The following is a 67,926-nucleotide window of genomic DNA, read 5'->3' on the forward strand; positions in this document are numbered from 1 at the left end:
CACGGCAGGAGATCACATTTGAGCGGCTCTTCAATTTAAGCAGTCGATTGACTTTCCAGCCATCATCTATACACTCCCATCAACATCAAATGACTCGGACTCGGTGGCAGAAAGTAATTTAGAGCCAGATGAAACAGTACTGACAAACAGCAGAAACACTATATACAACAATACAGTCAGAAGGCGTTTCAATCTCCATTGATTCAGTGTATTAACACTAATCCCACCATGGTATTGTGGCAGAAACGTGGCATATTCAAGTCAGTTTTTACATTATTCATGTAGGCATGTATGAAATGAGTAATGGAATATAATTACAGTATTTATTGTGATTAGGTTATAGCTTTAGTGCATTTATAACAAATGTATTTAGACTACTGTTTTTCATTTTATGATTAAATTTCAACATATAAAAATTAAGTTACCGTTTTTGATAATGAACATTAATTGTCAACTGCATTCTTACTCAAACTACTAACTAATGTGCATTTCTCGAAGGAAAAAAAATTATTATTAATTATTATTATTGCAGGATCCACTGCAAACTGTGCCAAAGATACACAGAGTCAGCCAACATTAACCTGTTTCTCGATTTGAAAATATATCACTCACTAGAACAAGCAGAAACTCAGAAATACGTTTTTAGATCAGGATATGTATCTCTTTCGTTAAGGAAAAAGTGTAATGAATTCAAAAATGTTCTGACCATAAAGAACAATTTAAAACCAGAAATAATGGCCTGATTTAAATAAAAATCTGACTTTGAACCTGAAAAAATTAAATTGTGCTAATTATCAAACTCAAAAAATTTTTTGAAACTTGTTATTTTTTTTTTTCATTAGATAGGAATGGACTAATTGCTGGTCTGCCTTAGAGATCTAACAGTAATGTCAAAATGATTGAGAGGGCCAAACAAATCAAAGACAGGGTCACGACCTTGGATAACAACACCAACACCTCCACCTGACGAGTGCCCGCACAGGCAGCAGCCTAACAACCTCCTCGATGCCTCTCTTTTTCAATCTGCCATGGCTCTGCGACAGACATGCCTGCGACACACACGCACACACACACACACACACACACACACACACACACACACACACACACACACACACACAGAGAGAGGAGACACACCCAAGTCAATGCTTTAATGGGCCCTAGGAAAAACACAAAATAAAACCTGAATTCTTTAATTATCATATTATAAACTATTTGTGAATTACGTCATACAATCTGGAGACATTTCAAACTTAAGCCAAAAAGACTGTAGCTGAGAATGTGTAACAGTATCTACTACAAAGGACTTCCTTTCAGTGTGTCACAGGAAGACTGAAGCCGCACAGGTCACAGGTCATTCCAATAGGAAGAGGTGAGAGTGAGCTCACTGTCTCCCAAGGAAGACACATGAGGGCTTTCCGCTTCTGTTTTGTGACTCTCTCCAGGAAAAGCCTTCATTTCGAGAGAACTTTAAACCAGAGTCCTCATATTATATTTCTGGAATAAGTTTAAAGATGGACTGGACGATGTACACTGAATATCGTCGCAATAATTTTGCCGATAATATAAAATAATGATATAAAAACAATATTGTGATCATCATATAAAATATAGATATATACGAGATGTATATCGTAGGCTGTATTCACATCAGGAAAGTTTTACTTGGTTTGGTCCAAATACAAAGTTGCTTTCTGTTAGTTTGTTGCGGTTTGCTTTCACGCTGCAAACTGCAAACAAAACAGCACTTTTGCTGAGTTCATTCATTCATTCATTGGTTCATCCTTTCACCCATGTCTCAGTAGAGTTGTCTGCTCCACACCTGAGAGCGAGTGCTGTGTTCACGCGTGTCCCGCAGCAAGGGGTTCAATTCAGTCCAAACGAACCAGACAGGTGTGAATACACCCATAGCTATAATCACCAAGCCTTTGAATTGCTATGAAAAACTACTGTGATTTTAATAATGAAAATCATCCTCTTCGGTATAAAAAGAACATATTTACATCGATAAAGTCCGAAAACAGACCTTCCATATTTTCACGAAAATTACACATAATCAGTTTTGAGGTACTCGGTCCACCCCGTCACTGTGCCCTAATGAGGAAGGAAGAAAAACAGATACTGTTACTCCTAAACAGCAGATTGACTAACGGTTTGAGCAGCAGATTTCTGCGCAGATGGTTTTGTGATTCGAGGACAGTGGATAGGACAACTATACTGGACCAGACACATCTGTAAGCCATCAGTGAGCTCTCTTCCACTTGTCATACGGACATTATATAGGAGTCTTAAAGTTACAGCAACACATCTAATTCAAAGGAAGACAAAGAACATTTTAAAAACTTCACAGGACAAAACAGGTTTACTCGTTACTCGTAACTATCACTCATCATTAAAAGTTTTATCAGTAAACATCATTTTGACTGGGACTTAATGGATATCAACATTACTGCACATGACGTTTTTTTTTTTTACCCGCTTCACAGCTGCAAACCACAAACAGTCACTTCCTCGCTCCAAAAAACTTCAAAAGGCAAACTCCTAGACAGTTACAGCACCAATCACAACACAGCGCTGCGCGAGAGGGGGCGGAGCCTTTAGAGGCAGTCCACACACGCTCAGCTCCAGCATTTAGTTACAGGTAGTTACTACTACAACGAGTTTCAATTTCCCCTGCAGAATCTGTAAGACGTTTAGCCTAAAAAGAAATAGTCCTTAGATCCTTTACCTCCGAGTAAACTACAAGCAATTTAAAATTTTGATTTCAGTTAGATCCAGCAAGAATTTCTCTTTGAAAAATCATACCAGTCTTATTTTATCCTGCAAGTGCACATTAACTGGCAACAACAACCATTTAATCCTCAGAATATTTGATCGCTCGTCGTGTCACATGCACTTCGAAAGACCACTGAATGCTGTAGATGGACTATTTAAAAGCGGCTGTTCTAAAAATGTTATTAATGAATATGACCTAAATGTTAAATCGCACTAAAAACAGACAATGAAACAAGCAGCTGTAACGTGTTTATTCTTGCATCTGCGGCGGATCAGTTGGGCAAAGCACAGGCAAATCAGCGGCGGAGCTTATATGACTGCATTGAAATATCGGACTATGCTGAGAAAGGCACAGGCACACCTACTTCTTTCACCCACCCCTTTCTCAGCAGTGACAGCGAAAACTACATTTCCCCCCGTGCAACCAATAAAAACACATGTTAAAAAAAGATTGGATTATGGCAGAAAGATAAAGACGGGAAAAGCCCCCGGCATAAAGAAAGAGAGCGTTTCACAGCTTGCAGCAGCCAAGTGCTCCATTACATGCTCAGCTGCAGCACAGGAATTCAGCGCAGGATGACCTCCATGACCAGGTGCCAAAGACACTCACAGACTGAGCCCATTCACCTCTCAACAGGAAGCCGCTGTCTGAAACGCGCTCACCCAAAAACACCCCCATGAACCGCTCCGTGTTTGCCAAGTCTTCTTCAACTGGGTCTTTTTCAAGTGTGGAGTTTTAAGTGTTGACACATCACACATACCGCATACATGTGGGAAGCACTGGGGATATTAATCCACACCATTCCTTCAAAATGTTAAGCCTTTTCAGACAGCCTTTCTCAGATAGCCTGAATTTACTTTTCGAAAAATTCTTGCTGTGCATGAACGGTCAAAAAAAAAGACTACGTCAAAATGCCCATCTCGGAGAGCATTCACATAACAAGTAGAGATAGAGATCGGATATGCATCGATACATTGGCTCTGTGCATCAGGTCTTAAAGCGACAGCAGCCTAATAAACCTGCTGGGGTTAATCAAGCAGCAAAAAGACAGCTAAATTTATTCACAATTTTTAAGTAGTTAACTTCAAAGCTTTATCAAAAATCAGCATATAACTAAATTCATATAGCCACGCAGCTTTATTTTTTACATTTGATTAAATTTTGTACTTGCGTGATAAATTTTGTGAACAGGCACAAAAAACATTTTCATTTGAAAAAAAAATAAAAAAAATACTAAAAATGTGTATTTGTATTATTTTATTAAACAAATACAAACCAACTAATTAATGGGAAATAAACAAAATGTAAAAATAAATAAATAATACTAATATTGTTACATAAAATTGTCATATTTAATATAAAATCCAACCTGTGGGTTTGTTACATTTTGTTAAATATTAAATAGGAATGTAAAAAATCGAATTGGTTGATGTGTTAAATAGTTTGCTATAGGTTTGTGTGTATGAGTTTAAAACTGCTCATGCTGCATGTGTCTAGCCTCTTTGCTTGGATCAGTATTACATTTCAGTGAACAGGGAAAGCCTTCCTTTGTTTATATAAAGAGATTTATCTTTGCTTTTTAAAAAATGTAAAGAAAATGAGTAAAGTGAATCGTATTGCATTCATTGTGAGAAAAGTGAATTATACTCGTTTAACTTGTATTAGTTGCCTAATGCAGTGACGTGCTTAAGTGCCCTCATATCCCACTTTAGGGGCTGCTACAAGGATTTGGAGAAGAGGAAATGGTCTTTGCGGCCAAAAACCTTAAATTTCCCAAACGTTACAGACAAGATGAAGCATCAAAATGGGCTGTGGTTTAAAAAAAAAAAAAGAGCCGTCTCCCCTTCCTCATTTTAGTAAGTGACAATGGACCTAGTGTGTGCTTGTTTCGTTGATATCACAGCTGTGACCCAGGGGTCAAGAGATCCTGTACAGTATTTATGCGTTTCAAGAGGGGAAAAAAAGGGCTCTTACTCCCACATATTCTCACAGAAAATGTCAAATAAAGCAACAACTAGCCCTAAGAAGTCCAAATTAAACATGTGTCTAAGGAAAAAGATGGAGCAACTTCAGATTTATAGCAATAAATACTGACCAAGGCAATCGTACTTAAAATCAAAGCAAAGCGAATGCTGCCATTTTCCTGGGAAGAGCACCTGTGAAGGGATTGCTGAGGGAAAGCAGCGGGTAATGAAGGGCGGGACGGCCAAACAAGGGAGAGGCCGAACAAGGGAGAGGCTGTTAAATGTGTGAGTGAATGAGAACCGTACTGAAGCAAATCACATAATGAACAATGACCTCATGTTTCTGTAGAATGATATAATTATGTCACGCAGCAGAAGTTAGAGAGCGAAGTGTCATCGCCTCCCCTCCCTGACACCAAAGGCATTCATTTTCCCTCCATTTACTGCTGTCTTTCACTGTCTCACGGCCGTTGGCAAGTGATTTACAGGTAATTATGGGTTCAGCGGATTGGAATCGATCCGTACAGACCGGGGCCCTTGGTTCAGCATGCATGTGATTTGCGGTTTAGTTGTAAAGTTTAACACGTTCATCACGATTACCAAGTCTTGACAACTGAAACAGTCAAGCAAAAGAGGCTTCGTTTCCTGAAAACAAAATTCGGTTCCCTTTCATGTCTTTTTGCGCATGAATGGACACGTGCGTTTCTCATAAACACAGTCTGTTATGTCTTAAGAGAAATGAATGTACACAGAATAAAATCGGATGTGTATCATTCTATTAGAGCCATGCTTTCAGTCTTAAAGTGACAGCACCCTATAAATAACTCAGTGTTTGTGTCACTTTTCAAACAACAAAACAGCTTTAAAGACTATTCTATATTCAATTTATACACTGACTAAATAGTCAAAATAACACTAAATAGTGTTCAATCATACTGTCAAATTTTTTTATTAATACATATTTCACATACAGTACATACTACATATATGGCAACAGCAAACTGGATGTAGCACACTGAAATTGTTCGCTTGCGTGTCACTTGTGGTCACAACGAAAACCAGGATCTAACAGCTGGATTTGAAGTTTAGACGTTCAAGACGCTTAAAACGTGTATTTGCTGATGCCAGTGATATTATGACAAAATATTATAATATTTCCCTTTTTAAATTTTTAGACAAAACCATTAAACAAGCAGGAAACATCCATTGATAACTTCTGTGACATGTTGGCTATAGTCACAGAATGATTCTGCCACATCCTTAAGTTTCAAACAAACAAGAAATGTGTTTACAATGAAGCAATGAAAGTCTACAGTGAGCATACATTAGAAAAAGAGAAGAATAAAACACGGTAGTCACATAAGGACTCCTGAATTGAAACTGAATGTGAGGTGACCAAACATAAATATTTAAACTAATGAACAAGCTATAAATTTGGTGGTAAATCAATCGATAGCCTACCACAGATGCTGTCCATTAAGTTAATAGCAGCAATTAAAGAAAAGTTCCAGCAGTCATTGAACAGTTATTGCTGTTAAAAAAATACAAATAAAATTGTGAGTGCTTAGGTCAAATAATCGGTTATTGATTGGGATCTTTTGAGATTTTGGCCATGTTCTCAAAAATAAATGCAAGTTTGCAGTTGATTGGAGAAGTGCTGCATACATAACCATAATGTCATCGGAGTTTTGATATTTTTAAACATTACAAGGTTTTTTTAAAAAAAGCATATACACATGATTAATTCCCTTTTTTTTATAACAAAGATAGTGTGAGTTTTCGTTTCTTGCAGACAAAGTTGTATTGTGTTTTAATAATGCATCTTTAAAAAGATGTAAGGAAGCGGCAGTGTATTGTACAGTTCACCACATCCCCTGTATTGTTATATTACAGCTCTATTCCCTGCAGACGGCCACACACACACACACACACACACACACACACACACACACACACACACACAGGAGGGGGTTCTCTACTACTACTACACTTAAGAGTATATTTAAGACCGCCTGTAGCTCAACAGGAAATTGCACGAAGTATATTTTGTAAAAAGGGAAACAGGTCACTTATTCTGTGCAGCAATTTAATAAAACATTTGGACAGACTAGCAAACTGTCATTAAAACTGACCTTTCTCAGTCTGCCTCAGTTCTACCACTCCACGAAAATTACAAAAATAAGATGGAAAAATAGCATTCAGTTCTCAGGATTTTTGTGGTGGAGAGCAGCAGCTGGAAACTGGAGCCCAAATGCATTCAAACAGACAGAGATGCTGAAGTGATGTGGGCGTGCACATAAATGTATCGACATAGCAGCCAATAGAATGAGATTAAGAAGTTACTGTGAGCAACAAAATCTAACATCAACATTACAAGCTGAGAGCATTTATAATTGTTATTTATACGAAAATGATAAATTAGTTCCAAATAATGTCCTCTACACTGCAAAAAATTATTTGTTCTTATTGTGAAATCAATTAAGAATTACTAGAACTATAATTAACCTTAATTATAAACTTTACAATTAATTAATAACTGATTTTCCGTTTCGATGAACTCTAAGGCGACCATGTTTTACAGTGTATATTATATTTTAGCGGTAGAAAATTCCTGATTGCTTAGCAAAACATTATTTTTAATGAAGTTTTTAAAAGCTTTGGCCAGTTAGGCAACACACCAATATTATGCAGCTACATGAACGCCTACTATTGACTAACAGCGCACTGACCTGGCAACCTGCAGCAATAAAACGGCTATCAGTCTGACCGACGCATAAACAAACACAACGCTTCTCCAAACAAAGTGCTGAATATTAATACAAATCATCTATTTAAGCCTATATGATGCTGCAACGGCCATAAAAGCATCTAAATATTAATGCGTACGGTCTAAACATTTTTTCCAGAGGAAAAAGCGGAGCATGAAATGAACCGCTTTGTACTGACATGATACTAGCACAAGGCATCTGACACAGGCTACACCTTCAGAAAGCTATGAGAGGGGTGGGGTAGTTCTGAAGGGCTGAACCAAATATTCACACATCCCAGCGTGGATGCCAATAATAGCGGCGGTGAACCATACTGCCTCACGGACAACTGCGCTGTCACACACACACACCATCGGTTATCTTCTCACAATCCTCTCTCACGCTTCCCTTTCCCTGTATCCACACCATCGATCCACATTTACGGAACAGAAACCTACAATTAAAGGCAGTCGGAATGAGAGGTTTGCGTAACAAAAACTACAATAACTGTTGACCTCGTGACGCAGTATTTCATATAGAGAAGATGCCATGCACAGCGTTGCCAAATAAGAGCGTCCACCATGAACCCGGCACCTTCTTAGACGCACACACTCCAAATGTTCTCTTTAAAAAACGTTTCAAAAAAAACTAATCGCATAGTATGTAGTGCAGCCATCACGTAAAAAGCAATATTTTTCTTATGCCCTCAACACATTTAAGTGTAGAATTTTTTGGGTAGATGTGTCTGTGGGCCCGCACTGTGATTATATATATATATATATATATATATATATATATATATATATATATATATATATATATATATATATATATATATATATATATATTATATATATATATATATAATGTTATTATATTATTATAGTAAAATGAAAAATAACAACACTAATATTAATTTTCAAACTTATGCATTCATTTCATTACATCAAATCCTTTGCCATACTAAAAACTCCCAATGAAATCACACAGCTCTAACGCACGAGGCGCTTTTGTTTCGTGTCACTCGAGGTTATTTGAAGTAGATGCGTGTTTCCCTTGGAAGAGCGTGCAGGAGACATTGGATTGGGCATGACTTTGAATAGACGGCATACCGGAGACATGTTAGACAACATTCCCCAAGAGCACTTCACTGCATCCAATTGTAAAATGAACAAACAAAACAAAAAGCATCTGAACTGCTAGGTAACCAAAAATGACTGACTCCCAAGGGTAATCCATTACTGGCTCTACGTGCACAGCTGTGACCTCGTACCTGGACCTTCATACATCTTGACCTTATTAAACCCCTTCTGACGCACTTTTAAAAACACCTTGGTTATTTAAAGGTTCTTAACATATATTAGGTTAATAGTTCAACTTAGAAACATATTGCCCTGAAGAACCAGCTTAGGTTAAGCGCTTGTATAATAACATATATTGCACAATATGTATTATATATATAATATTTATATATTAATATGCATCGTGTTTATGTATAAACATGGCACAAACAGTCACAAAGATATTAATGTCATCCCATTGTTTTAGATTTCATTTTCATTTTAATATTATAGAAGGTCTCACTGGCCATTCAAAATATCTACTTTAGGTCTTTTCAACCACAATTGCTTTTACTTAAATAATGTGACTAAAGTGTTTATTGCTACACAGATAGATGCTGCCACATCCCGCAACCTTATCATCTGTGGAGAAAGAAAGATAATAGAGGACTGTGAAAGCATTTCGCTGTCAAATTTGTTAATTTTCCCATGTCAATACAAAATAAAAGTCTCTACTTGAGACTATTAATGCAATCCTTATAGAGCCCATATGGTGTTAAATGGGCTGAGACAAATAAAAAGGTTACAAAATAAATCTTTTAAATGTGAAAACTAATAATAACTATTATTCATGTTAAGCATGCTTCTCTATGGAATTTTATAATCTCTGCTGTTGTTACGGTTACGGTTTGGATTACCATTTTTCTTAAGAGTGTAAAATAAGAAATGGCACTGCTGACAGATGGAAATAAAGAAGATAAAATACTTTAGGTGCAGAATTTGCATTGTACAGCTCAGAGAGACACACACACACACACACACACACACACAATTGACTTGAGCATGTCATATACAGAGCAGTCCTTCAGGCTTTTCTGCAGACAGTGATAGGGAAATAAACCAACGATAAAAGGCAGTTTGGAAATATCTGCGCTGTGGTATTCACGAGCATTTGCTTTCAGACACTGCATATAAACCTGTGAAATTCCCATCATACCACAGACTAATGCACGTCATGATCGCTGCAAACTTCAAGCATTCCAGCGTTTCTGTATCAAGCCCGAGGACAAATACTGTCAGCTCAACAAGGCCTGAGAAGAAAACTTTCTCTCATCCTCCGGGCGAAAGCCTGATGGATGACGTCGAGAATAGCAACAGTGTTGGCGTTCAAGCCGATTTTATTAAAGCGCAGCCATACTGTAGATGTGGTGTTACAGCAGTGCAAACGACCACACCTGAACGCTAATATTTTGACTCTTTGACTACTCTGCCCACTGAGAATACAGTGGAGTTTCTTTTTCTCCCACTATGTCACGCACTCATTCCCTCAAACACGCAGACACCGGAACCAGTCTCTATGACAACCTCATGTTGCCACAGCTACAGAGTGAGATACTGAAATCAACAGGGACTGACTCACTTCCTCTTGCACCACTGATGTGTCTGTGTGTGTATGTAATGAGTGCATTGACAGGCCATGCCTCCATATGTATATATATGTATATATGTATGTGTGTGTGTGTGTGTGTGTATATATATATATATATATATATATATATATATATATATATATATATACACACATGCTAAATTCAAAAGAGTAGAAACTTCTACCCTTAATAACTAGCACATTAAGTTTTCACACATCTTTTGTGATTTATCAAAATGTGTTTCTTGTTGATGAGAGTCGTGTTATTACTTTTCTAAGCCAACCAAACTGGACCAAGAAATGCTTTAAAATGCCATAATCATCACCCACAATCCATTAGCATTTTTGCTGGTACCGAATCAAAAGGTTTTTATTTTTTAAGACTGTATTTTAAATTGTTTAAAAGTGACAGTAACAACATCATATAATATATATTTTTCAGTGTATATCTTAAAATCTTAAAAATAGAACAGAAAACAGATGCTTTACATTTTAATAACATTTCAGAATATTGCCGTTTTCACTGTATTTTTAATCAAATGAATGGTGAGCATTAGAGACTTGGAAAAACCAAGAAATCTTTCTGATCACAAACTTCTGAATGGCACTGGGGTTTTTTTTTCAAACAATAACTCATGTTAATTGAATGCATAGTTTACCCAAACTAAAAATGATGTCATTATTTTCTTAGCAACCTTCTGCATTACACTACATTTTTGAAAACGTTCATAAATTAAGTTTGGCCCTCCACTGTGTGGACAACAATGGCTGACATATACTTCAAGATATCTTCTTTTATGATCCAGCAAAAAAGAAATCCATACAGGTTTGGAATGAAATGAGTGGGTGAGTAAATGTTGACAGGTCGCATTGGTGTTCACGTCATAGGCTGAAACAGGGCTTCAGAGCTTCATGGAGACTCTGGGTTATATAGTAATGCACTGTAGTGGGACTTGCTGGGACATGCAGTGATGACATCCACAATCACGTGACAGGCATTCATCACAGAAACATTAAACAACCACAGCCGAAAGCTAAACCGCTATTTTAAGTTAAACGCTCTGTGCTGTCTGTCATGAATTAACATGAATTGGTCTCTCACCGTTTAGCCTCTTCCAAGTGGCACAGATACTCATAGGCCATGTTCTGTTGGCGCCTCTCATCCATCTCCTCAGCGGTGAGCCGCTCCATGCCATCCAGAACAGCTAAAATGAGAAGGTCATGAGATAAAACACACACTTCAGAGAGATTGAGAGACAGAGATGCGAAACTTACACTACCATTCAAAAGTCTGAAGGCGGCAAGATTCTTTTTTCTTTAATTCAGCAAAGACAAAAAGTGACATTGCAGGCATTTATAATGTTACAAAAGACTTTTGTTTTGAAGAAATTCAAGCATGCTGAAAAAAATAAAACAATATTAAACATCACATCCGTTATGAACACTGATGTTAAGAAATGTTTCTTAATTAGCAAATCAGAATGATTTCTGAAGGAGCATGTGACACTGAAGACTGTATTAATGGCTATAATTATAGAAAACAAAAACGCCGTTTCACAGCATTACTGTTTTTGCTGTATTTTTTGACCAAATAAAGGCAGTCTTCTTGAAGTAATATATGGGTATATTTGTCACATATATGGTACATACTCACTAGGTAAAGTAGCACTTAAATGGCTCAAATAAAATGTAATTCAAGTGCTACACTCTACATTTTAGCAGTTTAGGCTAACTTCGTAATGTATAAAATATCCTGCATGCCTGACCTCTAAAAACCTCAAGATCTGTGATCATCAAATAATTGAACATGTCATGTGGAAAAAGAAGATAAAGCTAATAGCTGCACATATTTCAGAAAGAAGAAAAAAAGAAGGAAAAACATATTTGTCTGTGAAAGCCCTCACTCAGAGTACATGCCATATTTTTATTTGCATGAAAATGATGCAGTGAGGAACAAACTTAGTCTTTTCAATAGCATCGGGTGTATAAAGGTCCATCACACAGAATTTTCAAGTTGTTAAACAATAGTATTTCTGCCTCACAGCCTTATTTTCATGCCTATAAAAAATAAGAATGGCGACACCCTGTCTTAAAGTTAGAAGATTTTTAAAAATCCTTCATTTGTGTCTCTAGAGTTCTGCAGGGTTATTAAAATATGATCTGAACTGTTATGGTCTTTTTTTTGTAGCCAATGAAATGTGACTCTAATAATATGCTAGTAATTCTAAGCCAGACTTCTGTTGGAAAAGAAAACATTAGAGAAATAAATCAGGTAGTAGGAGTCAGCAAGTAGGAATCGTGAATATTAACGTTTAAACGAAAGTAAGATCGTAACAGCATTCTTGTCTTGAATTATGAAACCTCAAACAATCGTTTGCCCTGCCACAAGCTGCAAAAAAACTAAATTCAAATGAAACGTTTGCATGTTCGGACGTGAACTGAACTATGACGAGGACAATCCTTATATACTACGTCAATTCCAGTGAGACCCTTCCTCTGAATTTTTTAGGTATTGCTAAAGGTTTTCCAAGAACAAGACCATTGATGCCATTTTTCCATTGCATGCAGAGAAAAACAAAGATAATAAAACTATATGATTCAACCACTAAATGATTATTGTTCAGAGGTCAGCGTATTCAAGCCCACATCACCCTACCTATAAGTAAACAATCAGTGAAATATGGCATTTATTTGGGAAACAATCGGTTTCTTTAAAAATTATTCTCATTCAGTTCCATGCACTTAAGTCTCTCAGACTCAATGAGAATGCAACGTTTTGTGAACAGATAAAATTAACTACATGAACAATGACAATGTTTGCTTAGTTTGTTGTGTAATTCAATCCTACAACAATGCAAATACAAAGTGTGTATTAAATCTCAATGTGTAAAAGTTACTGATAAACGTACAAAATGAAAGAGATTTCTTAAAATTAAAGCAAAAGAGACTACTTGAAGGTGTAATTCACCGGCGGCGACATGATTAAAGAAAACAAAAATGTGGCATTTGTTTTTGTCAAAATTTCAACATCCATAATGCACTAGTTTTAAACAAACTGTCTTCCAGCAGGGATACAAATATGATTTTGGAAATATGATCTGTATGATCTTCCAGAAAACGCATTTTACATAACCTTTTACTGATAAATAAATGGCTGCAAGTAACCCAGAGAAAAATTTATTTCTATTTACATATAGGCCAGCTACCTACATTTACTATTACCACTGCAACAATACAAAGCTGGTTGAAAGTTTACCTTTACTTTATATTTACTTAGACTTTACTTTTGACCGTATAATTTGGCCAAACTAGCAGTTTAAAACGTTGTTTCAGTCAACCAAGTGCTTTTAACGAGTGAATGATTCGATGACTCGTTCATATCACGTCAAATGACTCGTATCCACCCACCGCTGAAGGCGTTCGGAATGAATCAGCGAGAGAATCTAAACGTATCTTTTAGTGCATTGATTCTAAAGATTTAGTTTACTGGGATGAATCGATTCTCTGCGCTAAAGTGATGGGATTTATATCTCAGGTTCAGGAAAATAAGTGGTCTGGCAGCCCTCGGCTAGCAAAAACAGATCACTGAAACTGTATTAGTACCAGAAACAATTAACCGCCTTCACAGCAGCAAAGCAACTAACTCTCTCTATAAAAAAAGAAGTCTGTTTGGTAAGGGGGTTTTCACTCAGGCCAGAGGGGAAAATAAACAGTAGCGCGCGACACAAAGACGCTTTTTACCTCAGCTAGTCATCGAGAGTGACGTTTGACCTTCAGCGGAGCGTTTACGGTGAACGCTTTTCTTATTTCTGATGATAAAAGTAACACTTCTAGGTGTGCGTGTGTGTGTGTGAGAGAGAGAGCGAGATTAATTGTGGGCTAGATTTCCACTTCACGAACCCGTTTCGAAACGGTCCTGTCTAGATTACAGATCTACATACAGGCAGTGTATCGGCCTTGCACGGTTTGATGCTCAGTTTATGTAATCTTGATTAGTACTGCGATTCAGCGCAGAGAAAGAGCGAGGATGTCGAGGCTTTACGTGAAAGTACAGTAAAAATAACAAGCTTGGCTGTTCAGAAAAGTTGTTCAGGTGATCCCGCTCTGTTGTGTCCCACACATACAGTATTATAATGCGGAAGTTATAAACCATGCCGATGCAACCATGAGCATTAAAGAATGGACAATTGTCTCATCTAAAAAAAATTACACTCCCTTTGTATTAAAGCATTTGCGTTCACTAAAAATGAGCAGCTTTCTTGTAACGCGCTGAGCATCACGTTTCAGACGAACGCCTGAAGAAAACGCAGTAATACTTACACCCGTATCTGGGACGGAAACCGTCTGTCTCGTCCGAAGTTGACATGTTTTCTCAAAAGTTTTATTTCCTCGTGGGTTCCCGATGCAGATCTCTGTCCTTTAGGGTTTATATTTAGACCTCGAGAAGGCACCTCTGGCCCCCTTCTTACTTCGCTGCACAGTTTCAGCGACTTTTTTTTTTTTCTTGAAAACCCACTGATGTCATGGGCGTGTTCCTTCCTAAATCCTGAAGTATGCGTTTCAGGAAACACCCATCTGAAGAAAACGAGTTGAAGACTTTTGCCTGGGACAGCAGCGTCCTCTACTGGCCGCACAGGAGTCCTCAGCGGGCCTGCGAGGGGCTTGAAATGCTTCACATAAAGAGTGATTAAACGTAAAAAATAAATCATTGCAATTAAAAATAAAATAAACATGTGCAGAATTATTTTTACGTTATATTTTAATGTAATTGAATTAATTTTTCTCCAGCAGTACAGTTGACTTTTATTATTATTTTTTTTTATTCTACTTCGTAACATACTATGTTGTGTGTATACCGATGCAATATAACCGAAAAGGTTACACTACGTGCCAAAAATGAGGGAGAATCGAGACTGTGGCCAGTTTAGAGTCTGGTATGAACACCCGAATATCTCTAAGTCAGCGCTGATCTTGATCTCATCTTCAAAAGCCTACCAATACGTTTCCAAAATTCAGATACCTCTGGACGGGACCCCAATATGTGACCGTATGTCCCGTCAGCCCTCACCCAACGGAGAGACAAGAATATAACCTATTAAGTTTAGCTTTGGTATAATCTGTGCTTTAAACTTAAAGTCTATATATGATATAGTCTAACATTAATAGAGCAAAAGTGAATCTGTCTCAAGCCCTCTTTCCAAGTAGAGGCCGAGATATAAATGTGGACACCAAATGTTTAATAGTATTTCAGTAACGCTTTTAATCGAAAAAGGAATCATTATTAAGTAGTGTTATATTTAATTGACACTGACAGTACAGTAACATATATTAAACAGTTGTATGTATGTAGCACGTTTAGCCTATAAAAGCAACCAAAATGATTAAAACACTAGTATTTTCACAATGGTTTTATGTCAGTTATTTCTATCTTGTGTCGGCAGGAAATGTCCGTTTACATTCATTTTGCCATTAATTGTAATAATCCATTGATATTTTAGTCTTGCACGAGGATCCTGCCGGCAGCCAGCGCTCCACACAGACATCTGATCTGATCTGGAATGACACGAAGAAACAGACCGAGACAGACTAGATCCAGAAGAACCGTGCGGCGTCTCCAAGATGCTTCACGACCGCCTTCACCAGAGTGAGATTTATTTAACTAATCAATAGGTCGAATGATGATAGGCTATTGTATCAGATATGAAGCTGTATAGGCTAAATGTCAAAATGGGAATGTAGCCCCAACCCTGCTAAAACACACAAAATGTCACTTTTCTGTTCTACAGTTATTTTATTACATTGCATTACACTATATTTTATATTATCTTCATGTTAGCTGCAGTATGCCCGGACATGAGCATGCAATAACCTGCTTGCTCGTGCCCCAGTCTCAGCCTCAGCTAAATAAATAGGCTGTCTTCTGCCCAATAGCTGACCCGATAAAATCAGTTCATCGAAACCAGGGAGGGGCATATGAGTTTATAAAACAGCCAGTGAACTGTCAAGTAGCCCGTGTTTACTAAAGGTTACCGGCCCCCCGACTCCTCCACACCTCTACACATCACTGAGCAACCGACTGACTCGGGACCATGAGTGGCTCAGACATCCTGACCGGACTGATCACGCTGGGGCTGTTTGTCGTCATGTGCTCTGGGCAAACTTCCCAAGAACTCACAGACGACTCACAGCCGTCCCGGCAGGAGACAGAGGACGAACTGGTGAGTAGGCTACCAAATAAAATGTCTTTTCATATTGGTTTACTCTTTGTAGCGTGAAAGACTAGGCTGTATTATTATATATATTATATTTATATATATATATATATATATATATATATATATATATATATATATATATATATATATATATATATATATATTTTTTTTTTTTTTTTTTTTTTTTTATGAAACGTGTGGCCAATTATTCGTAAACCAAACACTGAATAACTGGTTGGTGAAGTGTCAAACTCGTTTGTGTTTACATTTAAGCTAGATATTTGAATACATTTTCATTCATGTTTGTGCGTAGGTCGAGGCTATGACAGCACTTTTGGGAAGATATCAGCCTCATCTTCCATCTTCAGAAAAGCGTGGCATTCCTCAGGTACATCTGCGCTCCATCTCTTTCATATGCTCATTTTCCTCATTAGAAGGTGTTAAAGGTTTGCTCCAAACCAAACTCGATTATGATCCTTAAATCTGATCTTTCTCTCTTTCCTCAGTGCGCCGTGGGGTCCCGCTGTGCCATGAGACTGGGTCCTCGCTTTGGGAAACTGTGTGAATGTGTCAGAGGATCTAACTGTAACTCATTTCTCTTAAAATGCATCTGAGTCTGGATCTGTAAAGTCATGCACCTGAAAGAGGAAGAGGGTGGAAATCTGTTTTCTGAATCACTGCGAGGTCTATGATAAGCACTCGTCGAAATGCAGCATGACAAGCAAAGCATGGGTTTAATGTGTTTATTGTCTGTCTTGTGTTATCAATAAACATGAATGCTCATACTTCATCTTATTGGCTTCGTAAATTATGCATCTGTTCAATGCACCCCTATCAAACAAAAAACGAAAAATTATTATTTTGTTTTTTACCAGTTCTGACATAGCTTGGAAAATAGCATTTATAAAGTTACTTTCAGCAAAAGTTCAAACTGAACACAAGTAGCTGGATTATAAATTGAGGATGAACATGGAATTAATTGTATTTTTCTAATATTGTGATTCAATAGTGATAATTTATGTCTTCAGCCACATATAAATTAGAGAGATGTATAAATTGTTTTCATTTTTACTTTTTTATTATATTTTTTTAGTGGTTATGTGAGTGTATTGAAATCAATTAGACCTGTTAATTATATACTTATATATTAAGACTATATATATATATATATATATATATATACACACACACACACACACACACACACACATATATATATATATATATATATATATATATATATATATATATATATATATATATATATATATATATATATATATATATATATATATATATATATACATTATAAGAAAAAATGCATTATGGGTAATGCAATTCATATTCTCACTATGAGCTAGATTGGTACATGCAACCCACCCCCATCTCAAATCGATTTGCAGAAATATATGCAATAATTTAGTCTGCAGAAAATGAGGAGTATAAAGTGCAAAATTGCAAAATGTGAATTACTGGCTACAGATGCACATCACAAGTCAATGAACTAGAAAATTACTAATTTAAAGACTCTCTACTTTCATTGCCTTTAGGAATAATAGTGATATTTATCCTGAATGCTTTTCCGCCAAGACAATGAAATGATGTTAGTCGTGAGTGTAGTGTTCACAGAGTTTCAGTTCACGAGGGCATCTAGGCCTTAATGTTTGTGTTTAGTCTCCCTTGTCGATCACAGTAAAAACCCAGGGGTTCAATATAGTTGCTCGGTCCAATCTAGGCCCTGTCCCGATTGATCTAGAGAAACAACAATGCCCTCTGAGGTACAATAAAAAAGGCATATTGTTAGGCAGGTACAACACACCAGATGGAGTACCATCTGAGACTTCTTGAATTATCCTTCTGAAATATTCTAAATGAGTTTCTCTGCTGTCCCAATCAAGCCTAAATATACTATATAATACAACATAGACTATTGTTGTACGTAGGAATATTCAAGCAAACTAACAGTAATACTTTAAAAAAAAAAAATTATTCTGCGAAATAGAAAGTAAAAGGCCTGTTTGAGCCTTTATTAGACACTATGCTGATGAATGATTAAACATTATAAGATATTCTTCAGTGCTGTCATCAATGCACGACTTGCATTCATCTGTAAGACTAGTATGAGTAACAAGACCACAGCGTAAATGTGTCCCTGGAGAAAACACACAGTCAATATATTGGTAGTTGAGAGCGCAACTTTCTTGCCCATTTCTTGAAATTGTCCCCTGGAGATACAGTGGTGCATTATTTAGGTGTCCTGTGTTATAAACGTGGACTCTGGCACTTTAATGAACCCTAAATAAACATGTTTGGACTGTTAGTCATGAGCCGAAACAATGAATTATTCAATGCTCCGGCGTTGCACCGAATGATATTACGGTGTAATACTTAACACAGTCGTGTTGTCTTGTTCCTCATTTGTTTTCATGCTTTTTTTTATTTACTAGAGATGCTTTAAATATATTTATATAACATATGTATTATTCGCTGGACAATGATGGTTGCTGTGCAGAAAAAGCATTATATTAAGTACATTTATAGTTAGATTGCACAGTATAAAGCATTTAACATAAACAGTGAGTTCTGATTTACTCTGACATGCTAATTACATTCTTTAACGCACAACGATGATTTGTTTTCAGCATATTTGTTGCTCATAACATTTCTGGCGATCTAATTGAACTCTCAGAGCGATCCAGTTAATGCCTTTAGAGATGCATGTTTGCAATGATTATTAAAAAAAAATTAAACATTTTGCAACGTCTCCATCGCTTTTATTATGAAAGATGCTTTAGTGTTGGAAAATACATCTGTAACGTTATTAAACTACCTGAGAGCTGGAAAGGGACTTTAGCTAGACCGCAGTATTAATATTTCTGTCACTGCGCGGTTTCTTACGTCACTTTTCACAGGAAGCATGAAAACGCTCCATCACCGAGGAGGGATTGCAAAAGCACGCTCTTTGATTCATATAAGCCAACGATATTTATAATACATTGCATCAGCTGAGATTTGGGAGCGTTTCTGTTCCTACTTCACCAAAGCAGAGGGATTTTAGCTGCCTGCCTTGAGTTAGTTCACACTCTTTTTTGAGTTTAATTAGCTGGTACAATAAATAACGCACTCTTTCAGCTGCTAACTGCATTTTGAACCACCGTCCTTCAAAAGATAGATATCCATATTGATGCGCATTCAGTTTTTAATATTTGGTTATTAGTAAACAGACAGTGATTTAAATAGTAAATTCACTTTTTAATCCATATTGCAGTTCATTTCAACATACTTTACTGGTGTGATTGCTTTAAACATTGTCCAAATATTAATGAACGCAATAAAACTGTGACAGAGGGAAAAAATAAAATGAGCTGCCAGCATTGGTAAAGTAAATAATAATAAAGAATAATACATCTAACTAAAATATGATCATATAAACTTTCATAAAGGGAGCAGTGAACGCTCTGTTACAGATAATTGAAAATATTCTGGTGGAGCTAACAGCTGAAAATGAAGATCATAGCAGTAATTGGTTTCTGAGGGTGTTCAGCTCATTTGAGTCCCGCTGTGACAGATGCTCGACGTCCGTCCACCCTCAGTAACACCTGCATTTGATCTTTTTCTGACATGTGGAATGAAGTAGGAAAGTTTTGCGAAGTATTTCATTCTTGTATAATGAAATGTGTTGCAGTAGGAGAACGTGTGCTCTCTGTGTCCTGACCCTTTCTTCCTTTTGAAGCCGTTCTTGTCAGTTTCAGGGTTTTTTTCCTCAGTGGCCAGACTGCGATTTAGTGAAAATCTGTCTCTGCATTGTGCTGGATCTTTGATAGTGAAGAGACCATCTATGTGCCATAAAAATCATCACCAACATATTTTTTAAAAAAGTTTTTGTTTATATAATAAATGTGTGTGCGCTGTATATATTTATTATGTATACACACACATGCATGTAAATATTTTTTTAAGTTATGTTTATATATTAAATATATTTATATATTATATTAATTATATGAATATAAATATATAGATGTACATATATATTTTATAAATATATGCTGTGTATTTCTATATACATAACAAATATACACAACACACATATATTATATTTTGGATGTGATTAATGACAGCACTAATATATGTATATATATATTATATATATATATATATATATATATATATATATATATATATATATATATATATATATATATATATATATATATATATATATATATATATATATATATATATATATATATATATATAACATTTAACTACGACTTTCTTCTCAATGAATTCCTAATTTACTGATAGTTTTAATTAATAGTTATTAAGGTAGTTATTAAGTTTAGGTATTGGGTAGGATTAGGGGTGCAGAAAAAGGTCACATAGAATAAAGCATAAATATGTGCCTAATTAGTACTAATAAATGGCTAATATTTTAGTAATATGCATGCTAATAAGCAACAAGTTAAGACACTCTAAAATAAAGTGTTATAAAAAAAATTAAATACAATAGTAATAATATGTTGTAGTCCTATGTTTGAAAAAAGTTAACATTATTAAATAATTCTAAATGTACATTGATCTCTAGCTGGTTAACTTAGCCTGTAGGATACTGTAAGATTTTTTTATTTATTTATTTTTGTCCTCTAAAATACATGAAAATAATATTTTAGCCTATATAGCTGTAGCCGTTGGGTGACCATGGAGTTATTAAGCAGCACAGCACGTACAATATAAGATATTTTTATAGGCTATATATGTTTTTACAAAGAATTGTTCAACTGCATAATTTAAGTAACGCAATGAGGTAAGCAATGCATCATTTAATGCATAATTTACTTTACCCTCATACTGGATCCAATAACTAGTATCGTTTTTCATTTGTATTCGTTATTTTCATTGAGCACTAGAGGGCATTATTTGTTTACTTATCGACAATATCGAGCCCACCCTTTATTGTTGCTTATATAGACTGTTTTACAAGGTCAGATTAATAATGTTCAAAATGCTTAACAATGCCTAACTTAAATAACACAGATATTGCTGAGCCCCCTTTGTACGTAATCAGATTTTTGTCTGACCCTTAATGATGTCTGGTTTGAGCTGACAGCTCCTAACTGTATTGAAACCATCCAAATGTTCATTTAAAATTTTTATTATACTCCCCCAAACGCTTTTAAATGGGTGAAAAGGAAACACAGGCGCGATCCGATAGAACATAATTCCATAAAACGTATAATTATGAAACTGCGAACATCAGAAGCGAGACATTCCAGGGGAAGAGAACACAAGAGCTGAAGCCATCTCTTCCAATGTCTTTATCAGTCTTCGGCGGAGGAAAGCGGTTAGTGAGAGACCGAGTGACTCATTAAGTCTGCAATAATCAGCTGCTCACTTCTTTAATTATTTATGCTGTGTAATTACGCTTCTGTGGAGCCGGTGGAGGAGTCTGGCAAAATGAAGAAGCGCTTGTTTTTCAAATAAATGCTCTTTGGATGATGGAAACTCAATTTAGTGATGGAGAGGATGTTGCTTGACATGCGTGGTGGGTTAATGAACAGCTTCCTTGAATCACTTTAAAGAGATAGCTGGAGTCCGTCTAAAGGCTGCTCGGCTGACACTCATCTTTCTGCCCCCTTCTCCTCTGTGACAAGCCGCCCGAATCTGTCCTGATTTCTTCCCTCGCTGCTGTGAGGATGACAGAAACCTTGCTTTCAGGAGAGGCATCTGTGAGAAGACTGAGCATTTACAGCATTCTCTCAACATGCTTTACTCAAAGTGTTTGTTTATTTATTAAGGAGATATGAATATGTCAGACGATACAAGATAGACATTCTTATGTAAGTTCTCCTTCACCCACCGGAGCTGCCGCCTCATAGAACCTCTGTTGATGTTTATTCAATTAATGCAATAAACACAATATAAAGTAAACATTTCTATGTCCATGTGTTACTTATATATTAGCATATGTTTAAAGGCACTATATAAATATTTGCAAATGCAAATATATCTGTGTGTGTGCATATATATATATATATATATATATATATATATATATATATATATATATATATATATATATATATATATATATATATATATATGTGGTCATATATATATAGAATTTTACAGTTTCACTTTTAAGCAATTTTTTAAAACATTTTATGTAAATGTAAATTACTATAATAAGAAAGAAGCATAAACAAAAATATAAATAAAATCTTAATTCATATTTAGAATTACATTCATAAATAGAGAGAGTGAGAGAGAAAGAGCAACTAAACATGAAATAACTGAACTACTAGAGAAACAATAGAAATAAATATATGAAAGTAACACCAGCATATATATTTTAATATATATATATATATATATATATATATATATATATATATATATATATATATATATATACACACAACATGGCTTTTTATGAAAATGTAAATGATTAGAACATTCTCTCCATGCCAGTCATTCTATAGTTTCATTTTCAAGGAAGTTTGAGTTTTAAAAGGTCTCTGACACAGCAGTTTTCTTGGAGAGAAGAACTCCTCTATTAATATTTACCATAGAAGTCACCCAAAGTTCTTCCTTTGAGTTTCTTGGCATTTTCTGTCCCCCTCAGCCCGCTTTTTCTCTGTTATGTTGGCGTTAGCTTAAAAATGTGAAGCTTTTGTCTAAAAATGGATTTGAAGAGAGTGGGTGGAATGGAAGTGGAGTCGTTAAGCAATATTATAAAGCTTAACGCCACACACACGATAGCTATACAGTGCAATTACGGAGATAAGCAACTCCTCATCAGAACAAATAAAGCTTTGTAGGCAGGGAAGAGTAGAGGCAGATTTTTCAAAGACCCCTAATTACCTCACAATGACGCACAACAACTCAGACTGCAGACCCTGTTATGTGTGGACAGCCTTTCTAACAATTTTGCGAATATATCACTGATGCTTTTTGCCCCAAGAAGAAAAGAGTGGATGTAGAAGAGCTTGCACTTTCTGCATTTGAAGTGAAATGAGGACAGTTTGATGGAACAAATAAAACCGATGCAATACGCATGCGACAACGTCATTTTAACATTTTAACAAGACAAACGTCGATCCCATTAAAGTCAGCAATGCTCGTTCATTCTTCAGGGTCTACACACTGACGGTTTGATCCCTCAGAAGCGAGGATGTAAATGGAAGGGTTCAATTATTCATGAAAATAATTTTTGATACGATACGAGCTTAAGGTCCCCCACCAGACCTGCAGGAACAGAACGTAGCACAGGGTTATTTAAAGAAGCGTATCGTACCCTTTGCTTTGTCCTGCGTACTTTTTCCCTTTAATCTTCTCCTTAGGTATGACAGGCCCAATGCAGACTTTGCAATCAAACAAGCTCGTTCACATCTGTTCCTCTTGTTTGGCTCTTATTTATCATTCTTTGCCTCACCCAGAGCCTGAAACACTTGAATTATTCTTTTGCTTTGTGCTTGACCATCTCATTTGCTCTCTAGAGAGGGTTTCTGATAGAGGTGAGCGAGGTCAGTTTCTAGTACAAATAGGCTCTTGCTGCTGTAACAGCTTGCACAATAATAGCTGTAGTGATTTTAATCCCGAGTACACGACAACACTCTTCTTCGACGGATCTTGAGTGAATCGTCTTGTAGGACGCGTAGGACACTGACGGACGCGTGCGTTAAGGAAACACACTAATAGGCAAAGCTTCTGCTGTTGGCCTAATGACTGATGCAGTCGGTGGACTGGAGTGTGACACACGAGATAATCTTTGCTGCACAATGAAGTGACCTGATTCTGTGTCTCTAACCGAGCTGACATCTAACATTACCCACTGGCCACTTCACAGCTTGATTAACTGACTTGAGCCCCATTTATCAGCTCCATCTTGAGGTTTTGGGATCTAAAGGCTGTCTGTTTGGCTTGTGTCTGGGTCTGAGTGTTAACTCCCTCCCCGTGACATAATGGGGAGTTTGTGCTGTGCGTTGACAAATGAGGGTCTGGCACTAACAAGGGACCTCTGGCGCTGTGGTAAAGTGTCAGCCCTCTGAGTAATTGACAGTTCAGATGCAGATCTTTCTCTTCTCAAGGCCCCTGTTGCTATGCTGAAGCTCTAAAACGGTTTTATTATCCTGTATGAACCAGATTTGATTAAGAAACGTCGTTCTGGATTTTATCACAGCTCTGACTGCTTTAGCATGAGCAGCCAGTGTGGTTTTAGTTTTATACAGTTTAATATTGAGTAACTTATATTTTAGACAAAATACATCACCTAGTTTTGCTTCACTAACTTCGCTTGCTATTTAAAGAATCTGTTTTTGAATGACTTGTTGAGGGAATGATTGAGTGGTCTACTATTTCCTGTACACTGAAGTGGGCATTAAAAGGTTAGTTCACCTGAAAATTACTCACCCTCACGTCATTCCAAACCCTTAAGACCTTCGCTCATCTTTGGTGCACAAATTAGGATAGAAGATGTAATTTAAGATAAGAGATAAGAAATAAGAATAATTTGAGATAGGAAAGACATAAAGTTGCAATTCTGATTTTATAACTCACAATTGCAATTATATCTCACAATTCTGAGGAAAAATTGTAAGATTGTAAGACAAAAAACTTTTTTTTTTTTAAATTTGTGTTTTTATGAACGAAAGGGTGAGTGTAAAATGTATCCAATCGGACCTAGTTCTAAATTTTTGCAGAACTTTATTTCGATTTGAACTACTTTGTAAATACGAACAATCTCGAAATGTCAGGGCAGGTGAGTTCCTGAATGTGATGAATTATGAGACACATTAAGCATGAAATAGGCTCAATCAGTTCTATAATTCCTGATTAAATCTGTGTTGTGAATGAACTGGTTGAATGAGTGATTCAATGACACTTGTTGCCACCTACTGGCATAATGGCTTAACCTGCAGAAAGCATCACTGAAAAATCACCGCTATCAATGCACAGATTATTATATAGTTTATAATACTATTATTATTTCTTCTTCCAGTCTATTCCAGTCTAGCATTTATAACTACTGCTGATGGTTTTACGGATGAACCTTCATGGTAGGTAAACGAATTTGAATTTGAAGCCGATGTGACACAAGTATGTCGGGTCTTAATTCACTTATCATTTTTCAACATTAGAGAGGCAATAAGGCCGTAATGCACTTAACATGATCACCTGAGGGAAGAGGGAAATCACACGCCCACACAAAATCAATTCCAACGCAGGGTCTTTCTGGCTCAAGTAATTTGACTCTCTCAGGAGGATTAATAAGGCAGGAAAAGGGTGGGAGGTCATTGACATGCCAGCCAAAGGAGAAAACAAACGTCTTTGAAGAAAAACAATTGTGCCAGGATATTAGAGTTCTGAAGAATACTTAGATGAGTCGGGAAGATAATGAATTCCAATCTCTCCCACACAACACTGCTGCATCGTCTTTGAGATTTGCCTTCAAAAGATGAAACCCATCTTCTTCTTCGCTGCACGTACAAACAACTTCCTTCGGTGGCTCAGGAAGCTTGTTTATAGAGGCCGGTAATCTTAATGGGAACTTAAATGTGAGAGTTTAATATTAAAAGATGTCAGACGTCCTTTGTTGTGGCCGTTCGGCAGGAGATACGTCATATCTTCGACTTAAATCAGAAGCAAACCTTATTAGAGGCCGGCAAACCTCTGCCACACGGAAAGATTACAGCAAACTGCCATTTACAAACTGTCAAGTCAAATTGTGAATGAAGGCCGCCTGCGCAACAGCGGCGATGCTTATGAGAAGTTTACTGCAACTGCCAGTGTGTATTTTAGGTTATGTCCCTTTCAGCCATTCTCACACTTGGTCTGGATTTGACACCCTGTGGCAATCCTGTCCTATCCAGTAATCATCTTTTCAAAAATGGTCTACACTGTTTTGACAGGAATGACACCCTCGGGACCTTATTTTAGCAGTGTGGGGAAATGTTATACGAATAATGACTGTGAAAAGCGAAATGTTTTGCTGGTGTTAAACCATTGACACGCGTCCTTACGCATACGAACTATCCGCCTGTGCAAAATTGAATAATTTTTCTTGGAAGAAGATGAAAATAGAGCTCATTTGACGTGAGCGGTGAGCAGAACTACCCAGACAGTGGTCGCATTAATAAACAGGTAACCGTGCTGAGGGAAAAGTTCCTGACAGGCAATAATGCATGTGGTAATTGGAATGATATGACTCATGCAGCCCACAGAGCAGTCAGACGGACCTGGTTTGATTTCTGCCTCTAACCCGCAAAAGATCCTCGAGAAGCAACAAAAACCGGATCAAAGCGAGGCTTGGCTTTGTATTAATCAGTGGGAAACAGCTAAATAACATGTTTTGTGCCTGGAATAGGATTAATCAACAAATTATAAACTACAGCAGCCACTTCTACATGCATTTGTCGGCCTTCGAGAATATGTTGACAAACTTTGTCCCTGTGCATGGGAGATTTCATTTCAGAAAAATAGCATTTTTTCATTTTGTCCTGCTCTTTTTGGCAAGCTAAAGATGTTCCTTTTTCGGTAAAGGCTGTGCTTGCTATACAAAAAACTGACAAACCTGAGATGAATGCGAGCAAGGACAGCTGGTATAGAGGGACACTTAAGCTTCACCATCTTTATCACAAATGTGTACATTCTTCCATTACTAAAAATAAGTATTACGGTCATGCTAAACTTAAAAGCCCTTAGCTCAGCTCTTTTTCTTAAGCGAATACAAATAAAGTGGGTCTCTATTAAATAATCTTTCATGAAATAAAGTAAAAAAATACATTAATGCCATCCATAGGAGAAAGAGTGGGGTAAACTTTCTAATACTAATACTTTACTAAACTCATTGACCTTATTGCCAAAATACTTTACTAAAGCTGTTGTGCAACAAGCAAACCAAATAATGTAAAGATTTAGATTTTAACTGAAGATTATAAAAATATGTTCTCTTTTACTGTTTTATTGTTTAAAAATGCCAAGTTCAAAGCAGATTATAAACCTTTTCTCCCAGTCTGTCGGCTTTTTTTAATCAGCATTGGGCACCTTTAACGGTTTAACATTTATATGCGCTTCTTTCATTATATTTTCATTTATAAAATAGTACAGAAACTGTAACCTTCTAAGGCATGTTGAGGTTAAAGTTAGAACAACTTCTTTCCTCTGAATGACCAGCGGAAAAGCATTTAGACAATACTTTCAAAAACAGACCTCATGTGAAGAGGTCCTAATGTATCTCTTATTTCCAAAGAGGATCTGAAATCTGTGTCATACTGCTATTTTCTACTATGTCAACAACTTGAATACAACCATCCTGCTAAAACAACCAAAAATCGATCGTATGTAATACTTTGTAAACATTTCCAGCATAAAACTAGTCCTCCTCCCCAAAGACGTCTTTCCGTCTTGTTTTGGAAATAAACTTGCCAGCTTTACGCAATGAGTCATCGCCGGCGTCCTTATTACGCATGGACTAAAATCAATGTGTAAGGTGGAGCAAAAAAGGACCGAAGTGAGTGGTGTGTCCGCGGAGCAGATATAAGGTGATTGGACCGCGGGAAGCGAGTGTTCACTTGAATCTCAGTGCGGAGGACGCGTTAGTCTCGGCTGTGACCATGGAGAGCTCCAAACTCTGGACCACAGCGATGGCGTGCGCTGTGCTGGTCTCCTGCATCCAGGGGGCTGAAATGGACTTTGACAACGAATCCGACTTAGAAACGAGAGCTTTGAGAGAGTTTTATCCAAAGGACCCGAATCTGACCAACGAAAAGCAGCTGGTAAGTATTGCGCAATTCTCGGCGCCTAAAAAAAAAAAAAAAAAAAAAGCCAAAGATGCCCCTTGTTTAAAAATATTTGCAATGATACATACTTGCATCAAACGACCTGAACATGTCCGCAGCTCGGGGCTTTGCACGACGTTCTGGAGAAACTGCAGAGCAAACGCATCTCACTTTGGGAAAAGAAGTTTGGGCGCGTTCCTACAGTGAGTAGTAGTTTTATGGGATTTTTGTGTTTAAATACCGATGCCTTGATTGAAATCACACGCTTAATATTTACATTTACTGTGAACAAAACGCTGACAGCGATTTCTCTAACGTTTACGCTTTGATTTCCCATCAGTGCGACGTCGGGGAGCAATGCGCCATCAGGAAAGGATCGAGAATCGGCAAAATGTGCGACTGTCCACGTGGAGCGTTTTGCAATTACTTTTTGCTGAAGTGTTTGTAAAGGTGAAAATGAATCGGAAACGTACACACGACATTACAGATATTTATACATGTGATTTCTATTTTTATGATTATGAAGCGCTATGAGAAGACGAGATGAATCTGAAAGATTGTTGAATTATTTGCTGCTCTTGATGTGTAATTAAACCTGAATAAACTGTGTGGACTTTTGTTTTCTAAGGCAGTCTGTGTGTTTCCTATAATTAGTATAATACATGTTTTGTGGTGGCATATAAACAAAACATTCTGCACTAAAAAAAAAAAGTTGGATAAAAAAAGCTTGCGTTTAAATTATATCAAACTGGCAACCTGCAGTAAAAAACAACAACAACATAATAATAATAATTTGGACTTTTTCAACCACTTTGAAGTACAGATGAAGAAAATTAAGTGAACATTCAAAAAGAAACAAATTACTAAACATATTTTAAGATTGTAATAAGTAATTGTAACATTTAATCACTGATTAAAATGATAAAAATGCTGTTTTTGCTGGTCATTTAGATTACAAGACATCTAAAAAAACTATGTTGTAAATTTAATCTATTCTTTCTGGTGCCTGGGATGATATGTGAGGCAATTTAAGAGAATTAAAGGAAATCAAGGTGATGTGTTTAATAAAAAAACACATCCTGGAACTCCATAATTAAAAGAACGCAATGATGACTTTCCTTGTAATTTTCTTCAGTTTGTCTCACGCTTCTCATTCAATCCGCACGCATGATTTCAAGGGCACAGTCATAACAAGGGTTCAAAATATGTGACATTTCTGTGTTACAAAGAGCCTGACTCATAGGAGAGGAGGAGGAAGAGTGCACGGTCAGTACAGGCTGCCCCGTGATTAGCTCCGTCCAGACCGCAGCCGAGCAGAAGAGCACACCCAAATTCCCTCAAACGCCAGTCAAAGCGGGCTCTTAAATGGGCGCTTTCACTCCTCGTTAGTTTCATTTACAATTATTACCATTGCCCAGATTGCCAGCAGAAGAGAACGATGGGAGATCTGCGTCTTGCTGGCACCGAGAAACAGGTCAAACTCGTCTCTGCATAAAAATAGCAGTCGATGGCTCCGATTTTATATAACTCCATTCACACCGCCGTGCACCTTCCAGCCATTTAATATCCAGATATCATAATGATTTTGCATCAGTCAGGGTTACTTCGTTTGATTGTGCAATTGCATTTGGGTTGCTGGAGAGCGAAGCAAATTGATTGCGTGGTGCGAATGTGAGCAAAGCTGCGCGTGACGTGTAATAACTCTGTCATTTGCTTTAGGTGATAATCACATCTGTTCTTTTAGGAGACGTTTAAAAAATGACAGCTGCGGTTACGTAAACACTTTTACACTCAAATGATTACGCCTGATGGGGAGTACATCCAAATGATCGCTACACAACGCACATTTAGTCTGAATCTAATAATATCCCTTCAGTGTTTACAAAAATAGCACTTTATGCCCTGTAATGAGAAACGAGTGAACAAAAGCAACGGACAATTATATGTATCATAACTAGAGGCAGAGTCAAAAGAAAAAAAGCTGTTAACACTTTAGTTTGTTTTAATTCTCACTATTAGTTGTTTATTAGCGTTTATATTAGCAGATATTAATGGCTTATATAATTCTATATTCCTTAACCCATATATAAATTTGACATCTACCTTACTATCAATAGGAGTTAGACGTTTATTGAGGAAAAATATGTATTTAATAATAATAAATAGTTAGAAATGGTCCACAAAGTAAAGTTTTAACCAAATAAATATTTTCGGTTATGACCAAATGCATTCATCAGATATAATGTCTTTTCATCAAATTCCATTTTAAGTTTTGAAAAATGTTACAGCAATATTATACTGTTGTCCAATCAACAACTGACTTCACTCTTAATGTCAGGACAGATTTAAAAACCGGTTTAAATACATAACCCTTGTGAAATATTTACATTTTCATTTGTATTTAAACATTCACAAAACTAGAAGAATTCATCTAATATGTGACCCAATGAGAATGTATGGGATATATCATGCAACATTTTAATAAAATACATTTATTTCTTTTTTTGTCATGAACCGAACCAAGTCTTGGAAGAGTTTTTCATTTCAAAGCCGCCGGAGGTCAACTGTAAATCTCCAACGTCTGATTATAGCCCTTATAATCACGGTTATGAACATACAGCCATATAGCGTCTGATTATGAACCATCAACATCAAGTTGGAGTTTTCTAGAGATGTTTTATTTTTAAAATGTCACTACCAAACAAAACAAAGACTTACGGATAGATGAACGTGTCACGTCTTATGAAATCAGAAAATAACCCCAGTCGAACCAAGTACAGCTAGCAGTTTATAAACCATAGGCTGAGAGACATTTAACTGAACGCTTACACTTCATTGATACACTCTGCTTGAACATTTAACACTGCTCCGACACGGACGCCAGGTTTACTCGACATTCAAAGAATCTGCTTAAAGGTCCACGACAACATCAACAACATCAAACCTCCTCACAGTGTAGGACCAAGAAAGTGGTTATGACACGTGTTAATAAATAAAAGCTCTCCGATACATGTGAAGCAAGGGAAATGTATTTTAAAAACGAGAGTATCGGGAAATTAATATATCAAGCTTACGGCGAGATCCCATTTCTTTAATTATTATTACTAACTGGGTCTAACCATTACAGTTGTGTTATCATTCATGTATTAATCCAAGATTTATTTTGTGATCATAATTTTTTTTTTTTTAATATCGGACAAACTACTACTGTCATCTGCATGCTGTATATTCTCAATGTATTGATTTAGAAATAAATAAAACAAAAGGTATTGACATTTTATCCATTAAAATAGCAGCGTTTGAAACCACAAACATTGGATGTTCAGCAACCGTGAAGATCTAAATCGTCTAAACCTCAAAACCACAAACGAGACTCTAAAGCAACAACATAAGCATTTTACAAGGCACAAAACTATTCTTTTTTTTTCTTAACCACTTCTACAGGCAGCTATAAACCTACCGCCATTCTGAACGAGACCAACTGAAATCTGAACAAATTAAACTCTTTGGAACCGCAATGAAAAACATCTCCATGGTCTGAACCTACAGACTTTACATCATGGTGACTGTACGGGGCTCTACTGGTCTTCTTGAAAGGGGTAGCTGAGAGCCGGAGGGAAGGCCTGGCTCCTGGACTGTTCATCCAGCAGAACCAGATCGTCAACGTCTCGTCCTCTGAATCTGCGGCGGCAAACTTTCACTGTCACTTTTTGCCCTTGAAACACTTTGAGCGCTTCTTTGGAGGCCATCGCCCTGGCGGCCACCTCGTCGCGGCCGTAACCCGTACCCAAGTAGACGGCGCAGCAGCGCAGTTCACAAACCTGTCCTTCTTTCTGGGTGCGCCCCGTAGGCAGGTCGGGAATGTCTTTGAGCGGGACGAACACACAGGTAAGACTGGCCTTGCACGACTCCACGCAGGAGCGCAACACGTCAAAGTGTTCCAGGTTGGGACCGAAGCCGCCGGCGGACACGAGCTTCCAAGCAACCGCCTTATAGAGTCGATTAAAAAAGGGCTGGTGTTCTGCAGGGGCCCCCGGTATGCGGGCCCGATTTCACAGCGCTGGCAGAAGGACGCCCAACACTCTTTGCATGAGCTTTAGCTTCTGTATCGCCGGGTTTAGCTTTCTTACTCTGGTAATCAGCTTCCACTGCTACGAAACACACAGATCAGTGGTTGAATTATTCTGTCACTACAATATAATCCTACTGGGGTACAATCGCATTTAGAAATATACTCGCTTGGAAAATGTTATTTTAAATTGTAATAATATTTCAATGTACTGTATTTTAAAAGCATTAAAAAGCTTACCAAACCCAAATATTTGAACATTCCTTTAAAGACACACTATAAAGATAGCCTGTTTACCTGAAACGGCAGGTCTTTTCGTCTTTCCCATGATTTCATCTCTAGTTTTTCGCACAGGGGCCTCAGTCACAGTGATTCCTTCAGCCATCTCATTTACCTTGTCCATTACGGACTGTGGATACCTGCATTAGGGTCAGTGACAAATCAGAGAGTTCTCAGGAAAAAAGTAAAACAATCTTCTTCTTTCCTTTTTATTTAGTCTGAAACGTGCCAAGTTATTAGTACACAAAGTGCGGCGTTACTAATATACTTATTATACTAATTACAAATAAATCAAACCGCTTTTCCCCAAAAATAATAATAGATTTTATCAAAGCGTTCACTTTTCAAGAATTTTATCTGTTCGATGAAAAAACACACACGCTGATTTGTAACACCACTGATTCTTGAGACATGGGACAAAACACATCCAGAAATTGTGTTAAAAAAAAAAAAAAAAAAAAAAAAATTCAATTGTAAATGTTATGGGGGATTAATAATAGAATGTATTTCACAATTATTGTCAATATAATTTTATCGTTATTAAATAAAATCTGTTATGCTTATTGTCTTCTCACTACATCAAAAAGACAAGGGAAGGGTTCAATCGTTCATATAAAATAAAATGCATAAACAATTTTGATGAAAAAGAGCTTTTTTTTTTTTTTTAAAGTAACACTTAGCAATTTAGTAAGCTCATATCAAAGCAAGTTTGTTTTTCAATTACATTTGTGTTTCATAAGGGTTCAAAGATGTGTTTTTGTCAGACATTTATAAAATGTAATTCGATCGGGCTATATCAGGGGCAGCTGTGAATCTAAAGGACCTCTTCGCCACGTTCACCAGAGTACATCAGTGTCAGACAGGTTCTGGCCAGTTTTATACTTTCAGAATATTTGTAATCCTAATGTTAATATTTCCTGGGTCACAACCATGATTTATCCACATCCTCTTCCCATTTCTGAAGAAATCATTTGAAATGTTAAGGCTGAGGGAAAACAGCACCGGTAAAAACATATCTATACATAATTCAGCTTGATTGTATTTTGACTATATGTGTTTAAATGTAAATATTAAGATCCTGGTGGAAGTTAACAGCCCTTTTATTTATTCATATAAAAGTTACTTTTTTACCATAGCAGATGCACACTGTTCTGAGATAAGAGAAAATAGATCATTTGTGTTCCTATGATAGATCAAAATATTTAAATGTGTATCTTGAATATAAGCTTTATAAACAATAACATACTCACTGTTTGTGGTATTTGTTTTAATACAGCCACCGATTGATTCAGTATATTTGATAGTTAAAATTATTACAAATTCAGGTTTTTGCCACCACCGTCAGATGTGTGTCAATTCCGTCAGATTAATATTTTGATAGTATCTCGTCATGAGATTTTATATTTGTTTAGGAATTGTTGGTCACGACGTTATCTGTCTGCGAATGTAATTCGAAATGTTAAAAACATCTCGACTGCTTGACTGCAAAGTAAGCGATGGCAATGCAAAAAGCACATTTTAATAAAAAAGTGAAAAGTTAGCAAATTTGTAGAAAAGCACAGCTCACTAGCTTAGTACATACAGGATACATAAATGTAAATTTCATTCATCTGTACAAGGTTTTACTTTTTAATATTCCATCCTGTTTTGTCCCAGGTCTCAAGAATAAGTCGTACTACAATATTAACTTTAATACTAGACATTAAAAATAAAAGTGCATTCAAGTAATTTTATGTAAGCACTGCCCACTTCCTTTCAAAAGTGTGGGGTCAGAAAATTTTTAAATAATTTTTACAGGTCCAAGGCTATATCAATTTGGTCATAGAAATATTATAACATTTAAAATAGCTACTTCTAAAATACTAAGGTAATTACTTTTTACCTTTAATGTTGAAAACAACAACAAAAGAAACAGATGTTTTTAATCAATTCAAACATTTAAAAAAAATCTAAATAAAAATCTACACATTAAATTTTGTAACATTAAAAAACATTTAATGTGTATTTTTCTGAATAAATCTATTGATTTCTCTAAATAAAAATAATAATCAAATGAAATAAAATTACTGACCCATGACTTTCAGAATAAATTGATTCATAGATGCGCTAATAACTGAAATTAGAAATGCATTTTGTGCTTATGGGGAAAAAAAAAATCAAAAAAGACAATTACCGACAGCCCAAAAACACGTGGTTGGCCCAAACCATAGACAGAGACAGAAGTCTGTCCAAACTAGAACTTGGGGTCCCGGGCTGGATGGTAGGAAAGTCCTCCATATTGCGCAGGACAAACTCTTTTCTGGCATGCCACTGTTTGTTTGTCTCACAGTGTCCTCTTAAAGATTCCACCCAGTTCTCCAAGTGTGGATTCTGGTCGAGGAACTCAGAGACGATATCTCCTCCTCTCTCCGCCGCCATCACTACAAACATACGAAACAATCAGAAGTTAGTTGGAGAAGTCCATAAAAAAAAACCAAGTGTCCCACACAGCAGGGCCAGGGCCCGAGGCATGTTTCCCAGAGACAGACAGACAAACAAACAGTTCAACGGCAGCAGGCAAGATATTAATGCTGCAGACTGAAAGGTTCACACACAAACATAAGTGTGCGTTTTTATTTTTCATTAGAGCTCTCAGTGCTGAGTTAACCGCAGTTACAGGCTTTTTTCATTCGAGTTCGGACAGCTTGTTATTAATAGTTAACACGTTATAAATACACATAATTACCGTTATACATTACATCGTTTTACATTGTGAGTGAAAACCAGCACTTTGCTTAGCCTGCAGGGATTTACATGACTCTCATTTCAACTTCGTTTAGCCCAATCAGACGCTATAAGTACAATCAAAATATGTACGAACGAAACAGCAAAACTCCACAACGGGTCGTTAAGAGAAGAAAAGCACCGTTTACCTCTAAATATAATACCTGTGGACGAATCCTCATCAGCCGTATGTGGTCAAAATATTGTATTAAATGTGAATGTAGTGGAGCAGGCTGAGCACTTCCCCTGTCGCGCTCGGGAACTGCGTCATCAACATGCGACCGGGGTTTTGGCGGTGCGAAAATATTAATGATGAACGCTTACTATTTCTGTTTTTATTATCGTGCGTTTCATTTTGGCACGCTGTCTGAACAATAGCACTGATAAAATGATCCACGAGCTGCTGCTGGCCCTGAGTGGCTATCCCGGGACAATATTTACCTGGAATAAACGGAATGGATTGCAGGTATTGAGTGAAATTTAGTCTCTTCAGTGATGCGTCTAACGTTAACAATGTTTGCGTGTAGTACAGACTGGATAAACTGTATTACGGCTGTACTGAAATACGACAATAATGTTTAGCTAACGTGATGCATCTTTATTTAATTAATACATTTATAAACATATTTATTTAAAAAGCAAAGAAAAAAATCATACTGTGGACGTGATAGTTAAATGGTGCTTCAGAGAATGCCGTGACAAGTTACATAAAATGAATTACCATGACGCAAACCCAAAAACATGGTAATATGAAATATTACAAAAACAGCATGTCTTTGGTACAGTGGCAGTGGTGTGTCGGTGTAATGAGAATCAAGTGTTGTGGGTCACAGGTGTCCCAGGACCTTCCGTTCCTCCACCCCAGTGAAACCAGTGTCCTCAACCGGCTCTGTAAAATGGGCACTGACTATGTGCGCTTCAAAGAGTTCATAGAGCAACACACGGGTCATGTCCACCAGCAGGTAAGTACTCTGCATGCGTCATGTGTGTGTGTGAAGGACGTGATCGGATCAGTGTGATTTCTTCTTCTTCTTCTTCTTCTTCTTCTTCTTCTTCTTCTTCTTCTTCTTCTTCTTCTTCCTCACCTTCTCACAGGAGCATTACTCCAGCCAGCCGAGTCAGACTGGGCTTCATGGCATTTACCTGCGGGCATTCTGCACCGGCCTCAACTCTATGCTGCAGCCCTATCGGCAGGCTTTACTGGACCTTGAAAAAGAGGTTTCACTTTTGAAGTCCTAATGGTGTCTTATCTCTAAATTTGGCTATAATTATAAAAAAAAACCTATGCATTTTCTTAACAGTTTCTTGGTGATCCACACCTCTCCATTTCTCACGTGAACTACATGCTGGAACAGGTAAATCAAACCTTTTAGACATTTTACCTATTCATCCATTGAAGAAATGAATGCTTTATTCAGCAAGATTGCATTAAATTGATCAAAAGTGACAGTAAAGACATTTATAATTTACATTAGATTACATTAGATTTTTCTGTAAAGCAGCACAACAGTTTTCAATATTGATAATAGTAAGAAATATAATAGTATATATATATTTTTAGAATGATTTATAATTTAGATGATATTATTATTATTATTATTATTATAGTTAATGATAATAATAATTTATGATTTCACAAACAATGACTGCTGAAAATTCAGCTTTTCCATCACAGGAAAAAAAAAAAAAAAAAAATAGTATAATAGAAAAATGTTTATTTTAAGTTGTAGTAATATTTCACAATATTATGTTCTTACTGTATATTTGATCAAATATATGCTATCTGGAGTCTGTTATGCTCATTAAGGATGCAGTTATTTGAAACTACAGAAAAAAAGACATATTAATGTGACATGCTATTCCAATTTCTATTATTGGAGCCAGTGCTCCAGTTTTCAATGTCACATAATCCTTCAGAAATCAGCCTGATATGATGATTAATTATCAACCTGAGATACGTTTTCTCTTTGATTAATAAAAAGAACAACATTCAAAATAAAATATCTTTTCTATATATTACGTGTCTTTTACTATTCAAGTCTTACTATCAATTTTGATCTAATTCACACACCCTTGCTAAATAAAAATATTAATTTCATATGAAAAAAAAAAATACTGGCTTCAAACATTTGAATAGTAGTGCATATTTTAACACAAATAAACATTCTTCTTTTATTTTACTTCTTGAGTCTTTTACAAAAGTTTCACAGGTCCAAAAAAAAAAGCATTGATTTATAAATCAGCAATTTACAATTATCTCTGAAGGATCATGTGCCACTAAAGCCTGGAGAAACTGCTACAGATCCAGCTTTGATCACAGGAATGAATTATATTTGAAAATATATTTATATGAGCATGAGAAACTTACTTGAACTTTTAAAAATCCTACTGATCGCAAACGTCTAAATCACAGTGTAATTCTCTGAGTTTTTTCAGCCTCACTGTATATGACTAACTTTCCATTAATTGTGTTAGTTTCAGCTCCTCTTTCCCTCTGTGATGGTTGTTGTGGAGACCATCAAGTCCCAGAAGGTCGGTAGCTCGACTGGCTCCTCTGGTTTGTGGTAGATGATTAGAAGAGTGCACGGTTGAAAATAATAACCTTTCTGAAACTTTCTTGTTTCGCCAGATTCATGGCTGCCAGATCCTAGAGACTGTGTACAAGCACAGCTGTGGAGGACTGCCTCCTGTCAGGATGGCCTTAGAGAAGTGAGCTCTCCAAAACCCAACTGAAAACGCCTAACGCACACGGGGTTCGAGCAGACGCACACAATTCTATTTTTACTGCCCTAATAGTAGTGTCTGTTTTGCAGGATTCTTGCGGTCTGCCATGGCGTGATGTATAAGCAGCTGGCCGCGTGGATGCTGCACGGGTTGCTGCTGGATCAGAGCGAGGAGTTCTTTGTCAAGCAGGGCCCCAGCGGGGGCGGAGCCACAGCTGCCCAGGAGGAAGAGGAGGAGGACCTGGGCATCGGAGGCCTGAGTGGAAAACAGCTCCGTGAGCTGCAGGATTTGGTAAGCGACTGAATGTCTGAGGTGTCTGAGGCTCGTGTGTCTGGAGTGATTTCTTAAGGCCCGTTCACGCTAAGACTGATGACTGTGAAGATAACGGTAAAGATGTAGTTCTAAAAATCATTAGTCCACGCCGCAGTTGTAATGATGAAAGGCACAGATTAACAATATGTTCGGAATTACTTTCAGAATGATTTTATTTTTTCTGATGATGCAGATGCGCCTCAACTTAGAATAAACAGACAATATTGTCTGCTGGTGTGGATGCTAATGTAGTTATCTTTATAGTTATAGACCTTGGTGTGAATTGGGTTTTAACTTGTGTTTATGTGTATATGTAAACAAGGAGGTCCAAGGCACTCAACAATAAAAAAAATAAATAAATAAATAAAAAATTGTTTACATTTTTCAGAATATTTTCAATGGCTGTGATTTAGAGAGATTTTATTTTTTAAGTAAATAAATGTTTATGTGTGTGTGTGTATGTTTTATATATATATATATATATATATATATATATATATATATATATATATATATATATGACATTGTAACATACATATGTTAAATATATAATATTTATTTATTTTTAAGAAAAAACTCTACAAAATACCCTTTCAATTATACAACCATAATCTAACTTCATAAATTCATAAACAAAAATATTGCTGATTTGTTTAAAGTTCTTTGCAAACACTGAAGTTTTCAAGGCCTACGAATTTAAGAAATAAAATCAGTTTACACTTTTTTTAGAATGCTTTCAAAAATAAATTGGTCACTAGCAAAACTTCTACTATAAAGATCAGTTTTTATCTCAGCAATATAACTTTATATATTATAGCTTCTATTTTGTTTTCTGTAAAAATGTTTGTTTTAAAAAACCCTATAATTAACATTGTAAACGCTATGAAACGTACTATTTCTAATTCCAAAATAAATACATAAATGATAAAAAAATAAATAAACAACAGGTGACTCGAATAGCCATTAGAGGAGATAGCAGAATGGAAGAGAATGCTAAACAAAAAATGCTTGTACATTAATTTCATTCATTCACGGTTACCAGCTGTGAATTATTATTATTATCATCATTTGTACATTTTCTAGGTTTAAACTGTCTTCTGTTCCTCTATAGAGACTGATTGAGGAAGAGAACATGCTTGCTCCTTCCCTGCAGCAGTTCTCCTTGCGTGTGGAGATGCTCCCCTCGTACATACCTGTTCGAGTAGCCGAAAAAATCCTCTTTGTTGGAGAGTCGGTGCAAATGTTCGAAAATCACAACCAGAGCCCATCCCGAGCCGGTGAGTGGGAAAAGGTTGTTCAGGTGTGTTGTGATGGTTCGGTTTCGTAACGCTGCCCTCTTGTGGTTGTGCTCAGGGTCTATACTGAAACACCAGGAGGACATGTTCGCAGCAGAGCTCCACAGACTCAAGCAGCAGCCTCTCTTTAGTCTGGTGGACTTTGAAAATCTTGTGGATGGCATTCGGAGCACCGTTGCTGAGGTTTGTCCTGTAACTGCTATTCAAAGTTGAATCTCAAACATCTCTGGGTCATATTTGAAAAGATGAATGAAGTTCATTAGGGTTTTTAAACCATTTGGATTTTTGACACTGCAACATTTTCATGAATAAGATCCCCCTTATGTCCCTTATTCATATTACTGTAATTTGGAAAAAAACACAATATTGTACCATTCGTTAACATTTATTTATTTATTTATTTACAGTATTTATTCATCTTTAATATTAGTTTGTAAAAAAAAAAAAATTCAATTGTCAGATCTTGTTAGTTCAGATTCATTAAACAGTATTAATAGATGAAACGTTTTATTTTAATAACATATTAAATAATTTGACCAAAAACCTACCCTAACCCACTTTCACACCTGCATGAATTTTCCTCTGTTGAACACAAAAGAAGATATTTTGAAGAATGCTGGTAATCAAACAGTTAAATGTAGCCATTGATATCTATAGTATTTTATTTATGTAATAATCGATTAACTTGATACGAACAAATATTAATAAATGCTTTAATGTAAACATTATTGAAAAGTGTTGAAAAAACTATTTTCGAATGTTTTGAAATGCTGTGTTTAAAAAATGATAAGATCAGTGACGGGACAAAACGGTCAAGAGAAATGTGGAAATGACAGGAATAAACTGAATTACACAACAGAAAAGTTTTAATAAAAGATCAAGGGAAAAAAATGTAGATGTAAAGGAATTTGTGGAAAGTATATACTTTTTTTCAAGCTAAAATCTGAGATTCACCCAAACTATCAGCACGACCAGATCTAGATGCAGTTGTGTTTGTGTTTTTTTTTTACCTGCAGCACTTATGGACTTTGATGGTTGAAGAATCTGATCTTTTGGGGCAGCTGAAGGTAAATGAAGAGCGGTTTATTGATGACATGCTTTGGCTGGTGAGCTTTTACTTTGACCATGAATGTTTTCTTCTGGTTGTAGATCATAAAGGACTTCTACTTGTTGGGGCGAGGTGAACTGTACCAGGTCTTCATTGACCTTGCTCAACATATGCTGAAAACCCCACCGTCTGCCGTTACTGAACATGGTATTAACAGTCTTTTCTTAGAAACCCAGAGGTCGCACTCTTCAGATTCTTCTTTGCTCTTCACAGTTTCTCTGGATTTGCTGCATTTGTTTCAGATGTCAACGTGGCATTTCAGCAAGCAGCTCATAAAGTGCTGCTAGACGATGATAATCTTTTGCCCCTCCTCCATCTCACCATAGACTATCAAGGGAAAGAAAGCAAAGGTGCCGCGTGCTGAATAGCATTTTTACCCTTCACCAACCCTTTCCACATATTAAATACTTCACGCAATTTGACGGTTGTACTTGCAGAGGCTTCTGGGAATCGAGAGGGCACCACTCCCCCACAGGAGACTTCTCCTCGCGAGGCTCCGCCCACTGGCTGGGCAGCGCTGGGATTGGCTTACAAGGTCCAGTGGCCCTTGCATATCCTCTTCACCCCCGCTGTGTTGGAGAAGTAGGCCGTTGTTTTATATGATCAGTTTAATAAACGGCACGAACACCAGCACAGCAGGTTAGATGAAGGCAACCCTTTCTTGATTTAGGTATAACGTCGTGTTCCGGTACCTGCTGAGTGTGCGTCGAGTCCAGTCTGAGCTGCAGCACTGCTGGGCCTTGCAGATGCAACGCAAACATCTCAAGTCAAACCAGACGGATGCCGTTAAATGGAGACTCCGCAACCACATGGCCTTCCTGGTGGACAACCTTCAGTATTACCTTCAGGTTAAACATGAATCTTGGCTGCCTCTCAGTTTGCGTATTAAACACACTGAATATATTTCAGGCATTTCCTGCTTTGCTCTTCAGGTGGACGTTCTGGAGTCCCAGTTTTCGCAGCTCTTACAACAGATCAACGCCACGCGAGACTTTGAGAGCATCCGATTGGCCCATGACCATTTCCTCAGCAACCTCCTTGCGCAGTCTTTCATTCTGCTCAAGCCTGTGAGTGTCCGTAACAAACCCCTCTTTATGTCAGTGTCCCAGGCTGTGCTCTGCTTTTGACTGAATCTGGCTTCTTTCTCAGGTGTTTCACTGTTTGAATGAGATTCTGGACCTCTGCCACAACTTTTGTTCCCTGGTCAGTCAGAATCTCGGGCCTCTGGATGAAAGAGGGGCAGCCCAGCTGGATATTCTTGTCAAGGTGGCTTTGCTCGTGTGAACCGATTTCAGAATTATTCCAAATGCAAGATTGTATTTATGGAAGCCCAAAAAAATCGTGTTTGGGTAAATCAAAATTTATTATGATTTAGACAAAATTGGGAGTCAAAATTTTGAATCTTGAGTTCATTGTGAAAGTTAAAAACTGAGCTAACAAGTGAAAAGTCAAAATGAGTCATGAGTCAGTTGACTTGAAATTAGGAGATACTTTAATTTTAAAAAGTCTAAATTATTTTTGTTCAAATTTAAACTGTCAATGTCAATCACGGCAGTTCAAAAGTAGTGAAGTTAAAATTATGGCATTAAATCATAATTTAATTTTTTTTTCAATTATGATTTACAAAGTATTGAAATGGGAAATGGTCTTCTGTACTTACAAATCTTGGATTTGAAGTCATTTTAAAATGAAGACCTGTGTCGTAACACAATTTTAAGTCGTCAAATAAAAAGGTCAGCTTTTTATTTCAGTTAATACCTTTTTCGTCTCGCGATTTACAAAAGTATGATTTTTGTATTGCTTCTCAGGGTTTCAGTCGTCAGTCGTTCTTGCTCTTCAAGATTCTTTCCAGCGTGCGTAACCACCAGATAAACTCTGATCTGGCACAGCTGCTGTTACGACTCGACTACAACAAATACTACACACAGGCAGGAGGCACGCTGGGAAGGTAGGCATCAGTAATGCAGCTTTTTATTGAACTTATTCATGTACAAGTGTAATTCACGTTGTTTATTATTCTACAGTTTTGGGCTATAAAGCAGCGCCTGAAGAAGGGAAAGTGGTGCATTTCAGCTTATGAAAACATGCCTAATACAATAAGTGCGGTGCTTTGTATATTTAAATTATTGTAAGAAGGTTCTTTTGTCTTTGTCACAACTGTCCTGCTTTTTCTGCACTCACATCTGTCTTAAACCATCCTTTTAGAGAAGTAAATCTATTCCTTGAACGTGAACAGTTAATTTGTAAATATATGCTTTACGAAATAAAACAGACAAGTGCAACAATCACATTTTTTTTTTATTTAATAAAAACTATGTACAGCAAAATGCATGCACTAAAACACGGAGGACGTTTAAAAGAGACGCGAGAAGACAGCAGAGGAATGATGGGTTCACGTGGAAGTGTTGTGACAGAATTCGGAGTTGCTGTCGTAGCTGAGGCACTTTCCGCAGATCAAGCTCTGAATGAGCCACTCCAGAGAGACGACGGCCAGGTCCGGGCCCACGCCTTTCACTTCCTCCAGTGGACGCGCAGACGATGTCACTGCCAGGTCGAACTTCACGTTTGGAATGTCTGTCAAAAATTCACATCAAATTACCCCACATGCTTTTCTAATCACCGTTTTTTTTTGGCGCATCTTTAAAACTATGTTTTTACTTTGAACTAAGCGTACTATTACCCACCAGAAAAGTCTTTGTTTTCTTTATGGTGCTGAACTTTTGCTGCACCTCCCATGGAGAGCAAAGAGGTCCACAAATCCACACGATCGTTCGATACGAGCAGCACCTTCAGAGCTTTGAAAGGACTGCATCGAGGATGCCTGAAGACAAAGAAAAAAAAAATCTATTTTACTTCAGGCAGAATCTATTTTAATTTAAATACAGGCAGTTATTTAAATGACAAAAAAAAAAATTGTTTGCAGTCTGAATATCAAACCAAATCAATTCCATGTATAACAATAATAGTTTGTGCAACATGGTACAGTACAATATTAATTTTTAATAATTTCTTAAAGCAATTTTTAATCGACGGGAAGGAATTCAGGAAGATTAAGTATTTTTTCCCCTTACGAGACCTAACCAGTCGTGTCTACAGCGCAGTATGAATTAATTTATTTAAAAAAATGTTCAGTACTTTTTTTTTTTTTTTTTCGCCATCACAGTTATTCTCCTGACATCATGTAGAGACTGACCCCTTTACTACAGCAACTAGTGTAGATGCACCAGATGTTCACTACATACAAACAGATCGCTTGTCGACCGTTAGTCATAAAGACTGGATCTGCCTTTTTCCTCTTTAATATTAGATGAGAAAATGAGTCGAGAGAGGCTCTTACCACTCCACAATGCGTCCCTCTGGCCCCAGACCGGCAGGAAGTAGGTAATTCCTGTAGTTGAGCAGCTTCTTCTCCTGGCAGCAATCCCTCACCCACACCTGAGACACGCAGGGAACTCCACCTGCCACACACAGCAGGTACTTCCTGGTCCGACAGTGCTGGTCGGCGATCAGCAAGCTCTGATAGGCTGCTTTACACTGACGATGCAGAAAACACGCTTACATAAAACATGCGCGCGCGGCAAAACGTATGTTGTGTTACTCTTGCAGGACAGAAGGGAGTCGTGCTGAAAGCAAGTTCACCTGTTCTTCATTAAAGTCCAGCAGGATCATTCCTCCTCCTGCCTCCAGCTGTCTCTCTGTATAATGTTTGTTGTACGGCGCTCTCTGAACATACTCTAAAGAGAAGAGAGAAATAGCATCATTTTAGAAGTCACGTAACCAAGTCTCATTCATGCCAAGGGTGCAATTATTTATACACTTTTTAGTACTTCACTCCCGAGTATCATAAGACTCTTAAGAAATCATTCTAATATGCTGATTGCATGCTCAAGAAAGATATCTTAATGTTAAAAACAGTTTAACTGCATAATATTATTGTAAAAACATCCAAAGAACAACATTTGAAATGTAAATGTTTTGCAACATTATAAGTTCTTTATGGTCATTTTTAAATGTATCCTTGCTACATGTATTTGTCATGTAATTAAATGTATCCTTGCTAAATAAGAGCGCTACTTTTTAAAAAAGTTTTTAAATCTAGAAATAATTGCAGTTTTTTTTCCCCCAATTTAAAATAATTAACAGCAGTTTAGCCGCTTTGAAATCAACCCTTCACAAGGAGCAGTGTTTATTTGCTCTTCCCCTCACCGTCATCCTCATCACCGGTCTGGTGGTTGGAGTCTCTGTCGTTTTCAGAGGACGCCGTCAGCATGAAGACAAAGCCCATAAAGAGAGAGGAATTTTCCGGCAGAGGTCCGTGTGTGGCCACCAGGTCGTTGGGGTCGGGGGGCAGGTCCGCTCCGCTCCCAGATGTGTTACAAGCAGCAATACGCTGTCCTGTTCAAATCAAACAAAACCAAATTAGGTATGGTGTAACATTATTTTGAACCAAAGACAGGTTGTGTACCAAAAAGCCCATAAACTATAATGAACTGAGGAATTAAAGACAGGCACCACTCCCATCTGCCCTGTGCTCACCCACACAAAAAAAAACAAGCATGATATGCCACATACCAGTTGCTGTTTAGAGCTGGAGATCTGCACTGCATTTAGTTGTATCAAAAGCAGTATTTATTCACAGCTTTATATTGTAAAATCAGACACTTACAACAACTGGGGAGAAAGGCACTTATTCCGTTTATCATTCATATATCAGAGTTCATTTTGAAATAAAACGTAAAACATCATTTAATAGCCGCTAAAATTAATAAAACTTTGTTAAAAACCCAGAACAATAAAAGGCCTGATTAGTCAATAAAATCAGGGATGTGATGAAACGTTCTTCTAAAACTGAGCAAACGCTTTGGTCCATATTGTTGAATTAATAAAGTCTGCCAGCAAGGAGCACCGTACCCACTCTGGCCCCTCCCCCCCTGCGTCCTCTCTTTGCAGGAGTCCTCTCATCCTCCACACCACTGATGAGCTTTCGTTTCCCAGAAGGCCCTGGGTTTCTCGGGCTGTTGCTGGAGCTGCGTGTAGGGGTCCCTGCTCCACTGGAGTTTCCTCGACGTCTCCGCTTTCCTTCCACCAGGTTATCTGACAACAAACGAACACGTGATGCCAACTGTGACGAAACTAGTGCTATTTCAATAAGGCATTCTTATCTCTCAGCTTTATAAAATTAGAGTTCAATCACTGATATCACATGGACTTTTTTGACAATGTCCTTACTACTTTCTGGAATGTGGTAGTTTCCTTGAACATGTCATGTCTATAGAGGGTCAGAAAGCTCTCGGATCAAAATCTCTTAATCTGTGTTCTGATGATGGGTGAACTATCCACAGGCCATCAATATTCTAATGAAATCCACATTTTCTTCAAGCAGCATGTAAATGTTAAGTATTTCATCACATTATAGATGTTTGTTTCCATAGCCTGGATCCTGCATCAGCTTTGACGGGTTTGAAGAGACTCACCGAGGCTGATATCAGAGGCCATGGTTTGGGGTGTAGATGGTTCATAGGGTCCCAGTCCATACTGCTCCCTCAGACGGTTGCCTTGCTCTATGCTGAGAATCACAGACATTCTGCTGTACCAATGACTCTGACCGTCTTTCTCCACACAGTAAAGGAACTCAGAGCCTTGACTCTTATGACCCTTCACCACACCTGAACACAGACACACAGAATCAGTATAGGTTTTTTTGTTTTTTTACTTGTTTTAATGTTTTTTAAATAATCATTTCTGCCTTTTCCAAAAAATAATTAAATAATCATTAGACCATAGCTGTAAAAACATTGATTATGCAAATTTTTAAAAGACAGAAGTAGACAGGCAGGCAGGCAGGCAGACAAAGATACAATACATAGAAGACCGATAAAATGACAAAAGAACAAACAGGAAGAACAGACAAACAGAAAGACAGAATGAAGTAGTGGCATTTAATACACAGAGACGTAGTTCACTGAAAAATTGTACAATTTTGTGTTCATTATCAGTAACTGCGATTATGAACGTGATGTTAAGCGGCTTGTCAGTGAATTACGGACTCTGTTTAGTAAATGCCGCTCTACTGAAAGCACCTGATGAAGATTTACTAATTATCACAGGTGCGCTGATGAGATGAGCGTGATCTCGTTTGATTATTTGCACAGCTCAAGTGAGTTCCCCTCTAAGACACATTCATATAAACTCACACCCCAACCATATCACGACTTGCTTAGCAATAATAGTACATTTTATTTAATGCCATGTCAGCATCTTAGGGTATTTTCATACCAAAAACAGTAACATAAAAAATACACGTACGACAAATACTCATGACTCTGTTTTTCAAATGGCTGAGGGTGCATCGTTACATCCCTAGTCGTGTTTTTCTGATCGTGCTTACCTATATTGAAGTACTCCTCCTCAGTTAAGGCAGTGACTTCCGTCTCTACGGGAATGGGATCACACAGTAAGATGTCTTTTCCTTGTACTTCACACTCCTGGTTGTCATCGAACAGGAGGCGGAAACGGTTCTCCCCCAGGTCTCGAGTGATACTCCCAGAATAGAAATACGAGTTGGATGACCACTTAGCCAGCACACGCAACCCAACAAAACTGCTGGACCCAGCGCTGTTGTCTGGGGAGGTGGTGTTGAGGGATTCAGAGCGGCTTGTAGCACTGGGTTCTACTGGGCTGCCTGGTGCTTGGATATGCCTTTGGGCAAAGTGCTCCTCTTCTGAGGATGATGCACCCTGGCCATGGGCACCACCTCTCTGTCCTGTCCTGCCACCTCTGAGAGTCAGTATTAGCAGACGATGGAGAGATAATAAAAACAATAAAGTGACGTAATGAGCATCACAACACCCGTTAATTATGGAAACAAAGAGCTCATCCATGAGCTACAAAGGAGTTAATGCTGAGTTAATACTAATGACTAAGTCATATCTGGAGAAATAAAGAACAGGGGTCATGCAAGATTGAAAACAGTGGCTATAAATTAGCATCTAAAACAAAGGTGTGTTTTGGACCCTGCCAGCCTATCCAGGAGCGCCTCACCTAGACAGCGGGCCGCGGGAAGGAGGCCTTCCTCGCCGGGCACGGCCACGGGGGCTCAGCGGGGTGGGGACCTGAGACCCCCGTGCATCCGTCACCTCTGACCCCACCACCACTGTGTGACTCCTCGGCTGCTGCCGTCCCCCCCGCCTGGGGTTCAAACACACACAAGGAGAGGATGCGCTCAGCAGAAACGCCCTCGACCGAATGTGTATGGGAGCAGCAGCCATGAGAAGATACTAAAATCATACCGTGTCCAATAACAAGAAGGTGAGAATATGCTCTAAGGAAACGCATTGACAAAACATGCACGACAGCGCCTACTTCCCTACAACCGAGACTCGTGTGTTAACAGCAGAGTGTTAGTAACAGAAACAGGAAGACTTCTCACCGGCCGGACTTGGCCCCTCGGCTAGGGGGCATTAGAAAATCTGGCATTCTGATGGGCCCCAGGCCCGTGCTGCTTGTCCCGCTGGAGCTGTGGTGTGACGGGGCCTTCGAGGAGAGGGAACTGACGTCAGCCAGGTCTCCTGATGTCATGGAGCTTCCTGTGCGGGACGGTGAGATGTCACTGTCTACAACGCAGCGATCCACCACGGGTTCCTCTGACTCCTAGGAGAAATGATACAGCAGAGGTTTGATTATCAGTTTAATCACCAAGTAATATTTTCAACATTAAAAACATTTACGCCTAATGAAAGTATAAAAATTACGTTTTTATGGAAAGTAATGTTATTAGGGCTGGGTATCGAATTGCAAGCACTTGATTGGATTTGATTCAATTTTCATTTTTTGGATTATATTCAGTGAATGCAGTTTTAATACAAATGCTACTGATATTTCTAAAGAATGAACAGTAAACATCAGTTTACAAATGGTTAAGAGCCACAGACCTGCATTTTAAAACACTGAAAACTGAAAACACAGTGAGCGTCATTCGTGCATTAGCAAGTGTGTAGTAAACAAAACAGTGCGTTGTGACATCTTTCATTGTGGAAATAGAGCTTATGCATGATGTTAAAAGCTTCCACAGATTTGTAGTATTACTATAGCATTTCATCTTGCTTTGTTCTTTGGTTCTTGGCAACAGTCTCTCCGCTATGATAAGCACTGAATAAATCTTCTAAACTTTCTGTTGTAACATTGAGCAAAGTTTATCTTATGTTAAATATTTGCTGACAATAAACTGGAAAAGATCTATTTGAGGCTTTTGAGAATTAATAGCGATTTGCTGATATAAAAAAAATAAATAATTTGAAACCAATCAGCCCTGAATGTTACGTTACTTTGATTTACATTTTTTAAATCTTGGCTGGGTTTGCTTGTTTGGTTTTTTTTAGAAACATTTTTTCGGCAATGTAAAACATCCTTTTACAACAAAAATGCAACGAACATTCATAATGAACATGAAATGTAATCAACCACAGCATGTCTAGAACTACAGTAACCATCTGCTCTTATCCCGATTTCCCTCAACATGGGGACAGGAGAGCTGTCAGTCAATAAATGTCAAAACAAGGTAACTGGCATGATGTAACTTGGATATTTTCCTGTATATTAAAAATGCTATTTTACTAGTTACCTGAAAAAGTAATCTGATTATGGAATATGTTACTCCCAAACACTGCTACCTAGTGATGCCTGAGTTATTAGACACAATTGGATTAAATTTTTCATGCCTGAATCAAAACTATTACTTATCACAAGATGTCATAAACAGAGCAACATCGTGGCGTTTTAGCCAAGGCAACACTTACATGGGTAACCTTGCGGTCAACCTCTCTGCCATCTTCATAGTAGACATCCGTAATGATGCGGGTGACCGTTGTTCGGACTTCCTGGATGGTGCGAACATGTCTCCGCAGTGATGGGCCTGGATGGGTTCTGGTTGGTGTGCTTGGTTCTCCCTTTAAGAATAAAATGATACTTAAAGTATTTGATCATACTGAATTTGTTGTACTGGCTAACATATTTACATAGTAATAAGTCATTATAAAGATTTAATGAAATCTTTTACCCTTCCAGACAGGTTATGCGGTCCAGACAGATCAAAACTAGTCTGCTGAGACACAGCTCTCTGACAAACCGAAAGAGACAAAAAGCAAGAACATGACATATGGTGCCCGTTAAAGCACTTCATCGTTAAATGCATCCTTAATAAGAAGCACTTTCTTACTTTGCTGGTTGGACTGGTGGTGGAGCTGATATCCACGCTAGTCTGCTGTGACACGGCTCGCTGTCGGACAGGTGTTCGAGGTTTGGCAGAAGTGCTGAGAACCTCTTGTTCTTTGGCAGGGGAGGACAGACCACCGACCAGAGGTTCAGAGTTTGCTCCAGCACCAGCAGGATGCAGAGACACGGTCTGAGTGACTCGGTCCGAGGCTCTGCTCTCCACAGTCTCTTTCGGGCAGTTGGGAGACAGCCCTGAGTCATTAGTGTTGGGGGACCTGAACAGCTGGTTTGCTTGCCTATTGGAATAGTGAAGAGACAAAGACGTACAGTCAAAGTTTAGAAAGAGTATGTTTGATTAATACAGTGCACATGACATTGCTTAATAAGTTTGTTTCACAAAAAAAGGGTTGCAGGATTTAAAGGCAAAAATATAAATAGCAGTTTTTCTGATAAAATGTGATTTAAACAAAAAGAGGTTGCATAGTTTGGCTAGAATTTGTGTGATTTATTGCTGTTTAAATTTCTTAAAAATGTTTTGGTGTCAAAAACTTACTGTCCTCTCAAAAGTAAACATCAAGCTTTACAAGTTTGGGAAGTTTCATGTGATAAGCAGCAAAAACTCAGAGATGGGTTTGTGTGGAGCAGCATTTTACTGTGACCCAAGCTGCTCTGAAACCCTGAAGGCACCAGATCACGAGACACTCTTTGAAAACAGATCACGAAAACACAGTCCCACACTTTCTTCTAAAACATATAGTACGTATTAATTCAATCATAGTCTTTATATTTGAAGGCTCTATTGGTTTATTTCAAGTGTGCAGCCCTACCGGAATCACCAAAACAACACCTTGAGGAACCCTGGAGTCAGGACCAAAGACCAAAACAAAACTAAAAACATCACAACCTTGAGCTGTAGAAGTGGGTCATGCTCTATCGTACGGCTCTCTACAGCCCTGACCAGGCAGGACCGGCACTATCAAACCTACTTTAGCTTTCTAAAGATATCCGACACCAAGGGAATTCTATTTATAACCTCAACAAAAAAAAATAATTCAAGGTCAGTTGTGCCAAAGACTTTTCTTATGCAGTCTAATGACTTAAGACGGGCTTTATGCTTGTTGTTTAGAAGCACTCGTGCCCCTGCAAAGCAGCACTGGTCACCTTATAAACATCTGATAAATATATTTTGATTTCACTTTCACTAATAATAGTAAACTAAAATACAAATATTTCTTTGTTTCTTTCATTTTTGAAACATGCATATGTTGTGACACTTTGCGCGTCAAAGACTGACCCACAGAAGAGGAGTTGGTCAATAAAGTAATTTTTTATTTTCTTTACGCACAAATTATTCTTGTGACTCCATACAATTATTTTTAAGCATTCAAGTAGACTATTTGAATGATGTCCTAACTACCTTTCTAGGCCTTGAAACTGGTAGGAACCTTGCTGTCTACGGATTTCATCAAAAATACATTAATTTGTCTTCTGAAGAATAATAAAGATCTTATGGTTACATGTCGGTGAGTAATTAATGACAGAACTTTCATTTTTGGTTGAACTATCCCTTTAACTGCAAACCAAGCAGCACTGAAAAACACAGGATCATTAGCTGCTTGTGCATAAAAGAACAGCTTTTCAGCACAAAGTGTTTGGGTCTCAATTTATACCCTGGTAACTACTAATACATGCCTCAATTTCAATACGATTTCAAAATATGCATTTTACAATATGAATTGACGCACTATGCTTTCAATTCAGCACATTATAATTAGCTGGGCTTTTTTACACTGCACACAACATGCATTAGGGATAATTATCAACAGCAGGATGAATCCCGATGTCAAGATGTTTTGACCAGGTGCATACAAATAATTTTTATATTGGCACACAATTTTCAGTCTAAATGCTCATTGTATAGCCCTGTGAGAGTATATAATTCAAGATACCTGGAAAACAAGCATGTTACTATTTTTAAATAGAACTGCACAAACATACACTTTTATCTCTAATGAACAGCTAGCGGTGATGTAAAGTGTGACAGAGTGTGGTACCTGAGCGGAGGATCACCAGACTCTTCATCATCCTCTACCTGGACCTGCCTGTGTGCTTCCCGAACACGGCTGAAAACAGAAGGACTGAAAAACATACAATAATAATATACCACGTGATTTCCCATCAATGAAAACTTTAATCTGCAGTTCTATCCAGCGTTTAAATGAAAAATTGGGCATTACTAAGGATCTGTATTACAAATGTGTTAAAATGACTAAGGCAGAGAATCAGCAGCTCTGAGTGACAGCTGAAAAATGAATCCATCCCACAGATAAGCTTCTGCATAGCAACCACTGCAGGTTACCTGGTTACATCCATAGCAACAGCGGTAGCCTTGGAGACAGATCCTTCCTCATCTGTTAATGGTGGTTCTGGGGAAGCATTAAAATCAAGCTTAATGAGTTAAACCTAAGACCGCTTAAAAAAAGTACTAGTATTTACTCACTTAACACTCACTTTATTTACGGACTTAATTCATTACACCAGACAGTACATAACCATTTTTGAAATATTCATATTTTTAAGTGTGTATATATATATATATATATATATATATATATATGTTATTGTAATATATTTTTATTATAATATTTTTACATTAAATAAAACTACATAAAAATAATATTTATCATTGTAATCATGTAAATTCAATTATATGATCATTTTAAGAACCATATGTTCTTTGTGTAAGACGGTGAGTGAAAATGTTAATATCAACAACAACAACAACAAAAACGGCTTTTACTCTGCAGGCTGAAATGTTCTGATCCCGAGCTGCCCTCTTCCACCGGTGTCACCAGTTTCATCCTGAGACTCAGTTTCCCATCTTGCTCCACTGCTGCTGGCTCTTCGCCCTCTCTGCTCTCTTCTACAGAAATCTCACTGGCCGCCATTGTCGTCTCTCTGGTAACGTCGGCCTCTGATGGCTCTGAGAACGAGGTCATCTCTGCAAAACATCAAAAAGGCACGAAGAAAAAGAACAAGGTTTCACCACAACAAGGACAGGAAGGTTAAGAGGGAGGTTATGCAGCATACTGATATTTAAACACAAATATATTATGCAACGAAAAGAAAGGAACACCCACCAATAGGAGTGCTGTGCCTTGGTGTCTTTTTCAGCTGACTAATCTGTGGAGGAGTTGCACTCACTGCTGGGCGGATCAGCTCACCCTCTTTAGGCAATGTAAAGTGAAACGGAAGCTCTGGACAGGAAAGAAAGAAACAGAAAACAGGTAGTTAGATTTACTGAGGAGCGGTTACATAATCGGCAGGAATAATAGATCACTTGTTCGGGGCTTAATCCCACCTCCAGAGCTGTCACTCAGACTTTTGTTGGCGGCATTGTCCAAGTTTTTTTTGTGTCGTCCTGCATCACTGGGCTGTGTGCTCTGGGACCTAGCTCTCTCCAGCTGTAAAGGTGAAGCCTTAGTTGATCCCACCGGCTGAGACCCCGAGATCTTTGTCGTGGTTTCACGTTTGTCCTGTACGGAGCCCCTCACAGGTTGCGAGGAGCTTATGAACGGCTGTGACCTGCCGTCCTTCGCTTTCTCTTGAGAGACCCTCTGGCTCTCTTCTAGCACCATGACACTGAAGCTCTCCTCTTTACTGGAGGAGGAGTGGTCGTCTCTGCTGGCTTTACGCTGGGATGTCTCCTCCTCCTTCTTCTCCTCCTCCTCCTCTCCATTCTCCTCCTCCATGGGTTCTGGAGAAAGCACCTGGCTCTGAGACAAACCCAGCTTGATCCCAGTGTCTTCTCCGGTCAGCTCTTTCTGAATTTCACCTTCATCCATCCGCTCCTCCTCTTCTGCATTTCTAATACTGTCTGTAACAACACTGTGGCTGTGTGTCATTGGCTGACTGAGTCTCTGGCGTTGACTTTTCTCTGTGTTCTTTTCGGACGAAACGTTCAAGACTGACTGAGACTGAGACTCTTGGGGGACAGGTCTGCCAGCTGATGGTGAGGTTTGTGAACCGTCAGGAACTGTGGTTTTACTTATTTGTGGAGCACTAGGTGTGTCTGAAACACAATCTGCACCGACAAGCTGGGATGGAGTGGCACCTGGAGAAGCGCTTATATTCTGGTCCCCTACATTAACACCCTGTGAGAGCTTTTGAGAGGGGTTACAGTCTTCTGCTTTTTCTGTACTTCTTGATTCAGGCATCCTGGAAAGGCTTTGTAAATTTGATGTTGTATCAGGCTCAGGGTCAATAACATTCTTGCTAGCATTTTGGGAAAGGTGTTTAGGGCTGGAGTTGCTCTTGTCCGCAGCAACACCTCCTTCCTCTTCCACGATCTGTGTGGCTTGGCTGTCATCCTCCACGATGAACAACTGTGTCTTCTGAGCAAAACTGCCGTTTTCACTGTTGAGCACCAACTGAAAACACTCAGCCACCTCAGAGGGCTGTGAACTGCCGCTTGAAGACTTTTTTAGCGTCTCGGGCGATCCTGACTGGCTTGCTGATGGGTTGTTTTGATGAGGAAACTTCTTTGAGCTCTCAGCCCCTTGACTATTGTTCCCAGATTCAAGACTTGGAGTAGAAATAAACACATCCTACATTGAGAAAAAAACGTGAAAAACACATTATTAACTGGAATCGTAACACATAGTTAAGATGTGGTCACATTAGCAACATTTCTGCAGTAGTGTAGTACGTTTGCCCAAAATCTGCATTTTACATGTTAAAATCTTTCACCTTTACACGAAATTTCTAATAATTTGGTTGTCTACTGAAATTCAATATATGTGACCACATGTGTACACCTAAATAACTGATTCCTACATGTGAGAATTCAGGCTGGCTGGGCACAGATAGGCTTTTCTCCAGAACAAACCCAGGGGAGTTCTGGGACACTGGAGTGGAGGATGTGGGTTGTGGTTTGGAGCAGGGGTCCGTGTCCATTGGCTCCTCCTCTCTCCCCGGTGGCTGGTCCTCAGGGGGCGCTGATGTGTCCATTGGGGATGCAGCAGCTTCATTATAATCTAAATGGAATCATTTAGAAATGCGTCTGAAACCTTTTTACATCACATAAGCCTGATCTGTATATGAAACACACTTACTCTGCTCTTTTTCTGTGGGTGAATTTGGGACAATGTAAGGCGCTTGGCTTAAATTGTCCTGAGTGGCAGCCACAAAGTCAACAGATTGCCTAAAGAAGTGACAGAAAAATAGGCAGTTATCCAATGCAACAATTAAAGGTTTGTTTACCCTAGTTTCGTTCCAAACCTATAAGACCTTTATTCACCTTCAGAACAAAAATGATATTTTTGATGAAATCCGAGAGCCTTCTGACCCTCCATAGCCAGCAATGCAATGGAAACGTTCAAGTTCAAGTAATTTGTCTTCTAAAGATTAATGAAGGCCTTACGGGTTTGGACCAACATGAGTAATCAACATTTTGAGTGAACTTTTGTAATTCTTCGAATTTTCCATTATAATTTTACCTTCCAAAATTATCGAAAAATCACGTTAAGAATAACCCCTTACTGTGAAAGACTCTCCTGTACAAGCGTGCCCTGTCCAGACAGCTGAAGCAAGCGAAGGCTATGTGCAGGTGTGGATGTTGGCAGGCGTTCTCTGTCAAGCTCTGTAACACTGCTGTCCGCCTTCGTGCCTGTTACAGTGAACACGACTCTATAACAACGGTAAACTAAGCGAAAAAATACGTTTAGACAATAACGGATAATAAGTAAAATAATTTGGGTCTACATACCATTTCTCTCTTTTTCAAACATGTCATCCTGAGAGGAAACAAGCACATCTTCTTCATCTTCTTGTCTGTCGGTTAACTGAGAGTGCAGTATAGCTTGAATACTGAGCTTCCGGCTTTCCCCATCCTGAGGCTTCGAAGGGCAGCTTGAACTGACCTCTGACCTACAACATCAGGAAAATTAATACTTTCAAACTAATAACTGGACAAACTATCATTAGCTTAAACTGTACAATTAGGATAACTTAATTCAATGGTGAAAACTAATTTAAACTCTCTGATTCAGTGTTGCACGATACACTTGGAGGCCATAATAATAATAATAATAATAAAAATAATCATGAGTTTTCAATGCTTTGAGATCCTTGCCCTGTAGAATATCCATCTTGATTGGATGACGTTCTTTCTGAACTCTTCAATCCACCTGACAGAAAAATGACCAGAAAACCATTTTAAAAACCTGATGAAAACTAAAGGGCAGCAGAACGACAGTTTGAAGTCAAATTTAAGCATACACTGGCTGGACGGTTTCTGACTGTCTGTTTTATTTACAGGAGCTCCATCCTGCTCATCTTCCTCAAAGACCCCCTGGCTCTCCGACAGCTCCAAGAGACCAAACTGAGACATCTCACCTGCGATCAGATTAACATAAACATTCACTTATTCTATTAATAAAGTATTTTATTACTAAAGAACTATTTTGGGAGGCAGCATCATATTGAATGAATAGTACCATAGTACTTTAATGTTGAAACAGTTAACTAAAACTAAAAGAAATAAGTTTTGATTGAAGAAACTAAAATGACTAAAACTACAGCTTAAATAAATTAATTAAATCTTTAAATAAAGCGATTAAATAATTATATCCATAATGATAAATTAAATAATAAAAATTAATTAATGCCGAATAGAAGTATACAAAATTATTTAATATCACAATTTATTAAAACTAATACTAAAATGAAAGTGAAAATAGAAAATAAACGCTAATATCACAGTATTGAAATTCAATATTTTTATAGTTTTGAAATCTTACCATGCGTCTCTGTACAGTGTGTGGTGGAGTTAGCCTCAGACTCCATGTGCTCTGTAACACTTCTGCATAAACAGACAAATAATAAAACCAAAGCTTTAATAAACCGAGATATTTCTGTCTGCATGGCAGCTGAATATTTTTAATACCTTTTAGAGATGGGATAAGAGTGAACGCAAATTTTCTGAAACAAAATCAAAAACCCTCTTTCAGTAAATAAACAATAAGTGAAATCTCAAAACTTGGCTATTCTCTGTTATCTGACAAAAGTAATAATAAATGGCTGCTGAAACCCAGGTTGGACCATGCTTCAACAGAAATTTTCTGAAACAAAATCTAGAAAACACCTAATTTCAGTATCAAGGTGTCTACAAAACAATAAGTACCACACTCGACATGGACCAGAGGAAGCAAAGGAAAATCAAGAGATCTCATAAGCTATAAGACCATCTCCAAGCAACATTTGCTCACCTCAGAAGTTTAAGTGGGCTGTAGCTGGACGTGGCGCGCAGGAGGAAAATTGATGACAAATCTAAGTCGGATAATCTTCTCAGTCTGACAGTCACTTTGTAAACAACGACTCTTAGTGGGGGAAGAAATTAGCTCCTGCAAAGGCACGATGACGCAATATAAGTTCTCTCTATAGAGTCTTTATCAAAAAACACATGCTGCTGTGGTCTGTGAAGCCTCACCAGCACAGGGCTTTGTGACGTGGGCTGCAGGTTGAGAGGCGTTGTGCTGTGCAGGGTACAATGAGAAAGAGCACAGTACTAGCCAGTGTCAGAAAGCTGGTCAGTCAGGATCGTCCTCCAAGGCCACGCTGTCCGGCTGGGAGTCCTATTGTAAAGTGGCCTTCTATGAGGCTGGGTTTTCTGTCTGAGGAAAACTTGAATCAAGATCACTCTCACCAGGATCCATAAGGATGGGACAGGGTTAGCAGATGTCTACATACACAGGGATCAAACAGCAGGGTTAGAACACAGAGACGACAGATGAGATGCATCTAAGTACATGATTTCATAATTAAGGTCTGCAAAGGCACGATGGCGTTCTCTCTATAGAGTCTTTATCAAAAAACATGCTGTGTGGTCTCAGAAGCCTCACCAGCACATTGTGAGTTCGTGCGAGAAGAGCACAGTAGCCCCTCAGTGTTGCCAAGTGAGCGGTTTTGGGAGTATCAACTATGGCGATGTTTGTTTGAAAACTTGAATTTTAAACCTGGCAGGGTTAGCAGATGTCTACATACCAGGGATCAAACAGCAGGGTTAGAACAGAAAATCATGACATAATTAAGGTCGGGCGCCCACGTTTTAGATTTGGTGGAAGAGCCTTGGCGATGTTTTTTGTTGCTGTCAGAACGAAAATCATGACCACGTTTTAGATTTGGTGGAAGAGTTTTTTTGTTGCTGTTGTTTTTTCTATAGCCTATATTAATTTGTAATTTAACTGACATGAAATATATATTACATTTATACATTTTAATTACAATTATCTGACCTTTAATAAATAGTTACAAGACCCTTCAAAAGCTAGTACCTTAATTGACACATTATTTTCACATTTACCATATACATTCACTGACACTTCACCATAAAATTAACAGAAATAAGTTTAGGGTCATTATATGAAGATATGTTATGATATGTTATATCTAAATTGTATCCAGATTTTTGTTGAAATGACCTAGAAAACATTTGAATGACAACAGGTGTAAATAAAAAAACAGCTCTCATCATTATCCACAAATTTTGCAAAAATATAATTGCACTGATGTATATTGTGAAGTATTTTTAAATGTAATTTAAATGTGAATGTAATTTACATTTAATATTTCGTATTTTTACATGTTAGATATGCAAAAACAAGTTTTTTCACGTAATACTATCAAAGTAAGCACTTTAGAGGAACTTCCCTTTAGGCTTAAATGACCTATAACAGTTTTCTAATAAGTTTATTTGTACATTTTCCACTGCTGATGTTTCCAGTTTTCATACGACTTCGGTCAGTCACACAGAAAAAAAATCACTGCCGGTCACTCATCAGATAATAGGGTCCAACAAGAAATCAAGGGGTTAGGGATGAAACCATAATGTTGTTGTGAATAGGGTAGGGGCTGAAGAACATAAATACAGCTAAATATATTAGAAATGTACAAATGTTTATTTACCATAATTAAATCAAAATCAGTGCGACGGTACGGCTGATATGTATGAAATAGATATTGCCATACGCCTATATTTAGTAAGCCTATTATACTGACGCTTAAATACAATTTTTTGTCTTTGTGGACCCTGAAGGTTAAGAAATGTATCCAAGATACTAATAAAGTCCAAGTAATGTTTATTATTGCAAAATAACTCATGAGATTTACCATGAACTGACATTTTAAAAAGTGCTGAAGGCTATTTATTAGATGTCTACTAATAAGAATTTGAAGTTAATTAGCTCCTTTTAGGGGTAAAAGTTCAAGGATAAATAAACCTGTGGAAATGGCTTTTTCACAGAATAAGATTCTTTACATTTAATATGAAAACACCATTTATTCAAAAAATCGTCATACAAAAAGTAACTGAACAAAAAATTTCCTTTATCCACCAAGCTCTGTCAATAAAGAGATCTCCTAATAAACTCATAATAAACGATGATAAACGATACATTGTTGAAGTCAAGCTGAACTGTTACAGTTACAGCAATAGTTTAATAACTTCTTTGGATATGTGGCTTTTTCCGAGCGAGGGCTCCCCCTGGCGTCCTGTATGAATGAAACCGACATCATGTGTTTATAGTGCTAATGGACTATCTGTCTTTTGGGGGAATTTTCTTTATTTACTTATTGGTTTTTTTTTTTTTGTATCGGTTCAGGCACCTCTTAGGCACCGGAACCGCTTTAAAAGTATCAATTTGGCACCGATATCAGAAAGAAAAAAAAAACGATACCCAACTCTATTCATAATGTAAACTAAATAAGCTTGTGTGTTGGTATGGGGTTTTGTTTAGATGTATTTTAAGCCCTATAGACACTATATGCACGTTAAAATACTATATAAACATACTATTTGCACTTTTTTGTTATTAGCAGTGATCCTGTCAACTTCAAGAGAAATGCTGGGCAAATACTTTGAAATTTCAACTAGTTGTACTTTAGTCAAGCCAGTGCTTTATACAACACGGCTTCAGAGCAGTTTTGCATTGGTAAACAGGAAAATAATTGATGCAAAAAGTATTTGGGCTTGGTAATGTGTTGTAAACATGGCAGCGCCCATAAAGGGCGACTTGCTCCACGTAACTTCTGAGGAAACTAATTTGTTTGAAAGCTGTACGCAGGCTCTTTATTTCATGTCAGCCTACAGCATTTCGGACATTAAAGCAAAAACGTGTGCACGTGTTTAAAGTAATCCTTTCGTGCATGTTTACCAAGTAGCTTTCCGTGAAAATAAATCAATTTCGTTTATACAAATGGCGATCTTTAATCGCGAGATTTCCTGTTGCTTGGCTGCACGAGACTACAAGTAAACTCACTACAAATAATCACAGAAGTAAAAATCCCTACAACTAAAGAACACCAAGCTCTGCACAAACGCTTTGCTAAGACTCAAACAGCCAAACACGTGGATTATTTACAACGAAAAGCCACAGCTTTATCACGGAGAGACTGCGCGTACGAGGATGCAGGGAGCTAGCAAGCGCCGCAGCTATAGCGTAAAAAGAAAGCAGCGCTTCCTGTAAAACACGGCAGGGAAAAGTAGCAATCTTACTCGCTGCTGAATCCCTGACAGGCGTTAATCCATCTCAGCGAAAGTGTTGCATTTTACAGTGCGGTGAGTGCACGTACAGAACTTCTGTACACTTTCACAGCCTAGCCTGAGAGGAGCTTTTACTTCGCGGCAAAACCCCTGCAGGAATACTCGCCGCTGATTGGACACGAAAGTTCCTGGCTCAACCGAACGGCTAAAAACCCGTGTTCTGATTGGCCGAGGGAGAAGGGTAAGGCGGGGTTTTGTACTCGAGAATTAGAAATGCGCAGATGTTTAAAGGCCGCAGTGTTTTATCTTTACCATTGCGCACGCGAATGCCTAACATTTAGAAAAACGTAATTACAATTGGAAGAATAATATTAGTAATGGGTTTCTTCACTGAAAGGGTTTGTCGCAGCTTGTCAATTATCCAATCGCCACTGATGCATCGCGAAGTTAGATACTGTACCAAAACACGCCCACTAATAGCAGACCCCCACAAGACAAACTTAGCAGGCCTTACTAAGGATAAAACAGTGGCTAAACATTTCTTGAGGTATGTCAGGTATCCTGAGATAGGTTTTTGTTGTTAATTTAATCAGTTGAGTATTGTTAGGGCTGGGAGCTTTGATATTATCATTAGTAGTATTATTACAACAACAATAACAATTATAACAAACTATGATATGATATGGGATTTTTTAATCATCAAAAATCCTGATTTTCATTATACAACCAGATGCCATTTTTGACTTTCATAAATTTATCTAGGCTATGCATAAGAAAACTTTCACTTTTTCTACATTACTGTTTATATATATATATGTATATATATATATATATATATATATATATATATATATATATATATATATATATATATATACACATCAATAAAATCCCCAGTCACTTTTATTTTTTCCCTTTGTTTTGCTCACGAATGCCTTCTTTTCCCTTTTTAATTTTTTTCTAGGCCTTACATATGAAAACATACAAGTTACAGCTTATTAAAAAGAAGATATCCGCGTAAATATCACAATTTAATTCCGAGACTAAAAAGCACCTAAAAAGCAAGGCTTGTGGGTCAACCCTACCATAATTACATCCCGGCATATCACAAAACGCCTTCATTTAATGCCGTGAATGTGTCTTAAATCTTCCAGAGATGTCCTCATCAAACAGGAACCGGCAGCGGTTTGACGGAATGACCCATAAACCCGCTTTAGTTTTGTGTTGATCCTCATCATGTGTCGTGTTGCATCATGCATTTCATTGGTTTAGCGGCTGCAAACACATGAGATGACACAATGTCGATAGCAGCGACCGATGGCTCCTTACTACAGCCTTTTTGGTATTTCCGAATTAATATTTTGTTACGCGTCCCTCAGGCGCCGCGTTTCTTCCTAAGCGCGTGGCAGCTAGGCATCGGGTAATAACACAACGACGCGCCGTCCTCCCGACGCTATGTGCGCACACGAGGAACCATTGTTATATCGGACTAACACGCCTTTATAACAGATCCTCAAACCGCTTCGTCCACCGGTCACAAAGCATCGCGCCGGAAAGCACAAAATGCAAGTCACGGCGACGGCGGCGGCTTACAAAAACGAGCCCATTACCTGAAAAACCGATCCTGTGCTAAACCGCAGGCTTGTCTGTATCTGGAAGAAAGCAGGAAGAAAGGAAAGGAAAGGTTGTGCGAGTCGATTATCTCTATGAAGATGATGGGGTGTGTGTGTGGGATACATGGGTGTCACTCGACGGTGCCTTGGCATCTTTTGATATGCGCGCGCATGGTAATTAATAGGAACATATTTCAAAACGCATAGGAATAGGCTGATAGGAAGAGCCAGGTGACCGTGTTTATTCTCACTGGGTTATGAATATAAACGTGCATGTTAGATTACATTTGAAACTCCAGATTAACAAACAACAATACTGTTACAAAAAAAAAAAAAAAACTATTATATTTTATGGATAAAGCTCTTTTCCCCACACGCCAAGCAGTTAATGTTAATATATATAAATGCATATGACTCTTGCAAAATATTACAGCACCTTGCTGACAATTGCCCTGACGTGTAGATGAAAACACCTAAATTATAGCATGTAAGTGGAATGTAGAAAAATAGGCTACATGTTTTAAAGATCACTATAAGGGTCATTAAATAGTCAAAGTGTTTGGTATCTCTGCATTAAGTCTGTAAACGCTTTTGGGACGTTATTGAGGAGCAAACCTTGTAAGTCTTGAAAACTTGTCACTGCATAATAAAGGAGGTTGATCAGACGTGGTCATGCTGCTGGCAGCCGACATGACTAGATGGCATTCTGCATAATAATAATAATAATAAGAAGAAGAAACAAAAATAAAATAATCTAAAAAAATAAGACAAATACGACCAAGCAAGAAGTCCTAGAAACAAAATGCAAATCCAGTAGGAGCTGCAGAGTTCAGTGTGGAGCAAATGTTCCTGAGATCACTGCATAAAGATGACCGGTATGTGAGTGAGGAAACAAACACATTATACAAAGAACCTACGAGACAATTTCCAGTAATTAGTCGGCCATCAAAAAAGTAAAATATCACTGTATAAATTACATTCTTAAGGTTCCTAGAATAAAACACGTGAAGGCAATGTAATGTAAAATATTGTTTGTGTTTTGAAAAAAAAAAAAAAAAAAAAACAGCAGAGGGCGGTATATAATCCTTCTCTTTATGCTCAGCAGCCGCAATAAGGACTTTGCAGTAAAGCTCTTAAAGGATGCTGACTCATGACACTGTGGACATGTTATATATCAAGTATCAGCCAGTAAAAGCCACTCTACCCCAAGCCATGACTTACAGATCGTTTTTCATCTGCACTGCATAATATCAGTATATCACACATATCATTCAATCCCATCGGTCGCTATTCATTTTCACGGAGAATGATCTTTTAGTCTCATGTCGTGTTTATGTCATTTACAAAACCCAAACGTTAAGCCACAGTAGAGAGAATGAGCATTTTTAATGCACCTGTTTAGATCAAGAACAACAAAGGAACAAAGACTTTCATCGAAAATAAGATGCAAAGATTATTGATCACGAGCACGTGATTACTGTATGATTAACCACAGCCGGATGTCTTTCGGTAAGAAGGGAAAACATCAGTTTTTGAGAATTAATTTATTCTGGATTGAATCCAATTTTCTTGGCGTAATGAAGAGTCATTTGCAGATGGAGCGTAAACAACTATTTCCCCCAGGTATCTCTGAATACATAATTGATGGCGAAGTTGTCATGATGAAATGCAAGCGTTTATGGCAGCCGATAACCAATAGCGGGACGTGTTTTTCGAGTCGCTCTCTCCGCTCCTCCTCCGATCCCGCCTCGCGGAGCGGGCTGGTGGCTGCAGTTGTCATGGAAATGCAAGAAGTCCCCGAGCTCCGGATTCGGTTACCATGGAAATGCCGCTAGGAGATGCTGCTGCAGGTCCTCGGGAGAAGCGCGAGATTATTCAGCACCTTGGACAGCAGCGCTGCGTCGGTCCTCCCTTCTGCCGGACGCGATACTATATGCTTATTGTGATCGGAGAAGTCGCGTCAGATCACCAGCTTGAGTCAGTGAAAGAACACATCAAACGGGGTGAGTCGCCAACTTTTGGTTTTTTCTGCCTTTGGGTCAGCAGAGTCACGCGTGAACCAGACGTGTTTCGGTTGAACAGCTAAAGCGAAAAATCTGTTAATATCTGAGCATCATGCAAAGACACGTGTGCACGCACATGCAGATGATATCTGATCAGTATACACTGAACGAACGGTGCAGAAACTATTTCATTTATGAAACTGGAAATACATTCCACAAGTAATTACAAAGGTAACACTTTGAATTAAACGTGACATTTTAAAGACACCTGGGAAAATTGAGTTTTATATTTTGAATGTATATTACCGTATACATTAAATTATCATTTCATTTACGTGAAATTTGTGTTATTATTTTTATTTTCACAGTGTATGTTAGCAGTAATTTCAATGGCAAATTGTGTAAAGTTTGCGTATGGGACGTTGCTTGTCTTGTGGTGTTTTAGCATTGCATTGATTTATTAAATGTGCGTCTAACAGGGATCCTGTCGTGGGATGTTGATTTGACCGTTTGTGACTTGAATAAGGAGCTGAAGCTGTTTGAAGCCAGACACTCTGCCCAGTTTTCATCAGAGGTGAAAGGTCAGTAATTAAAGATCAGCTTTAAATTAAATGCACTATTTAACCAGCAGCATATTGTGTGGCGTCTGGTAGCAATGCGTGTTTGATTATTTATTGGTTTATTTACTTTTGCAATATTTGATACTGCCAAACGTAAAAAGGTGTATTTACGCAGGCGAAAATGAAGTTGCTCTTTTTCTTTTAAAGACGAATGGGGAAAAAAAAGCTGCATAAAAATGATCTCTAAAAAGTGATTTCTCCCTGTGCAGACCAACCTCAGCCCCTAATATACAGGTATGCTGCTTTAATTGCTTTGGAAATGCATTCATGCTACTTCTGGCATAAGAAAGCCCTGTGATGTTGTGAGATTCACAACATATGTTAGGTTTACCCTGTCAGATTCACAGTATTTGTGATAGCAGGCAGCTTCCTGCTATTTGACGGGTGATAGATTATGAGAAGGTGAGAAGGTGAGCGTGAGGCAACAGTTAAATGAAATCGCAGGGAGAAAGATTAGATTGCATTGATGTAAGGCTTCCTTTAAGGTTGCCCTGGCAAACGCAATGAAATGGCAGCATTCTGTAAATGCATGCTCACTTATGAAGTGCATTTGTTTTAATCAAATTATTTGTTCTGTTTTTCAAGTCTGGCTCTGTTTGCATTTACATTAAGCTACTAAAGTTTGTGCTAAATTCATCAGTATATGCAGCTTTGTGCGTGTGTGTTTTTTGTAAACGTGATTTGTTTGTGCTTCAAGGATGTTTATAATTTATAACTGAGCAAGATCAGCTCGTCACCTGTTAGTTTATATATCTCTGTTCTGCTGATAAATATTGTTCCCTAAGAAACGAAGGCAACACGCTTTGCACGTTTCCAGGCAACACGCCTAAAGCCTAAACAGCTCTATGTGTGGAAAAGGGAGACATGGCTGTTATATGTTACACTTGTGAGTCCTTTTATGCGTGCCATAGAATAAGGATTGGAAATCAGTAGCGCTTAAATAATATAATGCAAAAATAAATAATTAAATGCGTGTGATTAAAGGAATAGCCCATCAAAAAATTAAAATGTGCTAATTTGGATAAATTTAGCATTAGATCCCTTGCTCGTAGATGGATCCTCTGCAGTGAATGGGTGCCGTCAAAATGAAAGTGAAAACAGTGGATAAAAACGTTGCAATTAATCAGTTAATATAATAAAGCAAAAATCTATGGCCTGGTTTCACAGACAGGCTTAGCCTAAACCAAGATTAGACCATAGTCCAATTAGGACATTTAAGCATAATTGTTATAAACATTAGGGGGGAAACAACAATGTTATGAATCTTAAGACAAAGCAAAATCATTGACCTGTTTTAAGACAGTCAGTGCAAGTTTCTTTCAGTTGAAACAGCTTAGATTTACATTTTAGGATTAGATTTAAGCCTTGTCTGTGAAACCAGGGGTAAGTGTTTGCATCATTAAATCCATTAACAGCCCATTACATTTTTAGCCTTAAAATGATGCTTCTGGCACAAATATGAATCCTCTGTCCAAGAGAGAAGTATACAAAGGTCAAGCAGCCTTTAACAGCGAAAACCATTTAAAATTTTTATTTTTACGTGAGAGCACTGGGTTTTCAATGGAAGTGGTGTAATGCTGAATTTATTTAAGTTTCAATGAAGAAACAAACTCTTCTACATCTTCCATGGCCTGAGAGTGAGTACGTTTTCAGCGAATTTTCTTTTTTTTACTGTATCACATATCGCATTTGCTCTGTTGTAGAGAACATGACATTTGCTGCTCTGTTTGTGTCTAAAGTGCTGGCATTTCTGAGCAGCTGATCACAACATGCTATGCTGCACACTGCAACCATCAGCAGATATGAAGCTAAAGAGGATAAAGCATTAAATCTAAATTTACTTCCTCTGCAGCGTGGCACACCAGCGCCCGCACACACACACACACACACACACACACACACACACACACACACACACACACATGCATGCACAAGATTGCATAAATTGCATGGTCACTCTATCACCGCTTACACCACCACCTATTTTTCTTGTCTTTCTTAATCTTTCTATTCTGCGGTGTTGTACATCATGGCTTCAATCTAAACTCTCTGTTAGCCTGCTTTATGCCATATGGTTCCTCATATGTGACTGCTGACTCTCTTTCTATCGCTGCATGAATTAATCGCCAGTCCCTTCTCTATCTTTCTTTATACCGGTGGATAACAGTATTGATAATATTATCCTATATAATGTGTCTTCCAAATGATTCCCTTCACCAGTTTCTATTCAGTAAAGCAGCAGTCCACGTGAGACCCTATCAGTGTATAGTAGAGTCTATAATGGGCTTATGGGTCTTATAGATCAGAGCTCTTGCTGGTGGGATGCTTTAACCCTTTCAGCACCACACTGAGAATGAAATGCTATCTTTTATCCACTTGCTTGTCAGGACATCAAATGGAAAAATGTGGCCGTAGAGTGCTTTCTGTAGATCAGGGCTATTATAGTAAACTATAACCATAAAATACATTTTGTTACTTGAATAAATGCATACATTATAGCAATAATATAGCAACGTTTCCTCTTTTTTAACTAACTTGATGTATTAAAATGCTAAAACTGAAATTAAATATTTTAAATATAATCTATATAGTATATTGAAAGGTTACTCCACCAGAAAATGAAAATTTTGCCATTAATCACTTACCTCCATGTCATTTCCAAACCCATTTCCAAAGCTTTGTTCATCCTTGGAACACAAATTAAGATATTTGGGATAACAACCAGGAAGATTTTACAGGTGTGGAACGACACGGGGTAAGCGATTAATGACAGCATTTTTATTTTGGGGCGGAGGAACCCATTAAATATATTCTACGAACAGTGGCCGATTATTTAAGCATAAGTTATTGTTAAGACAAGCCATTGTTTTAGTGATTTCCCCAAGCTCTGTGAGGGCAAATGCTATTCTGCTGTGTGCACTCAAGTGAAAGATGCAATTAGCTCTCTGAATAAGGGCTGGACAGATAAAATGATATAATGCTCCGCCGTCACTGAGGGACAAAACTGCTTTGAAGCCAGAGAGGCTTTTTCTCACTCTCAAGGGCAGACTTTGTAGAAAGCCAGCTAAGTGCCAATCCACTGATCTCTACAGTCCAACGGCCTCAAAAGACAAGGTTCAAACAGCATCGGGGACCAAGGAAACTTTGTGGCTCCAAATGATATTTGAACTCGGTCATTAGAGGTCAATCGCTGTTGCTA

General features: G+C 37.8%; 7 protein-coding genes across 12 annotated transcripts in view; 4 read left to right on the forward strand and 3 right to left on the reverse strand.

Annotated features, from left to right (window-relative positions):
* iqgap1 (IQ motif containing GTPase activating protein 1) overlaps window positions 1-14,705 on the reverse strand; it is a 42,029-nt gene extending 27,324 nt beyond the window's left edge. Inside the window, exons 1-2 of the mRNA XM_043245895.1 lie at window positions 14,517-14,705; window positions 11,299-11,401 (exon numbers count right to left, since the gene is read on the reverse strand). Coding sequence (XP_043101830.1) covers window positions 11,299-11,401; window positions 14,517-14,562 — 149 coding nt within the window. The 5' untranslated portion in view covers window positions 14,563-14,705. The remainder of the gene's footprint in view (window positions 1-11,298; window positions 11,402-14,516) is intronic.
* Window positions 13,704-17,178, forward strand: cartl (cocaine- and amphetamine-regulated transcript-like). 4 transcript variants are annotated; one of them, XM_043245903.1, is made up of 5 exons: window positions 13,704-13,986; window positions 15,695-15,840; window positions 16,128-16,414; window positions 16,725-16,799; window positions 16,918-17,178. In XM_043245903.1, exons 3-5 carry the CDS (start codon window positions 16,286-16,288, stop codon window positions 17,023-17,025), a joined length of 312 nt encoding a protein of 103 aa, XP_043101838.1. In that variant the 5' UTR covers window positions 13,704-13,986; window positions 15,695-15,840; window positions 16,128-16,285; the 3' UTR covers window positions 17,026-17,178. The 4 variants fall into 4 exon arrangements, with proteins under 4 accessions (XP_043101838.1, XP_043101840.1, XP_043101837.1 ...); XM_043245905.1 differs by having other exon boundaries at window positions 16,206-16,414; XM_043245902.1 differs by having other exon boundaries at window positions 15,695-16,414.
* Window positions 17,179-27,922: 10,744 nt separating this feature from the next.
* Window positions 27,923-28,822, forward strand: LOC122349313 (cocaine- and amphetamine-regulated transcript protein). Its single transcript, XM_043245305.1, has 3 exons — window positions 27,923-28,188; window positions 28,311-28,394; window positions 28,532-28,822. The coding sequence occupies exons 1-3, from the start codon at window positions 28,027-28,029 to the stop codon at window positions 28,637-28,639; spliced, it is 354 nt and encodes a 117-aa protein (XP_043101240.1). The 5' UTR covers window positions 27,923-28,026; the 3' UTR covers window positions 28,640-28,822.
* Window positions 28,823-30,847: 2,025 nt separating this feature from the next.
* Window positions 30,848-35,590, reverse strand: LOC122348464 (CDKN2A interacting protein). Its single transcript, XM_043243919.1, is given in 5 exon segments — window positions 30,848-32,228; window positions 32,230-32,342; window positions 32,558-32,679; window positions 34,713-34,959; window positions 35,452-35,590. Coding segments are annotated over 4 exon segments (939 nt in total). The 5' UTR covers window positions 34,958-34,959; window positions 35,452-35,590; the 3' UTR covers window positions 30,848-31,769.
* A 42-nt stretch (window positions 35,591-35,632) lies between these two features.
* On the forward strand, window positions 35,633-43,026 carry tubgcp4 (tubulin, gamma complex associated protein 4). Of its 2 annotated transcripts, none has more exons than XM_043243917.1 (18): window positions 35,633-35,768; window positions 36,136-36,264; window positions 36,398-36,520; window positions 36,604-36,657; window positions 37,778-37,834; window positions 37,932-38,011; window positions 38,116-38,317; window positions 39,450-39,615; window positions 39,692-39,816; window positions 40,650-40,700; window positions 40,783-40,888; window positions 40,984-41,091; window positions 41,179-41,323; window positions 41,412-41,589; window positions 41,674-41,808; window positions 41,891-42,007; window positions 42,550-42,689; window positions 42,766-43,026. In XM_043243917.1, exons 1-18 carry the CDS (start codon window positions 35,691-35,693, stop codon window positions 42,776-42,778), a joined length of 2,007 nt encoding a protein of 668 aa, XP_043099852.1. In that variant the 5' UTR covers window positions 35,633-35,690; the 3' UTR covers window positions 42,779-43,026. The 2 variants fall into 2 exon arrangements, with proteins under 2 accessions (XP_043099852.1, XP_043099853.1); XM_043243918.1 differs by lacking the exon at window positions 35,633-35,768 and adding an exon at window positions 35,876-36,046.
* On the reverse strand, window positions 43,022-60,658 carry tp53bp1 (tumor protein p53 binding protein, 1). The gene is given in 30 exon segments (XM_043243192.1): window positions 43,022-43,315; window positions 43,426-43,562; window positions 44,079-44,275; window positions 44,381-44,475; window positions 44,948-45,136; window positions 45,653-45,835; window positions 46,216-46,407; window positions 47,130-47,518; window positions 47,783-47,929; window positions 48,171-48,391; window positions 49,537-49,686; window positions 49,797-49,856; window positions 49,956-50,247; window positions 52,006-52,089; window positions 52,311-52,377; window positions 52,752-52,952; window positions 53,092-53,208; window positions 53,313-54,558; window positions 54,788-54,987; window positions 55,066-55,154; window positions 55,493-55,619; window positions 55,719-55,879; window positions 56,085-56,139; window positions 56,231-56,347; window positions 56,752-56,813; window positions 56,898-56,932; window positions 57,250-57,354; window positions 57,441-57,510; window positions 57,545-57,692; window positions 60,504-60,658. Coding segments are annotated over 29 exon segments (5,292 nt in total). The 5' UTR covers window positions 57,667-57,692; window positions 60,504-60,658; the 3' UTR covers window positions 43,022-43,133.
* Window positions 60,659-63,886: 3,228 nt separating this feature from the next.
* map1aa (microtubule-associated protein 1Aa) overlaps window positions 63,887-67,926 on the forward strand; it is a 24,782-nt gene continuing 20,742 nt past the window's right edge. For both annotated transcript variants that reach the window (XM_043244582.1, XM_043244584.1), the window contains exons 1-2: window positions 63,887-64,107; window positions 64,587-64,688. In XM_043244582.1, coding sequence (XP_043100517.1) covers window positions 63,924-64,107; window positions 64,587-64,688 — 286 coding nt within the window. In that variant the 5' untranslated portion in view covers window positions 63,887-63,923. The remainder of the gene's footprint in view (window positions 64,108-64,586; window positions 64,689-67,926) is intronic.

The sequence above is a fragment of the Puntigrus tetrazona genome, chromosome 7 (assembly GCF_018831695.1).
Source record: "Puntigrus tetrazona isolate hp1 chromosome 7, ASM1883169v1, whole genome shotgun sequence".
Lineage (NCBI taxonomy): Eukaryota > Metazoa > Chordata > Actinopteri > Cypriniformes > Cyprinidae > Puntigrus > Puntigrus tetrazona.

Excerpts from the sequence above, each read along its gene's own strand:
- LOC122349313 (XM_043245305.1), top strand. The coding sequence starts at position 28,027 with ATGGAGAGCTCCAAACTCTGGACCACAGCGATGGCGTGCGCTGTGCTG. Across the intron at positions 28,189-28,310 it reads TGACCAACGAAAAGCAGCTG|CTCGGGGCTTTGCACGACGT; the intron begins GTAAGTATTGCG and ends ACATGTCCGCAG. Across the intron at positions 28,395-28,531 it reads AGTTTGGGCGCGTTCCTACA|TGCGACGTCGGGGAGCAATG; the intron begins GTGAGTAGTAGT and ends ATTTCCCATCAG.
- cartl (XM_043245902.1), top strand. The coding sequence starts at position 16,286 with ATGAGTGGCTCAGACATCCTGACCGGACTGATCACGCTGGGGCTGTTT. Across the intron at positions 16,415-16,724 it reads AGGAGACAGAGGACGAACTG|GTCGAGGCTATGACAGCACT; the intron begins GTGAGTAGGCTA and ends GTTTGTGCGTAG. Across the intron at positions 16,800-16,917 it reads AAAAGCGTGGCATTCCTCAG|TGCGCCGTGGGGTCCCGCTG; the intron begins GTACATCTGCGC and ends CTCTTTCCTCAG.
- tubgcp4 (XM_043243917.1), top strand. The coding sequence starts at position 35,691 with ATGATCCACGAGCTGCTGCTGGCCCTGAGTGGCTATCCCGGGACAATA. Across the intron at positions 36,521-36,603 it reads TACTGGACCTTGAAAAAGAG|TTTCTTGGTGATCCACACCT; the intron begins GTTTCACTTTTG and ends TTTTCTTAACAG. Across the intron at positions 39,817-40,649 it reads TTCGGAGCACCGTTGCTGAG|CACTTATGGACTTTGATGGT; the intron begins GTTTGTCCTGTA and ends TTTTACCTGCAG.